The sequence below is a fragment of the Aristolochia californica genome, unplaced genomic scaffold (genome assembly GCF_029961685.1).
Source record: "Aristolochia californica isolate CCGP_79_NKW_82.1479 unplaced genomic scaffold, dmAriCali1.0.hap1 SCAF_16, whole genome shotgun sequence".
Classification (NCBI taxonomy): Eukaryota; Viridiplantae; Streptophyta; class Magnoliopsida; order Piperales; family Aristolochiaceae; genus Aristolochia; species Aristolochia californica.
Window position 1 is genome coordinate 12983371 of NW_027181837.1, and position 72089 is coordinate 13055459.

The window sequence follows — 72089 nt, forward strand, 5'->3', positions numbered from 1 at the left end:
AGATGCAAGAGCTAATTTGAGATCTAAAAAGGACTGGGTGGCCTGCTCATTCCAAATTAAGGAATTTTTCTTCAGGAGAATTTTCAATGGAGCTGAAATCGGACCATAGTTCCTGATCAATTTTCTGTAATAACCTGCCAAACCCAAAAACCCTCTCAAACCAGAGGCATTCAAAGGTTCCGGCCAATCGGCAATAGCCTGAATTTTCTCGGAATCCACTGTGACCTCATCATGTGAAATAATATGGCCAAGATAGGCCACATGTGATGTCGCAAATTGTTATGGTTCTGGGTTAAGTACTTATGCCTTCCGCTCCTAATAGACCGGTCTTTTGGGTAATATTGGCTAGGTGCTTAACATTTGGTATCAGAGCCGACCCTCGGTTGTGAGTTCGATTCATGGCAACGATGCAGAGGTTGGATTTAAATACTGGTAGTCCATAGGATAAAAACCTGGGTCGGGTCAGTGTCGTTGCGTTGCGCGCTAAGGCTGGATTAAAATATAGGTAGGCCGTAGGATAAAAACCCGAGTCGGGCCTATGTTGTTGCGTCACCATGGTTGTCGGCTCATGAAGGAGGGGGAGGGGTGATGTTATGAGACATCCTGGTTATGGGTCTGGGTTAAGTACCTATGTCTTCCGCTCCTAATAGGCCGGTCTTTTGGGTAGTATTGGCTAGGTGCTTAACATTTGGTATCAGAGCGGGCTACCACGTCGCGAGTTAGAGTCCCGGGGATAGCAAAGGCTGGATTAAAATTGTTGGTAGGTTGTGTCTAGGTATTATCATGGTTGGGCCAGTGTCGTTGCACCGCCATGGTCGTCGGCTCGCGAAGGTGGGGTGTGATGTTATGGTCTTGGGTTAAGTACCTATGCCTTCCGATTTTGGACATGGTGAGTCCCCAATTTCGGATTTCGATGTCGCGGGAGAGACAGAGGGCAGCCAATACTACCCAAAAGACCGGCCTGTTAGGAGCGGAAGGCATAGGTACTTAACCCAGGACCATAACATCACACCCCACCTTCGCGAGCCGACGACCACGGCGGTGCAACGACACTGGCCCAACCGCAAAATTTTAATCCAGCCTCTGTGACCTACCAGTAATTTTTAATCCAGCCTTTGCGATCCCCGGGACTCGAACTCGCAACGTGGTAGCCCGCTCTAATACCAAATGTTAAGCACCTAGCCAATACTACCCAAAAAACCGGCCTGTTTGGAGCAGAAGGCATAGGTACTTAACCAAGGACCATAACACAAATGAGTATTTCAATTTGTTAATATATAATTGATGGGCACGTAACAATTCAAATACCAATCGTAAATGCTCTAAATGTTGATGTCTAGACTGGTTGTGAATGAGTATGTAATCAAAGAAAACAAGTACAAATTTGATAAGATAGTTGCGGAATACCTCATTCATTAATGTCTGGAATGTGTTGGATTACCCAAATGGCATGACCACAAATTCAAAGTGGGTATGATGAGTGCAAAAAGTCATTTTCTTAATGTTGTCTGGACGCATGCGAACCTGATGATATCTGGAGCGCAGGTCCAATTTCGTGAATATATACGAACATTGTAATTCATCTAAAAGATCCTCCTCCACCGGAATAGGGAACTTATCTTTCATAGTTTGGGCATTCAATTCCCGATAATCGACACAAAAAATGCCATGTACCATCATGTTTTTTTACGAGGAGGACCGGTGATGAGAATGGTGAACGACTGTTGCGAATAAGGCCTTGTTGTAGCATTGCTTGGCACTAGCGCTCAATTTCATCTTTCTGGAGATTTGGGTACCGATAAGGTCGAATGACCACCACTTCTGATTCCTGTTTTAAACATATCCGATGGCCACAGTGCCTCAAGGGAGGCAGCCCAGAGGGATCTTGGAACAAGTCAAAGAATTCATCCAGGAGATGGTCTATATTGTTGTATGGATTGTCCTATGATTGAATCGTATGAATATGGTGTGGCTTGTCCACGTGACTACCTTGTAATAATACTATTGTCCGCCCATTTCAAAACTCATAGTCAAAGCAGTAAATAGGGTCGAGTGTTTGCAGCCATTTAATACCCAAAACCATATCGAACCCAGCTAGAGGTATGACAAAAAAATCTAAATGAAAGAAAGTAGTATCGATTGAGAACTTAACTTTTTTGTTGATATCATAGTTTGGAACTTTTTCTCCTTTGGCAACCGAAACAGTTGTTGTTGAGTGTGGAAGTATCTATAGTTGAAGGTGTTGAGCAGCGGTCTAACTACAAAAATTATGTGTGCTTCCCGAATCCACAAGGCTTACAAGGTCTTGGTTCATCACTTGAGTGCGGAATTGCATCATTTTGGCGGATTTCTATCCTATAATGGCATGCAAAGAGATTTCTGGGGGATCCTCCTCAATAGTATCATCAATCTGTAGTGGTTCTGTGATTTCATTGACCTCTAACTAGAACAACCTTTTACATTGATGGTCTGCCCTGTATGTTTCATCACAATTGTAACACTAGTTTTTGCCATGTGCTCAACCATCTCCCCACTAGTTATTTTCCGAATATATTGGGCGAGTGGGTTGCTGAGCCGTGTATTTGCTGCAGGAGTAATACTGGAATAATCTCCTGTTCTTTGATGGATAATTTTTTTTTGCATCTATGTAACCAAATCAAGGGGTCTTCTGACCCATTAAAAGTAGGAAAATCAAGTTTTGTATACCTTGTTACGGTGCCTCCTCCCTGGTTGAAATTTCTAGTCTGGCTAGGAAAACCAGTGCGCCCAGCAAACTGGTCTCCCCCTCTGTTATGCCAATTGTCCTGTCGTCTTTGTTCTGGAATTGAGTTCCTTCTAGCCATCATATTTCCCATTATCCCAGAAAGTCTCTCAATCTGAAAACTCATATTCGGAATTTGTACCAACTGCTTCATGATTAGAGCAATTTTTCTGTCACTCTCTGCCTGGTGCTCCTTTGAGATATCCTAATATCCATTCTAGTGCTTGCCAATGATTGAGTTGTGGATTGTGCATATATTGACTTACCACACTGACTGTATGTGAAATATATGGCCTCGTTACACAGAGGTAAATGAGTCTTCCCACCAATCTTTGAAATATTTGACATCTATCTCTTATCCGGTACTTGTACATAATTTTGTATTCGAGTCCACGGGAGTTTCTACTGGTCTGCATCCTAGCATTCTAGTCTCCTCCTGTAGGTCAAGGACATACTTCCTTTTTGTTACAATGTGGGACCCCCCATGGTGCACGAGTTGGTGGGACCCACCATGAGGACGTGGCACACCAAGAAGAGCCCTCACTCAAGCTAGCACGAGTTAAGAAGATAAGAAACACAAGCCAAAATGAGTTAGAAGACTTAAAGATCAAGTGGGACCCATAAAGATACCACGAGCAGGAAACCTTATCAACATGAGCTAGAAGATCATGAGGGACCGACAAGCTGGCCTTCTCCCTTATATTCACGTTATTGAAGAAGAGTTCTAGTTTAACTCATATTAGACATCTAGTAGATTGTGTTAATAGACTTATCTTAGAGAGTTAGAGTTGGAATGTAATTAGGAGATTGAAAGGCTAATTGTATAAGGACTCTATCTCTTCCTCTACTATAAATAGAGGTGTTGTAATTCGGAATTAATCAAGTTACACATCTCCTTCTTGAGTAAATCTCTCTCTCTTTGCTTGGAGCACATCTCTCTTTTCTTTTTTTCTTCTCTCTACTCGAGAGATCTTCTTCCCTTTTCTATTTTTCTTTCTCCTTTCTCTTGTTCAGAATATTGGAAAAGAGATCCTAAATTCAACATGGTATCAGAGCATTAAATTTAGGATGCCTCATCAAAAGGAATGCTCTAAAGAAGTGATGATCAACACCACTCAAAGAAGGCTCTTTTGTGAAGGAAGCTCACAAACTGTGAAATAAGTACTTAATTTTTTTCCTTCATGTTACTGGTTTCCAAATTTAGAAGATGATTTAAAGATGAGTACGTGAATGATTTTCATATTATTATATTGTGGATATGCATGCTTCTCCATCTAGAAGAAGCTATCAAAATAGTTTTGTCTGTTTGGAAATTCTGTTAACCGAGACTAGTCCATGATCAGATTGTTGGAATATTTTTTCCTGGCAACAAGAGGCCCCTGATATAGAAGATTGTTATTGATTCTATTAATAGTGGTATTAGAAAAAAAATCAGAATAATAATTTAGCATCAATGCTAAAGTTCCCCATACATCGAGTTTGAAGAATACTACTTGGTGTTATTGTTAGAATTTTTTTTTGAAGAAGGGCCTATCATGGCCGAAGAGATTATGAATATCAAAAGTGATATACTGAGAATTACCACTATACCCTTATGTGGGGTATCAAATTTTATGAGTTGGTCCACATCAGTTCAGAGGTTTCTTATAACAAAAGACCTACTTGGTCACCTCACCACCCGAGGACCACCTATTGATGAAGATGATATTTTTTATAACAATTGGTTGAAAAATGATACCTTGGTGATTAGTTGGCTAATCAATAGCATGAAAGAACATGCCTCCAACAATGTCATTCATCTTGACACTGCCAAACAAATTTGGGAGACATGTGCTAAACTATACTCTTGACCGGATAATCTAAATAGACCATATGATATTCTCCAAAGGATGTTGAATACTAAACAAGGAGAAAATATCCATGAGTACTTGGCCCGTTGTAGAGGTTTTCTTCAAGAGTGGAAATTAGATCAGCCTTCAAGCACAGATATTTCTATCAAAGACAAGCAGAAGGAAACCTTAATTACTACTATTTGCCTTGAAAATATTAGAACCCATCTTGAGATTGCCAAGAGTTAACTTCTAAGTGCTTCTGCTGTCGTTGATGATGTCTGTGCAACACTACTTCGTTTTCTAGATACTTCTTTTTCCACAACTCAAGTATCATCCACTATGTATTCCGATCATAAAGGACCATCATCTGACCGCGGCCGAGGATGAGGCAGAGGTTATAGAGGAGGTTAGAGGAAGAGGTGGAAGGACTGGTGCTGGCAGAGCAGATGGGAAAAAATGTACTCATTGTAAGAAAATTGTCCACACTATAGGAATGAGGTTACTGTGGACAATATGGTCATTATACAGAAATATGATATAATGCCAATGGATAGTTAGAATTGACAAAGGATAATCAAGCCTTAGTAAGTGATACAAAAGAAAAATGGCCCACAAAATCAGTAGCACAAATTTTTTTTATTGATGAAGAGTATGAGCTATTTTAGAAAATGAAGACAATGCTGAGTTCTTCTCCTAGTTCCTCTGCAACTACTGCTGCCACTACTACTTCAGGTATGCTATCTGCCTCATCTTCATCTTGGATAATTGACTCAGGAGCCTCCGAGCATCTTACAGGTAACAAAAATTTATTGCTATATCTTCGAGTCTTTCACACAAGTTTGTTACCATAACTGACGATTCTCAAACCAAAGTCCAATGGAAACGATCCACTTCTGTCACACCATCACTTCCGCTCAGTGATATTCTTTTCATTCCTACTTTCTCTTTGAATCTATTATCTATTAGTCAGCTGATAAAATATTTTAATTGCTCTGTTACCTTCTCACCCACTTCATGTGTATTTCAGGATCTTATAATGAAGTAGGTGATTGGTGGAGGCAGTGAACAAGGGGGGTTTTACTACCAGGACGTGCCAAAAAATGAATATGGTTTCCACTACTGAAAATGAGACAAGGTTATGGAACAATCGGTTGGGACATCCATCTGTACAGTCTCTTCATTATATGTTTCCTTTTCTTAAAGTAAGGTCAGAATTTCATTGTGAGGTTTGTCAATTGAGTAAACATCAAAGGAGTACATACTCTCCTCATCTAGAAGTCAAAAGTGTTACTCCATTTTCTTTAATTCATACTAGTGTTTGGGGGCCCTTGAGTATCTCCAACATTTCTCAAGCAAAATATTTTATTACATTTATTGATGATTTCACTCGCACAACTTGGTTGTTTATATTTATGGAGTATTCTGAGATACCATTTATTTTTAAGTCATTTCATGCTATGATACCCACACAGTTTGGTCAGAAAATAAAAATTCTCCAGTCTGATAATGCCAATAAATATGTTTCCAAAGACCTTGACTATTTTTGTCAAGAAAATGGCATTATCCATAAAACATCATGTTTCTACACTCCTCAACAAAATGGTGTAGCCGAACGGAAAAATCGTAATATTCATGAGGTAGCTCAAGGTTTATTATATCCCATGAAAGTTCCATACTTTTATTGGCCTCATGCAGTTCTTACTACTTCTTTCTTATAAATCGTCTACCATCTTCCATTCTTGGTAATAAATATCCTTACTCTAGATTATTACCAAATGATGATCCATTTTCACTACCTTTGAAAGTCTTCGGATGTCAATGATTTGTTCATAATTCATTTCCTAGACACAACAAACTTAATCTTAAATCTATCAAGTGTATCTTTTGGGGATACTCTCGCACACAAAAAGGTTATGTTTGTTATAGTCCCACTCTTCAACGTTTATTTGTGTCCAAGCATATAACATTTTTTGAAGACTCCTCATTTTATTTTGATAGTGCTCCTCCTGGCTTGTCCTCAGTACTAGGTTCCCCTCAACCAGTTTTGCCCTATGATACAATGATTATTCAGCCCCCCAGAGCAAGTGGCCGACACCATACCTTCCGGGTTAACAAATCCAACAGAGGTAAGCCTTTCATCCCCAGTTATTTTTGGCCCTCAATATGATACTCGTCCTATTGCTGTAAGGAAAGAACCTAGATCATGCACTAGACCTTCTACTTCTCTTCCCATTTCAAATTTTGTGTCTCATCATCGGCTCTCACCTTTATGTTGTCAGTTTCTTTCTTCTATTTCCTCCATATCTGTTCCACAGTAGTATCAAAAGAATCTACAACATCCAGGATGGAAGCAGCAATGGATGAAGAAATGAAGGCACTTAATGACAATCAGACATGGTCACTGGTTCCTTTTCCAACATATAAAAAACCCGTTGGTTGCAAGTGGGTTTATAGTGTCAAACATAATCCGGATGGGTCAATTGCACGACTGAAGGCTCAACTGGTTGCCAAAGGTTATACTCAGTGTTATGGAATTGATTATGAAGAAACATTCTCTCTCAGATGAGGTTCAAGGTCGAGTCTCCTTTGAAGGCTCATTCTACCCCAGCCATTGGGCGTTTGAAGCATTCCAAATCCCTCTCAACCTCAGTATTCAATCTGGAAGCCAGAGGAGATCGCCAAGAGACTCGATCCATGGCAAGGGAACCTAACATTGACGTATTAGACAAGACCACCATTGGCGATTCCTCTTCTCCTGCTAATTTGTGTAATCTGATGGAGGAAAATCGTATTGAGGCTCAAAATCGGGTTGACGCACTCCAAACTCACATTTTCACTTTGAAAGACACTCTTCAGCAACTAATGATTCAAATGGAGGAAGGGTCTACTCGGATTGCGCCTCCACCAGGAAGTTCCACAAGACCTTCCGACAACCCACCGCCCCATCCCCCTCCACCTCTAACACATTTGCGTCAACCACCTCCTCCAGCCATGGGAGTCCAAGGACCAGGCCACACAACGGTGCCCAGGTATACCAAATTAGACTTTCCCAAGTATGATGGGTCCTCAGACCCTCTGATTTGGTTACAATGGTGTGACCAAATCTTTTGGAATCAAAGAACCCAGCCCGAGGACAGGGTTCCCTTAGCTGCCTTCCACATGCTCGACGAAGCACAACTATGGTATCATCAATTTAATTTTGAGCATCATGTTTATGATTGGGAAATTTTTAAAGACTACTGCATGTTACGGTTTGGTCCACCAGCACTCAGCAACCCTCTAGGAGATTTGGTCAATCTCAAACAAACAGAGTCTATTGAGCATTACCAGAAATTATTTCAAGAACGGCTTGCCCAAGCTAGTTAATTCGTGCGTCCGAGCCAATATGTCCACTTGTTTACCGCCGGCCTGGTTGAGGTACTTCGTCTAGAGGTGGAATTACATGACTGCCCATCTTTAACACATGCTATGAACTTGGCATGTACACTGGACACAAAACAGCGAATATTGAAAGAATCATTGGGGCGTAGACCCCCTTGGCCCGGTCGAGTGACACCTGGTGCCCCACCAAACCACAACATACCATTACGCCGAGGAACACCTCCTTCCACTACATTAGAGACTACCACGTCCACACCCCCAGCACAATATATTAAACACCTTTCCAAATCAGAAATGGACCAGAGAAGGGGCTCAAGGGCTGTGATGAAAAATACCGGACGGGGCATGTTTGCAAAATTCTGTTCTGGTTAGAGGTGGAGGATCCAGAAGATAGTACCCCACCAGTGGATGAGGAAGACACCGAAGTGGAGGAACCAACAATTTCCATCCACGCCATGACTGGGTTGCACATCACCAATACAATGCAGGTTCACGCTGCCATCCAAAATCTCATGTTACTTGCACTGGTCGACTCGGGCTGCACCCATAATTTCCTTAGCCAACCAGCAGCACAACAGTTGGGCTTGCCACTTCAGCACAATTCTAGCATTTCAATCTCTGTGGCTAATGGGGACAAGGTTACCAGTGTGGGGTTATGTTCAGCTGTTACCTTTGTTATTGAAGGACACACCTTTGTGGCAGATTTCTTGGTCATTCCACTTGCTGGGTTTGATTTGATTTTGGGGATTAAATGGCTGCAACAGTTGGGTCCAATTTTATGGGATTTCCAGTCCCTTACTATGAGTTTTACGCAAGCTCACCACCAGCTCACTCTCCATTGCACCCACGCACAGTTACCGTGCTCTATCCAGAATATCAAAGTTATGGACTCAGATTGCTGTCAGTTAAACTCCCTCTTGACATAATTCGCTGTCTTATTTCAGGAGCCAGCTGCACTTCCGCCCATACGAGCTTGTGATCATCAAATTTGGTTAAAGTTTGGCGCCGAGCCAGTAGTAGTGCGTCCATACCGTTACCCGCATGTATAAAAAGATGAGATAGAACGACAATGTCAACAGATCTTAGCTCGTGGAATTATTCAGCCCAGCCACTCACCATTTTCTTCACCTGTGTTTTTGGTAAAAAAACATGACAACTCTTGGCGATTTTGTGTGGACTACAGAGAGCTCAATGCTTGTACAGTAAAGGATAAATTTCCAATCCCGGTGGTGGACGAACTATTGGATGAGTTACATGGGGCACAATTATTTACTAAGCTGGACTTGAAATCCGGCTACCATCAGATTCGGGTACACCCTGACGATGTGGAGAAAACTGCATTCCGGATGCATCATGGTCATTTTGAGTTCTTGGTTATGCCATTTGGGCTTTCCAATGCCCCTTCCACCTTTCATGCACTTTTGAACGAGGTATTTCGTCCATTCTTACGTAAATGTGTCGTGGTATTCTTTGATGATATATTGATTTATAACAAGAATTGGCAAGATCATCTACAACATTTGAGACAGGTATTCACACTCCTGTGTGCCCATCATCTCTTCCTCAACCAATCCAAATGCGCTATGGGTACTTCAGAGGTTGCTTATCTGGGTCATGTAATCTAAGCCTTCGGAGTTAAAGTGGACACTAGCAAAATACAGGCAGTTATTGACTGGCTTACACCACAGTCAGTCACGCCCTTGAGGGGATTTTTAGGCCTCGTGGGGTATTATAGGAAGTTCATTCTCGAGTATGGCCAGATTGCCGCTTTGCTTAACAACTTACTCAAGCATAATGCCTTTCATTGGTCCGAGATTGCTGCTTCATCTTTTCAGCAATTGAAACAAGCATTAGACTCTGCCCCAGTTCTCCAACTACCCAACTTTAAGGACCCATTTGTGATTGAATGTGATGCTTCCGGAGGAGGCATTGGCACGGTCTTACAGCAACAGGGCCTTATCTATGGGGTCGACCTTTTATGATACGGACAGACCACTGCAGTATATAATACTTGTTGGAGCAATGCCTCACTACTTCGCTACAGCAACATTGGCTGATCAAATTAATGGGGTTTGATTTTTAGGTGGAGTACAGACTAGGACATCTTAACCGAGGGGCTGATGCCTTGTGCCACAGGGACATAGTGGAATCATAGCTGCATGCCATTAGTCAACCCCGATCACTTTTGCTCGATTCCATCCATGATGACATTCAGCAACATCCTTAGCTTCTATAATTGCATGACAAAATCGAGCAACATACTATGGACAACAACTGGGAAATTCAGGAGAACCTCATATTGTATAAGCATCACATCTATCTCCATCACACTTCAGCACTCCTCAGCAGCATTATCTCTTCCTTTCACGACAACACTCCTGAAGGCCAGCAGAAGACATATTTCCATCTTAGTCATGACTTCTATTGGAGGGACATGAAAAGGATGATAGGTGAGTATGTAGCTGTGTGCCAGGTTTGCCAATGGAACAAATCAGAATCGTTAAACCTCGTTGGCCTACTGAAACCTCTTCAGCTACCTTCATAGGTATGGGCAGATATTTCCATGGACTTTATCAATAAATCTTCCGGCAAATCCATTATTCTGGTAGTGGTGGATAGGTTCTCTAAATATGGGCACTTCATGGCCCTGTCACATCTGTATATAGCGACCCATGTCGCTCAGATTTTCATGGACCAGATTGTACGCCTTCATGGCTTACCAGAGTCCATCACCAGTGACCGTGATGCAGTCTTCACCAGTAACTTCTGGACCGAACTATTCAAATTACATGGCACCAAGTTAGCCTTCTCCTTAGCCTACTACCCTTAGACCGATGGGCAAACAGAGGTGGTCAACTGCACTCTGGATATGTATTTACGGTGTTTCATTGGTGACTCTCCATGCAGTTGGGTCTGATGGTTGGCCTAGGCCGAGTATTGTTATAACACCTCTTACCACATAGCGTTGGCAACCACACCGTTCAAGGTGGTCTATGGACGAGACCCCCCCTCATCTCTTGCTGTGATAGACCAGGCTTTAGAGGAATGGGATACCATGCTCGCGGAGGTTAAAGCTCACTTACAACGCCCTCAGGACACTATGAAGCTGTTAGGTTCTTCCCTTGCCATGGATCGAGTCACCCTTCTTTCCTCTCTTCCCTCCATGGATGATCTTGACGTTGGAAGAGAAACCTTGTTTCTTGAACAAGTAATGGTGGAACTCAATTTAGAATGAAGGAGCTTTGGAGGAAGCTCAACCTTGGACCTCAAAGGGAGAATCCGACCTTGACCTCTAAGGGAGAATCAGACCTGTAAAATATAATTTTCTCAATACTTGCCTCTCTTTTCCTTCACGTCCCCCTAAATAGGGTTGAGGACGAAAATACAAAGATGACCCATTAGGTCAAGTGGTTCACGCCACATTACACTGAACCAACCCAAATTAAACCAAACCAAAATAAACCATACCAACTAAAGTAAACCAAACCGAATTGAAATTACATGAAAAGTAAATTGACATAATTTAATTCCTATGCCTATGGATAACTCGTGATGCTATGGAGTCCATAACATCATCCCCCCCTTGGAGAAAGAGCTTGTCCTCAAGCTCAAAGTATGGGTAGAGGGTGCGCAACGCCGCTAATGGCTCCCATGTCGTGTCACTGGGGTCAGCATCTGCCCATTGCACTAAGATTTCCCAATCACCCTGAATACGGCAAGTTTGTAATACCTTTGTTGGGGTAGAAAGTACACGTCCCTCATGGAGTGGTGGCAGCGGGGTGTGCAGCAAGGGCGAATCACCGTGGAAGGCCTTTAATTGTGAGACATGAAAGACGTTGTGAATTCTGGCTTCAGGCGGAAGCTGCAATCTGTAGGCCACTGTCCCAATGCGGTCCATCACCTGAAAGGGACCATAATATTTTGGAGAGAGCTTGTGACGTTTGGAGGCTGTCAACGACAGCTGCTGTAGTGTTGGAGTCGCAACCAAACATAATCTCCAGGAGAAAAGAAGACTTCCTGGTGCTTCTTGTCATAATATTGTTTCATAGAATGTTGTGCTTTCTGTAGATGAGTGCGCACCTCAGTGATGAATGAGTCTCTTTCAGCCAATGCTTGGTCCAAAGTTGCGACTTTAGAGGCCCCTGGTTCATAGGCTAAAAGACGGGGAGGTTCTCTAACATATACCACCTTGAATGGGGTTGTGCCGAGTGCGCTGTGGTAGGAGGTGTTGTAACAGAACTCAGCCCAAGTGAGCCACTTAACCCACCTCTTAGGTGAGTCCCCCACGAAACAGCGGAGATACATTTCAATGGTTCTATTGACGACCTCTGTCTGACCATCAGTCTGTGGGTGGTAGGCCGAAGAAAAGGCTAACGTTGTGCCTTGTAACTTGAAGAGTTCTTTCCAGAAGGAACTTGTAAAGATTGCATCCCTATCACTGGTAATTGAATTAGGCATCCCATGTAATCGTACAATGTTATCCATAAAAAGTTGAGCGACCTGCGGTGCAGTGTAAGGATGTGCTAGAGGAATGAAATGCCCATATTTAGAGAAATGATCCACCACTATAAGGATAATAGATTTACCCGACGAAGAGGGAAGTCCATCTATGAAGTCCATAGAAATATTAGACCAGATCTGTGACGGAAGCTGAAGTGGTTGGAGCAACCCCGCTGGACTTAATGTTTCAGCTTTATTCCGTTGACAAGTCTGACAAGCCGCCACATAATCAGCTATACTGCGCTTCATGCCCCTCCAATAAAATTCCCTACTAATTCAAAAATATGTTTTCTGTCGGCCTTCATGTGTACTGTCATGGAAGGAGGCCAAAATACTGTTAATCAGAGGGGATGTGTGGTGGAGAAAAATTCTGTTTTTGTAGAGGACGAGATTGTCCTGAACCGTCCAATGTGGTGCCGCTGTGCCCTGCTGGATATCGTGGCATAAGGAGATAATATCTGGGTGCTGTTGTGCCTCTTCCTGTATAGAATCCAACAAGAGAGCTCTGGGCTGACTGATGGCGTTTAACTGCGGCTCTGGAACATCCCGGCGAGATAAGGCATCAGCCCCTACATTCAAACTTCCCGGTTTATATTCGACAGAAAAGTCAAACCCCATAAGCTTACTTAACCAATGTTGTTGTGGTGAAGTAGTGAGACGCTGTTCAAGAAGATACTTGAGGCTGCAATGATCAGTGCGAATAAAAAAAGAACCTCCCCAAAGATAAGGGCGCCAATGTTGTATAGCTTTCACCAATCCAATCAATTCCCTCTCATAAGCTGCCAACTTGTGGTGGTGTTGGCCCATTTGACGGCTAAAATAAGCAATCGGGTGGCCCTGTTGGTGCAACACTGCGCCAATACCGCCCCCTGAAGCATCACATTCCACTACAAAGGACTCCGCAAAGTCGGGAAGCTGCAAAACTGGGGCTGATGATAAGGCGTCTTTCAATTGCTGAAAGGAATGAGCTGCTGTCTCTGACCAGGTAAAAGCATTTTTCTTGAGGAGATTATTGAGTGGAGCTGCAAGCTGGCCATAGCTACGAATAAATTTTCTATAATATCCAGCTAGGCCCAAAAATCCTCTTAAGGCTGTAATAGATGTAGGAATTGGCCAATCTGTGACCGCTTGTATCTTACTCTGGTCTACCTTCACCCCTGATGCTGAAATAACGTGGCCCAAATATGCCACTTCTGACGTGCCCATAGAACATTTTGACCGATTTAAAACCAAATGATGGGAGCGTATAAGAGAAAATACCTGGTGAAGGTGCTGAAAAGTGATGTCCAGCAATGGCGAACCGGACAGACTTGCTGACCCCATAGCTCGGTACCTTGTCCCAATTGGCAATGGACACTGAAGCGGTTGGCTGGGATTGCACTGGAAGTTGTAAATACTTAGTGGTGGTAAGACTGATGAAATTGTGGGTGCTGCCGGAGTCCACTAGAGCCACCAGTGGCTGGGTGTCAACCAACACACAGAGCTGCATTGTGGTGGTGGTCTGAAGGCAGGTAATGGAATGGATGGAGACCTCTGGTTCGTCAGTAGCAACCTCTTCCACCGGCGGTGCGTCTTCTTATTATTCTTCTTCTTCCAGTTCCACCCAAAAATGTTTCTAGCAGCGGTGGCCACGGGTATAGTGTTCATCACAATTGAAGCATAAACCTTGTTCTTGTTCTTTTTGGGCTTCAATTTCTGGTCCGGTGAGTTTTTTGATTGCTGGTTGCTGGGCTTGAGGGGGTTTAGGGTGGGAGTGAGGAATGCTGCACCAATGAGAGGGGTTGGATGACCCTCCCGAGGTGGTTTTCCCCTCTGGCCAAATGGGCTTCCTATTTTGAAATTTGTTTTTGGCCTCCAAAGTGCGAGCGAAATTAATAGCTCGGGCCAAATCCGGGGGGGGGGGGGGGGGGGGGGGGGGTCTACTTCCAACCGCAAGGCTTCATTTAATCCCGCTGTGAAGAAGCTAACTTGCTGATTTACTTGGACCACATGGTTAGCTCGGGATAACTTCTCCTGAAAAAATTTCTATTACTCAGCAACATTGCCGGTCTATTTTAAGAGGATGAGATCACTCAATGGGTTGGCGTGGGTGGAACGCCCAAACCGGATAGTGCATTTTTCTGTAAATTCTTGCCAACCGATGCCCGGGTGATCTCTTTCCAGTTGGTGGCCCCAAAGCTGCTCTTCGTCGAGCATATGGAAGGCGGCCAACCCCACATTGTGCACTGCAGCAATACGTTGATGGAGAAAAAATTTCTCGCATCGGTAGATCCAAATTAAAGGGTCCTCTGACCCGCTAGAGACTTGAAATTCCATTTTGGTGTACCTTGGAATGGTGGTAGGCTTTGGACGTCCTCCATTGGGGCTGAAAATTTATGTGCATCCCCCATTTGGGGTGGGTGTCCTTCGAATCAGTGTTGAGAGTTCTTCAACCTGCTGAGACAGTTGCTGATTCACCTGAGCCACTGAACGAGATACTATGCTATCCAGTATGCTTGCCAGTCGACCCTCTGTCTCATGTAGTTCTTCTCTGACTTCTTCTCTGAACCTTTCGAACCTCTCTTCCTGGCTTGATGTCTCTCCCATCGTTCCCCGCTCTGATACCAACGTATTATGGTCTCGGACCATGGACCTTGTAATCCGACGGGAAGGAGACTCTGCGTCCAGCACAGGTTCAGCACCAGTGTGCTGTACTCGTCCAGGTCTGCCTATGATGGCGAATTCTGGGTGAAATGTGTGACGGAAAGGAGAAGAGGGAGATCTTCTAAGTGAGGGAAGGAAGGAAGGGTAACCCGGCTTTGAGGGAGACCGTAACCTACTGCTTGTGAAGGGAGACAGCAACCTGGTTCATCAAGAGGGGAACCTCCCTGTTCGTGTTCTGTTTCTGGGTTCAAATGTTTGATAGGTTTCATTTCCACTTGCCCCTTCTTAAGCTGTTCGAAGAGGATCCAAAATAATTACGTACATTGCCATTATATGGCTTACATGTCTAAAGCTGAAACATATAAATTGAGCTAAGTTGCTGCATCAATCAGAATTACAAAAGTAGCCACCTTGGCTTACACGCTCAGCATGCTGAATCTGCTGAGCTGCTGAAATAGTTGCTGAGAATGCTGAATTAATTCCAATACAAAACACTTCCATAAACATTTCAAGTGCGATGCCTTTGGATGACTTGTTCGGCTATCGAGTCTATAACAGACTTTCCTTTTCTTAATCTTCTTGGTTAAGAGAAGACTTCTCTTGCTGTTCTCGGACAGGAAGGGTTAAACCCTTTTTTGCTACTCATGTCAAAGAGGGTAGGAACCCTCAAGGAATGTTACTGTTGTTCACATAGAAGGGCTAGGCCTTCCTAACTCTGCCTTGTTCAGTTATAGGCTAAAGCAACCTTCTTTAGATGTGCTGCTCGGTCAAGAATCTACCTTTCTTGCTTGGAAGGGAAGAGATCAAACCCCTCTTGCTGCTGTGAACGTGGAAGAGGCTAAAGCCCCTTCTTGAACTCGGAAAAGAGTACTCAAGAGATTCATCACCAGCTATTTGCCATTTTTGAGTTGGTTGTGCAATGACAGATTGTAAAGTTGCTTTATCATGCCATCTTCTCTAACCTGTATGCATCAAGGTATGCATGGGATAATAGCTCACTGGTCAGGAAATTCCAAAGAGAATATGGGTCAAAGAAGCCACCAGGTTATATGATAGGAATCCTGAAAATTGAGATGGGCGATAGAGCTTTAATTTGGAGAGTTACTAGTACCATTAATTCTGCTCATGGGTATGACAAATTGGTAGAGAGGATTGCACAAATTTCTTCTCGTGCTGCTGTCATAGAGAGAGTGGTTGGGTTGAGTGCTAGAATTACTTCTGTTTTTCATAGTGATGCAATTTCTGGATTTGAAAAATAGTTGCAAATTTTGGTGTTGTGTGATATTGTCCTATTGACTGTTGTCTACAAACCAGTGCTGAAAATTGAGAGGGTTAGTACTGCTGAGTCTTCCAGTCATCACTGTCACACATGAAATCTTGGTGAAGCTAGGGAGAACGACAACATGTGCAATTTTCAGGGAGAACTTGATTATAGATGACAAGATGCATATGTGTTTGGGTCCTGGGTTAAGTACCTATGCCTTCCGCTCCTAACAAGCCGGTCTTTTGGGTAGTATTGGCTAGGTGCTTAATATTTGGTATCAGAGCTAGCACTGCGTCCCGACTTCGAATCCCGGCGCCCCCAAGGCGGATGCGGGTGGTCATGCACCTGGACTGACCCGGGTTCGACCCGGCTCTGGTTGCTCTATTGTGGTAGCCTCCGTGGTAATCGGCTCGGGGAAGGGCGGGGTACTATTAGGGTCCTGGGTTAAGTACCTATGCCTTCTGCTCCTAACAGACCGGTCTTTTGGGTAGTAATGGCTAGGTGTTTAACATTATGGGGATCCTAAATTGGTAGCTCTGATACCATGTTGAATTTAGGACCCCATGAATAATACCTCGAGCAAGGGGAGAGAGAAATAAAACAAGAAAAACAAGAAATACTCTCGGGTTGAGAGAGAAGAAGAAAAATAAAAGAGGTTTGGAGAGAGAGAGCTTCAAACGAGAGAAGAGAAACTAAAAGGCTTACTTGATTAAATTTTGAGTTAAAATCACCTCTATTTATAGTTGAGGAGGTGATAGAGTCCATATACAAGTAATCTTAGGACTCCTAATTACATTCCAACTAGAACTCTCTCAAATAAGCCTATCATGATAAGATTACATTCTATTTTAGAGATAGATTTAACTCAACTTGTAACTCTTTTTTAAGCACGTGAACCAAGATAGAAAGTCAGCTCATGGTCTTATGTTTGTGGGTCCCACTTGATCTTCAAATCTTCTATTTTATTTCAACTCATGTTTCTTATCTCCTAGCTCGAGCCAACTTGTATGAGGGCCCTTGTTGACTTCTCTCAACCTCATGGTGGGTCCCACCAGCTTGTGTAGCCATGGTGGGTCTCACATTGTAACAAAACTCTTTGCTGCTTCAAACCTCTACTAGTATTTTGCAATCCAATGGTGTTGAAGGACCTCTGTTGATCAAATAGGAAAAGATGCTAATACCCTCAGACCAAAATATCTTTGGCAATCCTGCATGTAATCTCATGCTCCTAGCACGCTCATTCAAAGTCTTGTTCTTCTTCTCAGCTACACCATTCTTTTGATGTTTTCTAGGAATGGTCTTCTTCATCTTGATTCCATTTTCAGCACAGTACCGCTTGAAATCATCATCTATGTACTCTTCCAGCTCATATTGATAAGATTACCAGCTCGTGGTATCTTTGTGGGTCCCACTTGATCTTCAAGTCTTCTAACTCATTCTAAATGCTAGCTTGGGTGAGGACTCTTCTTGGTATCCCATGTCCTCATGGCGAGTCCCACCAACTAGTGCACCATGGTGGGTCCCACATTGTAACATTTTTGGGTGGTGGAGTTAGGTTCTTCCCGAGCCATGGATCGAGTCACCCTTCTTTCCTCTCTTCCCTCCATATTGAATCTTGATGCTGGAAGAGGATTCTTGTTTCTTGAACGTGGAATGATGGAAATCGGAATGGAATGATTGAGCTTTGAAGGAAGCTCGACTTGGACCTCAAAGGGAGAATTCGACCTAGACCTCTGAGGGAGAATCTGACCTGTTTAATTCTAATTTTCTCAATACTTACTTTCCTTCACCTTGACATCCCCATAAATAGGGTTGAGGACGGAAATAAAAATTAGACCCATGGGTCAATTGGTTCATGCCATATTATATCTAAACCAAACCAAACCAAATGGAATTACATTAAAAGTAAATTGACATAATTTCCTATGCCTGTGGATAACTCGTGATGCTATGGAGTCCATAACATCACCCCCCTTCTAGAGAAAGAGCTTGTCCTCAAGCTCGAAGTAGGGGTAGAGGGTTTAGAATGCGGCTAATGGCTCCCATGTTGTGTCACTGGGATCAGCACCAGCCCATTGCACAAAGATCTCCCAATCACCCTGAATGCGGCGAGCCTGTAACACCTATGTTGGAGTAGAAAGGACATGTCCTTCATGTTGTGGGGGCAGAGGTGTGTGCAGTAAGGGAGAGTCACCTTGGAAGGCCTTTAGTTGGGAGACGTGAAACACATTGTGAATCCTTGCTGCCTGTAGTGTTGGAGACACAGCCATAAATAATCTCCTGGAGAAAAGAAGACTTCCCGGTGCTTCTTGTCATAATAAAACTTCATAGTATTCTGGGCCTCCTGGAGATGAGTGCGCACCTCAGTGAGGAAAGTGTCTCTTTCTGCTAACGCTTGGTCCAAAGTGGCGACCTTGGAGGCACCTTGTTCATATGATAAAAGGCTGGGCGGGTCTCTACCATATACTACCTTGAATGAGGTAGTTCCGAGTGCGCTGTGGTAGGAGGTGTTCTAATAGAATTCAGCCCAGGCGAGCCACTTAACCCACCATTTAGGTGAGTCCCCCACAAAACAATGAAGATACATCTCAATTGTCCGGTTGACAACCTCTGTTTGACCATCAGTCTGCGGATGGTAGGCGGACGAGAATGCTAACGTTGTGCCCTAAAAATTGAATAGTTCTTTCCAGAATGTACTGGTAAAGATGGCATCTCTGTCATTGGTAATGGAAGTAGGCATCCCATGTAATCGGACAATATTATCCATAAAGAGCTGAGCTACGTGAGCTGCAATGTAAGGATGCGCTACAGGTATGAAATGGCCATACTTGGAGAAATGATCTGTTATGGACTCCATAGCATCAAGAGTGGCTACCCGGAGAAGAGAAGAGATGGAGTAAACTTGTATTTCAGTACCTTAGGGGTTTAATTATAATTTGAAGTTCCATAAGGGTCTAATTGTAATTATAGAACCTTTGATGTTTTCCTTGACCTATTTAGGGCGTCAAGTGATTGAATGGAAGCAAGCATTGATCATTAGTCTAAATGAGATCAGGTTCTCTCTCTAAAGAGGCCTAAGGTTGGAGCTCCTTCAAAGGCTCACGTCCCTTCATCATTGGGCGTTCCAAGAACCCCAAATCCTTCCCTTGTTCGTCATTCAATCTGGAAGCTAGAGGAGATCGCCGGGTGACTCGATCCATGGCTAGAGAGCCTAACATCATGGTATCAGACAGGACTACCCTTGGTGATTCCTCTTCCTCTGCAGAAATTTGAAATTTTGTGGAAGAGAACCATGCTGATCTACAATCTCAAATCAATGGCCTGGAGGGCAAATTCCAAATGTTGCTGTCACGCATGGAGGAGGGCTTTACCCAGCTTTCAGTCCAGATGGCATCCTCCTCACGCCCAGCAGATCATCTCAACCCTCATCCAACGCCTCCACCTCCTCTGCGCCAAACACCTCCACCTCGTCGGGGCCTCAATCCAGCACCCCCTACCCTGCCAAGGTACACAAAGCTTGATTTTCCAACGTATGATGGGTCCTCCGACCCTTTAATGTGGTTGCACAGGTGTGATCATTTCTTTTCCAATCAAGGAACTCTGCCCGAAGGCAAGGTTCAATTAGCTGCCTTCCACATGCTCGATGAAGCACTTATGGGGTTTCATCAATTCAAAAACGAGTTTGTGGTATATGATTGGGAATTTTTCAAAGAAAATTGTATGCTATGGTTTGGTCCTCCGCTTCGCAGCAACCCAGTTGGGGATTTGGTCAATCTAAAACAACTTGGAACTATAGAACAATATCAGAAATTGTTCCAAGAAAAACTTGCTCGTGCAAGTCATTTGGTCCGGCATGAACTTTATGTCAATTTTTTCACGGCTGGCCTGGTAGAACCCCTTCGCCTAGAAGTGGAATTGGAAGCCCCCATCTCCCTAGCCCACACCATGAATTTGGCAAGAGCATTGGACACCAAACAGTGCCTCTTCCGAGAGTCATTAACCAAACGTCCCCCTTGGCCACCTCGCCCACAGCCCCATGGTCCTTATTCCACTAACCCAAGGCCTCAACCCAACAACCCATGTCCACCACCACCACCAGCCTTTACACCCCCACCGGGATTTATCAAACGTCTAACAAAAGCAGAAATTGATCAGAGAAGGGCTCAGGGCCTATGTTTCAATTGTGATGAAAAATTCGTCAAGGGCCATCAATGCAAAAGACTCTTTTGGGTAGAAATAGAAGACCCTCAGAGGATGACTTTCAGAAGGATATGGACCAAACCGAGGAGGAAACACCAGAAATCTCTCTCCATGCCATGACAGGCCTGCATAGCACAAATACCATGCAGGTCCATGCCACCATGAACCATCATATTCTGCTAGCACTCGTGGACTCAGGCAGCACACATAATTTTATTAGCAGCCAGGCAGCACAACAGTTGGGGTTATCACTACAGCAGAAATCAGGAATATCAGTCTCAGTGGCTAACGGTGACAAGGTCACCACTGTGGGTTTCGGTTCAGCAGTGCCCTTTACTATTGAAGGTCACTCCTTTGTAGCAGATTTTTTGGTCATACCACTGGCTGGGTTTGACCTCGTATTGGGCATTAAATGACTACAGCGATTGGGTCCGATCTTATGGGATTTCCAAACCCTTACCATCGAATGCGATGCATCCGGGGGAGGGATAGGTGCTGTCTTACAGCAACAGGGTCAACCCATTGCCTATTTCAGCCGCCATCTCGCTCCTCACCATCACAAGTTAGCCACTTATGAAAGGGAACTCATCGGTTTGGCCAAAGCCGTGCAGCATTGGAGGCCGTATCTGTGGGGCAGACCTTTTGTGATCTGGACAGACCACTGTAGCCTCAAATACTTATTGGAGCAGCGCCTTACTACATCCCCACAACAACATTGGCTCAGCAAATTAATGGGATTCGATTTTCAGGTGGAATACAAACCGGGTTATCTCAACCGGGCAGCAAACGCTTTGTCCCGCAGAGATCTAGGAGATTCACACTTGCACGCACTAAGCCACCCCAAGTCCCCTTTGTTGGACACAATCCATCAGGGATTCTAGCCATCATCCAGATCTCCTTGCATTACAAGCTCAAATCGAAAACCATTCCAAGGACAAGAACTGGACACTACAGGACAGTCTCATTCTGTATAAAGGATGCATATATCTTCATCCTTCGTCGGTACTCCTTCCTGCCATTATTGCCTCCTTTCATGATAGTACACATGAGGGCCAGCAGAAGACATACTTCTGCCTCAGTCGGGAGTTTTATTGGAGAGGTATGAATTGGGTCATTGCTGAGTATGTTGCAGCGTGCCAGGTCTGTCAGAGGAATAAGTCTGAATCCTTACAACCCACCGGCTTGCTCCAGCCACTTCAACTTCCTTCACAGGTATGGGCAGATCTCTCAATGGATTTTATCGATGGTCTTCCTCCTTCTGCAGGGAAATCTGTTATTCTTGTTGTGGTAGACCGGTTCTCAAAATTTGCCCACTTTATGGCCCTCAGCCATCCGTATACAGCAACACAAGTCGCTCAGCTCTTCATGGATAATATTGTTTGTCTCCATTGCCTTCCGGAGACCATCACCAACGACCGTGATGCTATCTTCACCAGTAAATTCTGGGGGGAACTATTTAAGCTCCATGGCTCTAAGTTAGCTTTTTCTTCAGCATACCACCCTCAAACAGACGGCCAGACAGAGGTGGTTAACCGCACATTGGCGATGTATTTGTGGTGCTTTGTGGGGGACACGCCCCGACAGTGGGTTCGTTGGTTAGCATGGGCGGAATATTGTTATAATACCTCATACCACACCGCACTGGGTACTACCCCTTTTAGAGTTGTTTATGGACGCAAACCTCCATGCCTACTTTCTTATGAACCGGGGTCTTCTAGGGTAGCGGCAGTGGACCAAGCATTAGCCGATAGAGATGCAATGCTTGCTCAAGTCCGCTTTCAGTTACAACGTTCACAAGCCACTATGAAGCATACTTATGACAAAGGACATCATCCCCTTTCCTTTGCACCTGGAGAATTTGTTTGGCTCAAACTTCAGCCATACCGCCAACTATCTCTTGCAGCCATCAAACGCCATAAGCTCTCTCCAAAATTTTATGGGCCATTCAAGGTCATGCACTGTATTGGCACTGTGGTGTATCGTTTGAAACTACCACCAGACGCCAAGCTTCATGACGTCTTCCACGTCTCCCTTCTCAAGCCGTTCAAGGGAGACTCCCCACTGCTGCATACCCCTCTGCCTCCTCTCAAAGATGGCAGGTCCATGCCCACACCCGCTCAGATCCTTCAAGCAAGGCGAGATAACAACGCTTGGGAAGTGCTTGTTCGGTGGACTGACAAGGAATTGATAGAAGCTTCTTGGGAGACACTCGAGTCCTTCCAGACTCTATTCCCCTCTTTTGAGCTTGAGGACAAGCTCTTTCTTTAGGAGGGGGGTGATGTTATGGACTCCATAGCATCAAGAGTGGCTAACCGAAGAAGAGAAGAGATGGAGTAAACTTGTATTTCAGTACCTTAGGGGTTTAATTATAATTTGAAGTTCCATAAGGGCCTAATTGTAATTATAGAACCTTTGATGTTTTCCTTGACCTATTTAGGGCGTCAAGTGATTGATTGGAAGCAAGCATTGATCATTAGTCTAAATGAGATCAGGTTCTCTCTCTAAAGAGGCCTAAGGTTGGAGCTCCTTCAAAGGCTCACGTCCCTTCATCATTGGGCGTTCCAAGAACCCCAAATCCTTCCCTTCTTCGTCATTCAATCTGGAAGCTAGAGGAGATCGCCGGGTGACTCGATCCATGGCTAGAGAGCCTAACATGATCAACCACTACAAAGATAACGGATTTTTCTGACGATAAGGGAAGGCCATCTATGAAGTCCATGGAAATATCTAACCACGACTGCTGAAGTGGTTGGAGCAACCTTGCTGAACTTAATGATTCAGCTTTATTCCGTTGACAAATCTGACAAGCCGCCACATAATCGTCTATACTGCGCTTCATACCCCTCCAATAAAATTTCCAACTTATCCGGAATTATGTTTTTTGTCGGCCCTCATGTGTACTGTCATGGAAGGAGGCTAAAATGTTGTGAATAAGTGGGGTCGTGTGGTGTAGAAAGATCCAGTTTTTGAAGAGGACCAGACTAACCTGAATTGTCCAATGTTTTTCCGATCTCCCCTGCTGGATCTCATGATATAAAGCTATAATTTGCGGGTACTGTTGTGTCTCCTCCCAAATAGAATCCAACAAGAGAGCTCTGGGATGACTGATGGCATGTAATTGCGGCTCTAGAATGTCTTGGCGAGATAAAGCATCAGCCCCCACATTCAAACTCCTAGGTTTATACTCCACGGTAAAGTAAAACCCCATACGTTTACTTAACGAGTGTTGCTGCTGTGAGGTAGTGAGGCGCTGGTCAAGCAGATACTTGAGGCTGCAATGATCGGTGCGAATCAGAAATGGGCACCCCCAGAGATAAGGCCGCCAATGTTGTATTTCTTTAGCTAAACCGACCAGTTCCCTCTCATAAGATGATAACTTGTGGTGGTTTTGGCCAAGTTGGCGGCTAAAATAAGTGATCGGGTGTCCTTGTTGGTGTAACACTGCACCAATACCACCCCTCGAAGCATCACATTCCACCACAAATGACTCATCAAAGTCCAGTAGCTGCAAAATCGGTGTGGATGATAAGGCCTCTTTCAATTGCTGAAAGGAATTAGCCACTGTCTCGGACTAGGTAAAAGGCATTTTTATTGAGTAGGTTGTTGAGCTGTGCTGTAATTTGGCCATAGCTGCGAATAAATTTCCTGTAATTCCCAACTCAGCCCAAAAATCCCCTTAAGGCTATAATGGAGGTGGGAGGAGGCCAATCTGTGATGACCTGAATCTTACTCTGGTCTACCTTCACCCCAACTGTTGAAATAACGTGGCCCAAGTATGCTACTTCTGAGGTACCCATAGAACATTTGGACTGATTTAAAACCAAATGATGTGAGCAGAGAAGAGTAAATACGTGGTGAAGGTGCTGAAGATGTTCTTCCCAACTGTTGCTATATACAAAAATATCATAAAAAAATACCAACACATATTTCCTCAAGATAGAGGAAAATACCTCATTCATGAGGGCCTGGAATGTGGAAGGCGCATTTGAGAGACCAAATGGCATCACGAGGAAATCAAAATGCCCGTGGTGCGTGCAGAATGCAGTTTTCTCCACATCTGATGGATGAACGCTGATTTGATGATAGCCAAACTTCAAATCTAGCTTGGTAAATATAGTAGCACCATGTAACTCATCTAGCAACTCGTCCACCACTGGTATGGGAAATTTGTCTTTAATGGTGTGCCCATTGAGTTGCCTGTAATCCACACAAAACCTCCATGACTTATCATGCTTATGGACCAGTAATACCGGGGAGGAAAAAGGAGACCTGCTTGGCTGAATAATACCCTGGGCGAGCATAGTTTGGCACTGCCTTTCAATCTCATCCTTCTGTAAGTGGGGGTAACGATAAGGACGCACCACTACAGGTTCAGTGCCCGTTTTCAAATGGATGCGATGATCACAGTGCCTAATAGGCGGTAGAGCAGTAGGTTCCTGAAAGATATCCTCAAAGTCTATAAGTAATTGAGATAACTTACAGTTGTCAGTGCTATGGACATGGACAACCTGAAGGGCGCAGGGCACTGGTGCTTGGGTGCCATGCAATGTAGTCTGACGGTGGTCCTATGTGAAGGTCATGGTCAGAGCCTTAAAATCCCATAAAATAGGCCCCAACAGTTTTAGCCATTTAATTCCCAGTACCAAATCAAATCCGGACAGTGGAATCACTAGGTAATCTGCAATAAATGTGTGTCCCTCAATATCAAAGTGTGTGGCTGGAGAGATGCCCACACTGGTAATTTTAGCCCCATTGGCTACTGAGACAGAAAGGCCTGTCTGTTGCTGGACGACTAACCCAAGTTGTTCGGCCGCTAGCTGACTGATGAAATTATGTGTGCTACCAGAGTCAACTATAGCAAGTAATTGTAGATGATGTAACTGGGCTTTAACTTGCATGGTATTAGAACTGTATAGACCATTCATGGCATGAAGTGAAATCTCTGGACCCTCTTGGTCTATCTCCACAATCTCCTCCTCTAGTAGTATGTCCTCACAATCCTCCCAAGAACATATATTGAATAATCTTTTGCATAGGTGACCCTGGGCATACTGTTCATCCCAGTAAAACAAAGGCCTTTGGCCATTCTCTGATCCATTTCTTGTCTGTTCAGTTTTTTGAAGTAAGGAGCTGGTGGAATAGAGTTAGAACTATCTGGGCGTGGTGCTGCACAGGCTCCAAAACGTGGAGGACCAGAATATGGTGCTGTCACAGTGTTGTGCCTTCCTGGCCATGCTGGTTTTCTGACCAGTGAATCCTTCAAAACTCGTTGCTTATGATCAATTGACCTGGCTAAATTCATAGCGTGGTCCAAATCTTTAGGACCATGTAATTCAACTTCCAACCGCAGAGCTTCTGTCAAACCAGCAGTAAAGATTTGAACATACTGGGTGTGATTGACAAACTCAGTAGCGCGGGCCAAACGTTCCTGGAAGGTCTTTTGATACACCTCTAGTGATCTATTCTACTTATAATTGATTAATTCGCTCAATGGATTGCTACTAGCTGGAGGACCAAACCTCATCGTGCATGATTGTCTAAAGGTTGCCCAATCCTGAACCAATTGGTCATTTCTGAATTGGTGGTACCATAGGAGCGCTTCATCGAGCATGTGGTATGCGGCCAAATAATCCTTTTCATCCGCAAATTTTTTTTTATGATAAAAGAATTGATCACACTTGGTTAACAAAATCAAGGGGTCCTTAGACCCATCATATGTAGGAAAATCGAGTTTGAAATACCTGGGAACCGTATTTGGTCCCTATGCGGCAGTCCCCAGATGGGGATTGTTATGGCGCATTGGTGGTGGTGGAGGAGGTGGTGGGTGGAAGTGATGGTGGTCGGCCGGTGGAGAGTAGGCTGTCGACGGCGGTGCTCGTAGACGACTGTCATCTTGACGCCGGAGGAGGGCTTGGATGGTGGCGTCCATGGATTTGATGGCCTCCGTAGGTCAGATGTGGTTTGACGCACTTCTTCCGGGGATTGAGCTTGAACGTCTGTCCTCTGGCGATTATCTTCAACTAATTGCCTCAAATCCTTAGGGGAAGAGGAATCCCCAAGGGTGGACCTGTCTGATACCAAGATGTTAGGTTCTTCCCGAGCCATGGATCGAGTCACCCTTCTTTCCTCTCTTCCCTCCATATTGAATCTTGATGCTGGAAGAGGATTCTTATTTCTTGAACGTGGAATGATTGAGCTTTGAAGGAAGCTCGACTTGGACTTCAAAGGGAGAATCCGACCTAGACCTCTGAGGGAGAATCTCACCTATTTAATTCTAATTTCTCAATACTTACTTTCCTTCACCTTGACATCCCCATAAATAGGGTTGAGGACGGAAATACAAATTTGACCCATGGGTCAATTGGTTCATGCCATATTACATCTAAACCAAACCAAACCAAACTAAACCAAATGTAATTATATTAAAAGTAAATTGACATAATTTAATTCATATGCCCGTGGATAACTCGTGATGCTATGGAGTCCATAATAGGTAGCCGTGTTGGTCCTGTCATCGGAGGTGAATAGTGCCTCCCCCTGCCATCCAGGCGAACTGGTTCTCCCTCATACCAACCACTCCTCCTATTTGGAATGTGCTGTCTTGCTTCCATTACCCAAGCCAAATTCATAGTTCGGCCCAAATTAGTAGGCGCGTGGAGCTCCACCTCCAACTTCAACGAGTCATTAAGCCCTGCTTTAGGCAGATTTAAATACTAGCCTCTTCGAACTAGATGGCTTGCTCGAGCTAGTTTTTCCTGAAATTGAGTTTGATAAGCTTCCACTGAACCGGTTTGTCTTACAAGACCAAGTCTCCCAATGGGTTGCTGTAAGCTGGTGGTCCAAACCGTATAGTGTACAACTCTTTAAATTCTTCCCAATCTACGACCAGGTGGTCCAATTCCACTTGATGAAACCAGAGTTGTGTGTCATCCAACAAGTGGAAAGAAGCTAAGCTCACTTTATCTATTTCGGATGTGCGTTGGTGGGCAAATTTTCTTTCACATATGTGTAGCCAGATTCAGGGGTCGACTGACCCGGTGAAAGTGGGAAATTAAAGTTTGGTGTTCCTGGGTATTGACTCTCCACCTTGTGCCGGTAGACCATTGGGCTCAGAATGCTGTTTTCCTCCTCTACTGTAAGTGTTATGGACCTAGCCAAAACTACCCAAAAGACCGGCCGGTTAGGAGCGGAAGACATAGGTACATAACCCAGGACCATAACATCACACCCACACTTGCGAGAGTCGACGTCCATGGCAGCCTACTTGTGATGGCCTACTCTAGCGACGGCCCATGGTGTGGGAACACACTCAGGTCACCCCTACGGCATATAGCGGTGGCCCATTGGTGCGGGAAGCACACTCTGGTCACCCCTTCAGCTACGTCGCCCCCTCCGCAGTCACCCCCTCTGGGATTCGAACTCGCGATGTAGCGTTAGCTCTGATACCAAATGTTATGCACCTAGCCAATACTACCCAAAAGACCGGCTTGTTAGGAGCGAAAGACATAGGTACATAACCCAGGACCATAACAGTAAGAGTGCTCTTCCATCCTTCGTGTGATTTCTGGGGGTCGGTTTAATCTAGCCACAATCTCAAAGACTCTGCTTGTGATTTGTTCCATCATCTCTACCATTCGTGCTGCATTGTCTGCCTTCAATTCTCTGGTAAGGTTTTCCAGCTCTTCACTGTTGGATGGGTCCCCCACGTTACCCTGCTATGATACCAAGATGTTAGGCTCCCTTGTCATAGATTGTGTAACATGGCGTGGGATGGGTAAATCCAAAGCTGAGAGGGTGAGTTCTTACACTGCTGTGCTTGGCTAAAATTGAACAACAACACCTACAACCAGTGTACGAGTTCAAGACTACTGTTCTTGGCTTGAACTCAGTAAAATGGAGAAGAAGAGGGAATAAGATGGGACAAATAGGGATAACCAGAGCTCAATGAGGGGAACTCCAACCCTAGAGCTCATCAATGGGAAACTCCAAACTCTGAGCTCGTCAAGGAGAACTCGGGATCCTGTTTTGGGCTAAAATGATACTTGTCTCTTCATTTTCCACTTTCCCTCCTACTTAAGCTTGACGCCAACAACAATTTAAGCTAAAAATTACAATGATGCCCCTATGACATATTTACTCTTAAACTAATATAAAATGTAGTAATAAAAAACTAAAGAACTAAATACTCACTGGCTCAGCCATAGTGCCTCTGAGTGACTCGGCCCGCTATCGAGTTCATAATAGCGGGGAGCCCAAACCATATAGTACATAGCTCCTTAAATTCTTCCCAATCTAATACCAGTCTCTCCAATTCAACTTGATGAAACCATAGCTATGCTTCATCGAGCATGTGGAAGGCAGCCAAACCCACTTTATCAAAGTTTGCTATTCCTTGATTGTAAATTTTTATTTTCACATTTGTGTAACCAAATTAAGGGGTGGTCAGCCCTGGTGAAGGTGGGAAAATCTAATTTTTTGTACTTGGGCACGGAACCTCCACCTTCGCAGGGAAATTTGTGCGCTCTCCCCGTTTGCTCTACAAGTTGTCTTCCACCCTTCTATCAGGGGGCCGATTTATTCCAGCCACTATCTCTAAAATCCTGCTCGTGATTTGTTCCATCTGCTATCAGAGTCTGGTCTCCCATGCTACCATTCACACATCATTCTATGCGTTCATCTCTTTGATTCACACCTCATTTTATGCCTGCATCTCTCTGACAATGGTTCTCAGCTCGTCACTGCTGGATGAATCCTCCATGTTACCCTGCTCTGATACCAAGTTGTTATGGTCCCTGGTCATAGATTTTGTAACACAACACTTTGGGAAATGATCCAATGTTGAGTCCTACGAATTAGAACAAAATGAGAAGGAGATAGAGTAGAATGGTTGAAAGGAACATGGACATTTGGGTTCATTGAGGAGAACTCCAATCCTAGCGTTCGTTGAGGAGAACTGCAATCCCTGGTTTAGGTAAATCAAGACTTGACCTTTCCCATTCCTTATACCACAATATAGGGTTCACGCTAACAAGGTTCAATAGCACAAAAATCATAGATATTCCTGTCCATGACACTTAACTTAAAAAGTAAATTAATTTAATGACTAAGTAACTTAATGACTAAGTAATTGACTCAGCCACGATACCTCTGAATGACTCGGCCAACTATTGACTCTACAACAAAAATCTCATTCTTGATAGCATAAAATACCTCAGAAGTTGAAGCTTTTTGCTACTACTCGAACCTTTTTTTCGCAATCTGACCTTCATTGTTTTAAATATCGATTTCTCTTTGTAAATAACTCTGATTGGAAAAAAAATATTTTTTTTAGAAAGTAGACTCGAATATCTTTCCGTCAATATATAATTTTCAATATGAAAAGCTCATTGTTACAATGTGGGACCCAACATGGTGCTTGAGCTAGTGGGACCCACCATGAGGACATGGGACACCAAGAAGAGTCCTCACCCAAGCTAGCACGAGTTAAAGAGTTAAGAAGCACAAGCTAAAATGAGTTAGAAGACTTGAAGATCAAGTGGGATCCACAAATATCCCAAAGCTGGTAAACTTATCAAGATAAGTTGGAAGATCATGAGGGACCCAGAAGGATAAGGCCACGAGCTGGCCTCCTCCCTTATATTCATGTGATTGAAGAAAGAGTTTTAGTTCAACTCATATTAGTCTTCTAGTAGATTGTTTTGAATAGACTTATCTTAGAGGGTTAGAGTTGGAATGTAATTAGGAGATTGAAAGGGTAATTGTATAAAGACTCTCTCTTCCTCTACTATAAATAGAGGTGTTGTAATTCGGAATTAATCAAGTTACACATCTCCTTCTTGAGTTAATCTCTCCCTTTCTCTTTGCTTGGTGCATACCTCTTTTTCTCTTTTCTCTTTTCTTCTCTCTACCCGAGAGCTCTTCTTCCCTTTTCTTCTTTTTATTTCTTCTTTCTCTTGCTCGGAATATTGGAAAAGGGATCCTAAATTCAACTTGGTATCAGAGCATTAAATTTAGGATCCCTCATCAAAGGAACGCTCTAAAGAAGTGATGATCAACACCACTCAAAGAAGGCTCTTTTGTGAAGGAAGATCACAAGCCGTGAGATAAATGCTTAATTTTTTTTTCTTCATGTTAATAGTTTCAAAATTTTGAAGATGATTTAAAGATGAGTATGTGAATGCTTTCATCTTATTATATTATTGATATGCATGGCTCTCTATCTAGAAGAAGCTATCAAAACAGTTTTGTTGGTTTGGAAATTCTTTTGACCGAGACCAGTCCATGATCAAATTGTTGGAAATTTTTTTTTTTGTTTGTGGAAACAAGATTCCCCTAATATAGAAGATCGTCATTGAGTCTCTTATGAGAGGTATTAGAGAAAAAAAGTCAGAATAATAATTTAGCATCAATGTTAAAATTCCCCATACATCGATTTGTTTGAAGAGTACTACTTGGTGTTATTATTAGAATTATTTGAAGAAGGGCCTATCATGGCTGATGAGAATATGAATATAAAAAGTGATATACTGAGAATTACCACCATACCCTTACGTGGGGTATCAAATTTTATGAGTTGGTCCACATTGGTACAGAGGTTCCTTATAACAAAAGACCTACTTGGTCACCTCACCACCCGAGGACCTCCTATTGATGAAGATGATATTTTTTATAACAAATGGTTGAAAAATGATAGTTAGGTGATTAGTTGGCTAATCAATAGCATGGAAGAACATGTCTCCAACAATGTCATTCATCTTGACATTGTTAAAAAAAATTGGGAGACAGGTGCTAAACTGTACTCTTGCCCGAATACTCTACATAGACCATATGACTTTCTCCAAAGAATGTTGAATACTAAACAAGGAGAAAATATCCATGAGTACTTGACCCGATTTAGAGGCTTTCTTCAAGAGTGGAAGTTAGCTTAGCCTTCAACCACAAATATTTCTATCCAAGACAAGTAGAAGGAAGCCTTAATTACTACTATTTGCCTTGTAAATGTTAAACCCCATCTTGAGATTGCCAAGAGTTAACTTCTGAATGCTTCTGTTGTCCCCAAGTTTGATGATGTATGTGCTACACTACTTCGTATTCCAGACACTACTTCCTTCACTACTGAAGTACTATCTGCTATGTATTCCGATCATAGAGGATCATCATTTGACCGCGGCCGAGGCAGAGGCAGAGGTTATAGAGGAGTCAGAGGAAGAGGTGGAAGGATTGGTGTGTTAAACCCCGATCGATCAACCTGACACTCCTCTATCACGTTGTTAAACCCCGATTGATCCACCCGATGCTCCTCTCTCATTTCCCGATTGAAATACATTAGATGAGATGGGAAGAAGTTCTTCCGCTTGTAGGTAGGATACCAGTTGTACCCGTAGGGAGACATGGCGAAGAGGGTGGAGAAGGTGAAGATAACTGAGCTTGTGAAGGGAAGCTCACCCTGGACCTCATAAGGGAGAATCCGACCTTGGACCTCATAGAGGGAGAATTTGACCTTGCCTATTTTTAATTGATCAAAGTTTTTCTTTTCCCATTACATTCCAATGACGTCCCTTAAATAGGGCAAATGACCACAAAGTTTAGAGAATTAAAATTGTGCCCCTTCTATGGCATTTAACATGAAAATAAACTAAATGACTAATTAACTAACTCAATCAAGGTAATTGACTCAGCCACGGTGTTCTAGCCTGACTCGGCTCACTATTTGGTCCATAACATCTTCACCCCTCCTGGAGAACGAGCTCGTCCGCGAGCTCTAAGTAGAAGAGGACCCGGTTGTCGGAACACAACAGCCAACAACAAGTTGGTGGCAATGGTTCACAGCAAGGCGTATGCTTTGCCTGTCACATCCACCGTAGCAGGATGAACAATAGGTGTGCCAATTGAAGTAGTTGGAGGACCACGTGACCATTGTTTAGGGAGTTGTGAATCCAGCACTGGTACTGAGTTGCTGGATTCGGTAAGGACGGTTAAAGGTCCCTTTTTTGGGTACTCTTCCACCAGTGATCAGTCTCCCTTTTTATGATCTCATTTTAGTGCTAAAGTTATAGCTAGAATGGAAGTAATTCAGGTGGAGAAAGAATGGAGAAATACCTGTTTTGGTCACGTTAATTAGGGTTTCAACCCTGATTTGATGCAGCTCGTTCTAGGACTTGAAGACCTAGCTTGATGGGGCAGCCATGGCTCACGTTGATGGTTGTCCTTGCTCTATTTTCGTGATGAATTCCCAGCAAGAAGAGTGGCTCTAATCCCTCATGTGAAAGAACCAGAATTACTCCTCCTTTGCTGCTCGTCAAGAGGGGACTGAACCCAACTTCTTGTTGACGCTGGTGATGAGAGAAGATCCTCTCTTTGGGCTCGGAAAAGGGGTAGGAAGCTCCTTTTCTTAGTATGGATGATGAGGGATGAATTTGGGTGAAGATGGATGGTAATGGAGGGTAAAGGATAGGTTGGATTTTTGGAGTAAACCCTAAACTCAAGATCAAGAGGTGATCTCAACCTATTTAGACTAGGTTATTCTAAAATCTCAAAGCTTTCTTGGGATATAGAATAACCCATTGTGTTCCCGCTCTGATACCAGTTGTTTCAGTCCCGGATCTGACACAAGGATTCTTTGGGAAGATCTGGGGTCTGCCACGGGTTACGGGTCTTCCAGGCATTACCGTAGGGGTAGTAGGAAGACATGGGGAAGATGAAAACGAAAGATCAAGCCTAAGGGAAGCTTGAAAACCCTAGAGCTCGTTGAGGAGAACTCTAAGCCTCTCTATGCTAGATTTAACCTAATTCTTAATACTTCAATGCTTCCTTTTCTCATTACTCTTACCCCTTAAATAGGGTTCACCCTGTTAGGGTTTAATAAAATATTACAGAAATATCCCTATGAATAAAATATTCCAAAAATATCCCTATTAATAAATAATTCCAAAAATACCCCTATGGCCTAAAACTGAAATAAAATAAAGTAAATTAAATAAAAAAACTAAAATAATAATGTTATTGCGTGCATAACATTAGTTGTTTCGGTCCTGAATCTGACACAAGGATTCTTTGGGAGGATCTGGGGTCTGCCATGGGTTACGGGTCTTCCAGGCATTACCGTAGGGGTAGTAGGAAGACATGGGGAAGATGAAAACGAAAGATCAAGCCTAAGGGAAGTTTGAAAACCCTAGAGCTCGTTGAGGAGAACTCTAAGCCTCTCTACGCTAGATTTAACCTAATTCTTAATACTTCAATGCTTCATTTTCTCATTACTCTTACCCCTTAAATAGGGTTCACCCTGTTAGGGTTTAATAAAATATTATAGAAATATCCCTATAAAAAAAATATTCCAAAAATATCCCTATTAATAAATAATTCTAAAAATACCCCTATGGCCTAAAACTGAAATAAAATAAAGTAAATTAAATAAAATAACTAAAATAATAATATTATTGCGTGCATAACACATTGCTTGACAGTCAACATAGCCGTCAGTGGAGCTGCACCACAACGCCACCCGTGTACTGGATGCGGCCGATTGGGGACAATAGCAATATATCTAGACAACCCAGCAGCGAAAAGGTGATAATAAATGTGCCCAAGAACACAAGAAAAGGCACAAGTAAATGTTGAGGGCAAGGAACCACGAGCCGGATAGCCAAAGAAGCGACATATGGCCTTGAAAATTTGTCCCGTATCTAAAGGTGGAGAATACTTAGGCAGGTGAACCGTTGAACGACCAAAGGGGCTGAGAAGTCTCTTCCAGGGAGAGGAAGCGGCACTGGGCGAAGAAAACAAACAGCCACTTTGAACTCTATTTGGAAGACGAACGACCAAGACGACTCTGTGCGGAATACGAATAGCCACGGCGAGCTCCGCTCGGAAGATGAATGACCAAGGCGACTCTGCTCGGAAGACGAACAGCCCAGGCTAGCTCTACTCAAAAAACAAATGACAATCTACTGGAACCAGTGGAACGAGGAGTATTATGGCTGGACGATCGAGATTTTGTGAGATATACTCCACCTCTCTCTCTACGACATCCAAATCGATCGACAAACCATGAGAAATGCCATTGCATGTGTAGTCACCCTTAGGCGGATCCACAAGTTTTCTGGAATCAGCGCTTTTCGCGGCATTTATTGTCGGTTTGGAGGGCGCCATGCCATCGGAATGCGGAAGGTCGGGAAGTTTTTTCGAAATAGAGAGGTCTCAGATTTCCGGTGTCTTCCTATCGGGAGGTCGTACGGTGGCCAGTGAGGAATGGGTGGATGGCAAATTCCTTGCCGGTTGTGCCGACGAGGGTTTTGGGGGGTATCCTTCTGATTTCGTACCTTTTGAGTCCCCAATTTCGGATTTTGCCGTCGCGGCACTACACAGGCGAGCAGCACTCGAGCAATCGAGGCTCTAGACCATTGACGGATTTGAGGATTGGGCTGCCGAGGAATATCGTGGGGCCCTTGAAGTTGGAGAAGCTGGAGAATGTTCTCCTTAAAATCCTGGATCGCCGTCCCAATCTCTGTTCGAAACTCTATTCAAAGCTCTATCCGAAGGTCTTCAATGATTGTACGCCCTTCAACTGGAGAAGAAGAGTCGTCCAAGGGTCATGCGACGTATGCCTTCACCAGAGTTCGACCATCATTTAGAGAAGATGAATTGTTGCCGGTGGTCAGCTCTAATAGCACATTGTTATGCCCCGATCGATCCACCCGACGCTCCTCTCTCGGTTCCCGATTGAAATACGTTGGATGAGATGGGAAATTCTTCCGATCATAGGCAGGATACCAGTTGTACCCGTAGGGAGACATGGTGAAGAGGGTGAAGAAGGTGAAGATAATTGAGCTTGTGAACGGAAGCTCACCCTTGACTTCGTAAGGGAGAATCCGACCTTGGACCTCATAGAGGGAGAATCCGACCTTGCCTATTTTTAATTGATCAAAACTTTTCCCTTCCCATTACATTCCAATGATGTTCCTTAAATAGGGCAAATGACCACAAAGTTTAGAGAATTAAAATTGTGCCCCTTCTATGGCATTTAACATGAAAATAAACTAAATGACTACTTCACTGACTCAGTCAAGGTAATTGACTCAGCCATGGTGTCCTAGCTTGACTATGCTCACTATTTGCAAATGTTAAACCCCATCTTGAGATTGCCAAGAGTTAACTTTTGAGTGCTTCTGCTGTCCCCAAGTTTGATGATGTATGTGCAACACTACTTCGTATTCCAGACACTACTTCCTCCATTATTGAAGTATCATCCACTATGTATTCCGATCATAGAGGACCATCATTTGACTGCGGTTGAGGCCGAGGCAGGGGTTATAGAGGAGGCAGAGGAAGAGGTGGAAGGATTGGTGTTGGTAGATCAGAGGGGAAATAATGTACTCATTATAAGAAATTTGGCCACACCATAGATCAATGCTATTACAAGGATTCCAAGGCATGCAATTACTATAGACAATATGGCCATTATAAAAAATATGTTATAAAGCCAATGGACAATTAGAATTGACAAAGGCTAATCAAGCCTTTGTAAGTGATACAAAAGAAGAACAACCCACAAAATTAGCAGCACAAATTTTTTTTACTAATGAAGAGTATAAGCTATTCCAGAAAATGAAGACAATGTTGGGTTCTTCTCCTAGTACCTCCGCAACTACTGCTGCCACTACCACTTCAGGTATGCTATCTAACTCATCTTCATCCTGGATAATTGACTCAGGAGCCTCCGAACACCTTACAGGTAAATTTTTTTATTACATTCTCTATCTCCGAGACTTTCACACAAGTTTGTTACCATAGCTAACGGTTCTCAAACCAAAGTCCATGGGAAAGGTTCCACTTCTGTCACACCATCACTTTTGCTCACTGATATTCTTTTCGTTCCTACTTTCCCTTTGAGTCTATTATCTGTTAGTCAGCTGACAAAATATTTTAATCGCTCTATTACCTTCTCACCCACTTCATGTGTCTTTCATGATCTTTTAACGAAGCAAGTGATTGGTGGAGGCCATGAACAAGGGCGGCCTTACTACTTGGACGTGCCAAAAATGAATATGGTTTCCACTACTGAAAATGAGACACAGTTATGGCACAATCGGTTGAGACATCCATCTGCACATTCTCTTCATTATATGTTTCCTTCTCTTAAAGTAAGGTCAGAATTTCATTGTGAGGTTTGTCAATTGAGTAAACATCAAAGGAGTACATACTCTCCTTGTCTAGAAGTCAAAAGTGTTACTCCATTTTCATTAATTCATACTAATGTTTGGGGGCCCTTGAATGTCTCCAACATTTCTCAAGAAAAATATTTTATTACATTTATTGATGATTTCACTCGCACAACTTGGTTGTTTATATTTAAGGATCATTCTGAGATACAATTTATTTTTAAATCATTTCATGCTATGGTACTCACACAATTTGGTCAGAAAATAAAAATTCTCCGATTTGATAATGCCAAAGAATATGTTTCCAAAGACCTTGATTCTTTTTGTCAAGAAAATGGCATTATCCATCAAACATCATGCGTCTACACTCCTCAAAAAAATGGTGTAGCCGAATGGAAAAATTGTCACATTCTTGAGGTAGCTTGAGGATTCTTATATGCCATGAAAGTTCCATAATTTTATTGGCCTCATGCAGTTCTTATGGCTTTCTTTCTTATATATCGTCTACCATCTTTTGTTCTTGGTAATAAATCTCCTTACCCTAGATTATTACCAAATGATGGTCCATTTTCACTACCCTTGAAAGTCTTCGGATGTCAATGTTTTATTCATAATTCATTTCCTAGACACAACAAACTTGATCCTAAATCTATCAAGTGTATCTTCTTGGGATACTCTCGGACACAAAAGGGTTATGTTTGTGATAGTCCCACACTTCAATGTTTATTTGTGTCTAGGGATGTAACATTTTTTGAAGACTCCACATTTTATTCTGCTAGTGCTCCTCCTGGTCTGTCCTCAGTACCAGGTACCCCTCGACCAGTTGTGCCTCGTGATACCGAGATTATTCAACCCTAGAGCAAGTGGCCGACACCACACCTACCAAGTTAACAGATCCAACAGAGGTAAGTCCTTCATCACCAGTTATTTTTGGCCCTCAATATGATACTCGTCCTATTGCAATAAGGAAAGTACCTGGATAATGCACTAGACCTTCTACTTCTCATCCCATTTCATATCTTGTGTCTCATCATCGCCTCTCACCTTTACGTTGTTAGTTTATTTCATCTATTTCCTCCCTATATGTCCCACTATCCTATCAAGAGGCTCTACAACATTTAGGGTGGAAGGCAGCAATGGATGAAGGCACTTAATGACAATCATACATGGTCACTGGTTCCGCTTCCAACAGATAAAAAAACCGTTGGTTGCAAGTGGGTTTATACTATCAAACATAATCCAGATGGGTCAATTAAATGACTGAAGGATCGACTGGTTGCCAAAGGTTATACTCAGTGTTATTGAATTGATTATGAAGAAACCTTCTCTCTAGTGGCAAAAATGAACTCGGTACGTATATTATTATCTCTGGAGGCCAATGCATCATGGCCGATATATCAACTTGATGTGAAAATGCATTTCTTAATGGTGATATTAAAGAAGAAATTTATAAGCAACAACCACCTGAGTATGTGGTTGAGGGGGAGTCAGTATGCCGCCTAAAAAAATCTTTATATGGTATAAAGCAGTCCCCTCGGGCATGGTTTGAGAAATTTAGTCAAGCCCTCATACGGGCTGACTTTTACAGATGCTCTGGAGATCACTCAGTATTTATTGAAAATACACCGAGAGGTAAGGTGATTATGGCTGTATATGTTGATGATATCATTTTAACTGGTAGTGATTCTGAAGGCATCTAGAAAACAAAGGAAAAAATATGTGTTGTATTCAAGACGAAGGATCTTGGACTACTCAAATTTTTTTTGGGCATTGAAGTATTACAATCTAGACATAGGATTGTGCTATCCCAAAGGAAGTATGACCTTGATCTACTAGAGGAGACAGGAATGATGGGATACAAACCAGCAGACACTCCTATGGACTCAAATACAAAATTATGTGGAGGCTTTGGAGAAGATGTAGATATTGGGAAATATCAAAGACTAGTGGGAAGACTTATTTACCTGTGTGTAAGAAGGCCGGATATTTCATATGTAGTAAGTGTGGTAAGTCAATACATGCACATATCACAACTTAGTAATTGGCAAGCACTTGAAAGAATACTATGATATCTGAAAGGAGCTCCAGGAAGAGGGCTTCTCTATAAAAACCATCGTTACTTCAACATCGAAGGATTCTCAGATGCAGACTAGGCTGGATCCCCGGATGACAGAAAATCTACTTCGGGATTTTGTACAATGGTTGGAGGGAATTTGGTTACATGGAAAAGCAAGAAGAAAAATGTAGTAGCACGCTCTAGTGCAAAACCAGAATACAAAGCCATGGCACACACTGTCACTGAATTGGGATTCTATAAAGAAGTTGTGATAGATCTATATTGTGATAATCAAGCAGCAATACACCTTACAACGAATCCAGTCTTCCATGAAAGCACAAAGCATATTGAAGTGGACTACCATTTTATATGAGAAAAGTTCCAAGCAGGTTTCTTATCTTTCAAAAATATATCATCACAAAGTCAAGTTGCATATATTCTCACCAAGCCGGTCACTCACAAGATTATGTCTACCATATGCAGCAAGCTGGGCACTTATGATGTCTTCTCACCCCAAACTTGAGGGGGAGTGTTACAATGTGGGACCCACCATGGTGTTCGAGCTGGTGGGAGCCACCAAGAGGACGTGGGACACCAAGAAGAGTCCTCACCCAAGCTAGCACGAGTTAAGGAGTTAAAAATCACAAGCTGAAATGAGTTAGAAGACTTGAACATCAAATGGGACCCACAAATATCCCACGAGCTGGCAACCTTATCAAGATGAGCTAGAAGATCATGAGCGAACTACAAGTCCTCCCTTATATTCATGTGATTGAAGAAAGAGTTCTAGTTCAACTCATATTAGTCTTCTAGTAGATTGTTTTGAATAGATTTATCTTAGAGAGTAAGAGTTGGAATGTAATTAGGAGATTGAAAGGCTCATTGTATAAGGACTCTATCTGTTCCTCTACTATAAATAGAGGTGTTGTAATCTGTAATTAATCAAGTTACTCATCTCCTTCTTGAGTTAATCTCTCCCTCTCTCTTTGCTTGGAGCATACCTCTTTTTTTTTTTTCTTTTTTCTTCTCTCTACCTGAGAGCTCTTCTTCCCTTTTCTTCTTTTTCTTTCTTCTTTATCTTGGTCGGAATATTGGAAAAGGGATCCTAAATTCAACACTCAATATAAAGGTGAAAAATATAAAACAACTAATAGGTGTAGGGACTAAAACAAAAGATAAATACAAAACTTAAACTGCTTGAAATAATATATCAAAAAAGATCACATTTGTTACACTGTGGGACCCACCATGGCTACACAAGCTTGTGGGATCCACCATGAGCTTGAAAGGTGTCATAAAGTGTCCTCATAGAAAGTGGCTCGAGCTAAGAGATAAGGAATATTTGATGGAATTAAATAGAAGATTTGAAGATCAAGTGGGACCCACAAAGATACCATGAGCTGGTATCTCTATCAACATGAGCTGGAGACTCACAAGGATAAGATATCAAGCTGGCTTTCTATCTTGGTTCATGTGATTAAAGAAGAGTTAGAAGTTGAGTTAAAGTAGTCTCTTAAATGGATAATATAATCTTATCATGATAGGCTTAGGTATTCCGCCGAGATGACACGGAGGAAGGGGGTTACGGTGCCGGTGTCATCGGGGATGACGACTGCGATGGAAATAGATGTGATGGAAGCGACGGTGACAGAAGTGGTGGTGACAGAAGCGGCGTCGACTGAAATAGAGACGAAGGCGAGGGGAGGAAGAAATTGAATGGCTGGTGACAGAGGCGGCCGACGAGCTGCTCTCGACGACGACAGAGGTGGCCCCAACAGCGGATGGGAGGGGCTCGACAGTGATGAGGAGAGGAAGAATCCCCCCCCCTCTCACTCTAGCTCTCGCTCCCACTCCCGTGTTGGGATCTTCCCTGGCCATGGATCTCGTCACCCTTCTTCCTTCTCTTCCCTCCAGATTTGCCCTTGACGTGGGAAGGATATTTCGGTGTTTGGAATGAGGAAAGGTGAAAACGAATTGAGCCTTGAAGGAGGCTCGACCTGGACCTCTAGAGGGAGAATCCGACCTCTAACTTTCTACTTGATTCAATGCTTAATCTCTCATAAAGCCCTTCTCCCCTATAAATAGGATTTGGGACGTGAATGACAAACCTGACCCATGGGTCACTAAGTTCATGAAAATTACAATCAAACCAACCCGAACCAAAACCAACATAAATAAAAAGGAACATTCCATAATTTAATTTCTACGCTTGTTTATTACCCGGGATGCTATGGAGTCCATAACATCACCCCCCTCCTGGAGAAAGAGCTTGTCCTGGGGCCGTGTTGCATCCAACCATGAATGCAAGCAGCCTGGTTTTATTCAAGATACAGACAGGAGTACACGAGACAAAGGCAACAAAAAAAAATAAAAAAAAAATCTGAAGAATAGTTGTTGGTCGGGATGGAGCTGCAGCTCTTCTTCTTATCTATGACAGATCAGATGCAATCTGTTTATATGCAAGTTCACTTTTTGCCTCATTAGGTTTTTCTTCCAGAAATCTTGGACCTATTGCAATGGATGCCATTTAGATCCCAATGACTACTCTAGAAGTGCTCTTGACGGACAAGTCTGGAAGAAGGCCATCGTTATTGGTATCTGCAGCAGGAACATGTTTGGGTTGCTTCCTCACTGCAATATCATTTGTAATTCAGGGCCATGAAAAGTCGAAAGATCTGGCTCTTATACTGGCACTAGTAGGCATACTGGTGTTCACAGGGTCCTTCTCCTAGGGCATGGGAGGAATACCATGGGTGGTAATGTCTGAGATATTCCCTATCAACTTGAAGGGCACAACGGCCAGCCTTGTGACTCTAATCAATTGGTTTGGTTCCTGGGCTATTTCATATACTTTCAACTTTCTCATGGTTTGGAGCTCGGCAAGAACCTTTTTCCTATCTGCTAGTAATTGGGACATAACTGTGCTGTTTGTGGCAAAGCTCATCCCATACTATGGTTGACGCTTGTCCATGGATCCAGCCGTCGGCACGGGCCAGCAGACCAACCTTCAAGCTTGAGGGCAAGCTCATTCTCCAAGAGGGGTGTGATGTTATGGACCCCATAGCAGGGTTTCATTAATGCATTTTCCAGTTTATGTATTAGAAGGGTTTATTTGTAATTTGTTTGAACTTGTAGGCCCTTGTTTTGGTCATGTGTGTGTTTTCCCTAATTCCCTATATAAGGACGTAAGATGAATGAGAAGGAACATTAATCCAATTAGTTGTTAACGTAGCAAGGTAGGATTCTCCCTTCTAGCTGAGATCCAGGGTGAGCTTCCCTTCACAAGATCACTCCATTTTCATCGTCTCCACTGCCCCTCGCCATGTACCCTTACAGGTACAACTGGTCCCCCGTGATCTACGATCTTCCATCTTCTTCCTTCCCGTATCCCTTCCAACCAACGCTGGAGAAATCGCATGGTGGCAGATCCGAAATTGGGCATAACAAAGTGCTCCTCTCCCCTGACCATGGGGGTCGTCTATGATGAACCTTCTATCGAATTTCTAAAGCAAGGGCTATATTCATAGCTCTGGATAAGTCAATAGGTGCATAGAGCTCCACGTCCAGCTATAACGACTCAGTAAGGCTGGCTGTAAATAGCGCTACTTGCTGGTCCCCACATACCATACTGTGTGCTCTGGCTAATTTTTCCTGGAACTGTTGTTGATAGTACTCCACTGAACCAGTTTGGCGTAACAAAACCAAATCCCCCAAAGGATTGCTATAAGCTGGAGGACCAAAACGGAGAGAGCATAAATTCTTAAACACATCCCAATCGATCACCTCTCTATCAATCTCAACTTGCTGAAACCAGAGTTGTGCTTCCCCCTGTAAGTGGAAGACAGCCAACTGGACTTCATCATAAGCTGCAATTCTTTGATGGGTAAATTTTTTTTTGCACCAATACAGCCAGATCAAAGGATCTTCTGACCCATTATAAGTAGGGAATTCAAGTTTAGTATACCTGGGAACAATGCCTCCCCCCTGGTTGAAGTGTCCTTGCTGGCCAGAGAAACTGGTGCGTCCGGTAAACTCATCTCCCCCACTGTTATGTGAATGTTCTCCTCTTCTTTGCTCTAGAATCGTGTTCCTTCCAATTTTTAGGCCACTCCCCATGCTATCCATCCTTCCATTCAATGTCTCCATATCGAGATCAATTTTAGAAAATCTCTCCATGAATTCATCAAGTTTTCTTCCAATCTCTGCCTGTCCTCTAAGCATAATCTCTATTAATTCATTCATGTTGTTCTCTACCGTGTTACCCTGCTCTGATACCAATTTGTTACGGTCCCTAGACATGGATCTAGTAACTTGGCGTGGTAGTGAGGAATCCAGCACGTTAAGAGGGTTTTAACCCTTGTAATGAGCCAAGAACAATCTTCTCTTTTTCTGTACTCGTTCTCCCTTGAAAAGGAGTTTCCTTTTCTTTATTTTAGATGTACCCAAAGTGTCAAGGTACTGTTTAAGACCCCATGTAGGAAACCCTAATCTGAGTTTCTCGTTTAAAGGCTAGGGTTTCTCTATCATGCAACTACTGTTCACATCGATAAAGAAACCAGAATTCTAACCTTTATGTACTCAGAAAAGAGAGTAAGCTTACCTCTTGCAGCCACGCTGAACCAGTAACCTCTTTCACTTTCTAAGTCTCCCATAGATGAATCAAAGACCTTTCCCCAGCTTGGAATAGGGTAAGGTTTAACCTCCTCTTGAAGGACCTTCAACCAGCAGTCCTTTTGCCTTCTCCTTGGCTGCGAAAGGGTTTCACGTAACCCTTCTTCTTCCTGAATTCTGTGAAAGAACCAGGGCTCTCCTTCACCTCGTAAAGTAGGGTTTAACTCTCCTTTTCTCCTCCTTTCATAACCACTCAAGACACCCATGAAAGCACCAAGATAGCAGAGAAGGTTCACGTCAAGAACCCTAGAATAGGGAGCTCGAGCGAGAACCTAATTACCCTAATTTACTCTAAACCGAACTTACTTTATTTCTGCTTCCTTACCCCTTAAATAGGGTAATTCACGTCAAGATAGGGTAGGGTTATAAAACCCAACTATACCCCTACTTCCAAGTCTTATTACATAATCAATAAAATTGAAACTAAGGCAACATAAATAATGAAATTAAAAGTAGAAGACTCGGTGAGTCATTGTCTCCTCCTCTGAGTGACTCGGTGTGCTATTGAGTCCATAACAGAATTTCATCCCGAATCGAATCTAGTAGCAAGAACCGAGGTTGATTGATGGCATTGAGTTGTCGCGCTGGCACATCTCCGAGAGACAATACATCTGCGCCTTTGTTGAGTTGGCCCGGTTTGAACTCCACCTAAAAATCGAACCCCATTAATTTACTGAGCCAGTGCTGCTGTGGTGAAGTGGTAAGGTGTTGCTCCAACAAGTACTTCAGGCTGCAGTGGTCGGTTTGGATAAGGAAATGGTGACCCCACAGATATGGCCTCCAATGTTGAATGGCTTTGGCTAAGCCAATAAGTTCTCACTCATAGGCAGCTAATTTGTGATGATGTGTGGCTAGTTGTCTTCTAAAATAGGCAATGGGATGGCCCTGCTGCTGTAATACCGCGCCGATGCCGCCCTCGGATGCATCACATTCAATAATAAATAGATCCTCAAAATTACGAAGATGGAGCACTGGGGCGGACGCTAAGGCTTGTTTGAGTTGTGCAAACGAGGAAGACGCTGCCTCAGACCAAATGAAAGAATTCCTTTTCAGAAAACTCATCAGTGGAGCTACTATTTGACCATAATCTTGTATAAATTTATGGTAGTAGCCGGATAAGCCCAAGAAGCCCTTTAACGCAGTTGTTGATTGTGAAGGGGGCCAGTCAATAATGGCCTGAATTTTAGTACTGTCAACCTGGACGCCAGAGTCTGAAATAACATGGCCCAAATAAGCGACCTCCGGGATGTCGAAAGAGCATTTCTAGAGCTTGAGAAATAAGTGATGAGCACGCAATATGTGGAACATGGAACGCAAGTGCTGCAGGTGGCCTTCCTAGGTGGGAATGTAGATCAAAATATCATTAAAGAAAACAAGTACAAATTTACGTAAAATGGGCCAAAATAGCTCGTTCATGAGCACCTGAAAAGTGGAGGGGGCGTTGGAAAGCCCAAATGGCATGACCAGAAACTTGAAATGGCCATGATGGGTACAGAAGGTGGTCTTCTCCACGTCTGCAGGATGTACACGGATCTAATGGTACCCGGAGCACAAATCCAGCTTGGTAAAGAATTTGGAGCCATGTAGTTCATCCAAGAGCTCATCCACTACTGGAATGGGGAATTTATCCTTGACGGTGTGTGCAATTCTCTGTAATCAACACAAAAATGCCAAGTATGGTCATTTTTCTTCACTAAGAACACTGGAGATGCAAAGGGAGACCTGCTAGATTGGATGAGGCCTTGCTCGAGCATTTGTTGGCATTGTCGTTCTATTTCATCTTTTTGTAAATATGGGTAACGGTATGGCCTCACCACTACCGGCTCCGTTCCCGTTTTCAGACGAATCTAATGGTCACAGTTGCGGATAGGAGGGAGTGATTGAGGCTCCATAAATAAATCCCCAAATTCTGCAATGAGAGAGTGTAAGTTACTGCGGTCGGAGTCAGCCACTAGAAGTTGCTGGAGTGTGCACAGTGAGGGTGCATGAATCCCATGAAGGGTGATGTGGTGCTGGCCAGAAGTGAAACTCATAGTTAATGAGGTGAAATCCCACAATATCGGACCCAACTACTAGAGCCACTTAATACCCAATACTAAATCAAACCCAGCCAATGGAATAACCAAGAAATCCGCTGGAAAGTGGTGGTCCTCAATAACAAACTGCAATGTTGAACATAGGCCAACGCTGGTGAGCTTTTCCCCGTTAGCTACTGAGACCTAGAGTCCATAATTTTTCTGAATGGGCAATCCCAATTTGTTTGTTGCGGTTTGGCTTAGAAAATTGTGGGTGCTGCCCGAGTCAACCAAGGCAAGTAACATGAAATGTTGAATGCTCGTGTGGACTTGCATAGTGTTGTTGTTGCGTAAGCCAGTCATTGCATGGATGGAAATGGCCAGTACTTCCACCTCAGGGTCATCCTCATCCTCTAGTTGGGGGGTCTCATCTGGATCTTCCACTTCTAACCAAAAGAGCCTCTTGCATAAGTGTCCAGGCAAATATTTTTCATAACAGTTAAAACAAAGCCCTTGTGCCTTGCGCTGGTCCATTTCTGATTTTGAAAGGCACTTAATGTATTGTGGTGGTGGAGTGGGCCGGGGGGATCTACGGTCTGAGTAGGATTTGGCCCTTGGCACATAGGGGAGTTGTGGCCATAGGAGGTTCCAGTAGCTACTCGGCCTGGCTAGGGTGGGCGATGCCCCATAGAGTCTTTCAGAATTTGTTGTTTGGCGTCCAACGTGTGTGCCAAATTCATAGCATGGGCCAGAGAGGGGGGGGGGGGGGGGGGGGGGGGGTGGGGGGTGTGTATGTAATTCCACCTCGAGGCGAAGTGCTTCCATTAGGCCAGCGGTAAACAGATTGACATATTGATTGGGACGCACATATGGACTGGCTCGGGAAAGGTGTTCTTGAAATGGTTTCTGGTAGGTCTCTATGGAACCCGTCTGTTTCAGATTGACTAAATCGCCTAGAGGATTGCTGCGGGCTGGGGGGCCAAATCTCAACATACAAAAATCTCAAAAAAGGTCTCAATCATTCACCAGATGCTCATAATTAAATTGATGATACCACAGGTTTGCTTCATTCAGCAGGTGTAATGCAACTAACGGAACCCGATCCTCTGGCTGGGTTTGTTGGTTCGAAAAAAATTAGTCACACCGGTGCACCCAAATCAAAGGGTCAGTGGACCCATCATAAGTTGGAAAGTCCAGTTTAGAATACCTGGGCACTGTTGAATGGCCGTTGGCGTAAGCCCCCCCTGGAACAGGGTGGGCTGGGCACAAAGGAGCCGTTGGGGGTGGAGGGGGAGGAGGCTGCTGATGTTGGTGGTGTAGGTGAGCAAGAGGGGCAGTGTCCCTTGTCATAAACTCTTCCATCCTGTTGGAAGATAAGATCAAGCCCAGACGACCAAGGAAGGCCCATATATGTAAGATTATTATAAGATGGGCCACATGACCAAGGAAGGCCCATAAGATGGGCCCAAACCCATAAGAAGTAGGACCCATAATGATTACCAAGAGTTGGCATCCTTATCACATCAGTTGGAAGATCAAGAAGGACTCACAAAAGTATAGGGTCACGACCAAGAAGAGTTTTAGTTTAAGTTATATTTGTCTTTTATCAAGATTGAGTTACCTAATTATGTTAGGACTTACCTTAAGTGTTAGATTTTGGGTGTAATTGGGAAAAAGGTAGTTTTATTGTAATTGGACTCTACTACCTTTCTCTATTATAAATAGAGGTTCATGTACTCTGATTACAACCAGTTATTGATGTCAATGAAGCATTTAAATTTTCCATAAATTCAATATGGTATCAGACCAGGTTCTGTGAGTTGACTTGGTCATCTCACGGAGGTAATGGGATCCTTTTCTCAAAACCCTAAACCCTAGGTCTAGGTTCGTAGTTTTTTTTTTTTCAGTCCCTACACCCGTAGATTTCGTTGAGATTTTCACATCTATACGTAGTTTTTCATATAGAAAATTATATATTGACAGAAATATATTTGAGTCTACATTATAAAGAAGAACTATTTGTTCGAATCGGAGTTATCTACTGAGAGATATCGATATTTGAAGGAGCAATGGTCAGATTGCAAAAAGGTTCGAGCAGCAGCAGAAATCTTCAGATTCCGAGGTATTGTTTGCTATCAAGAACTAAACTTTATATGGAGAAATATATATCAAACGAAATATATATAAGTCTATTCTTTTACCTATTCAAAAAATTTTTTATCTGAGTTATTTATGAAGAGAAATCAAGATTTGAAGTAGCAAAGGTCAGATTGAAAAAGAGGTTCGAGCGGCAACAAAAAGCCTCAACATTCGAGGTATTTTAAGCTATCAAGAAAGAAACTTTATATGGATAATTATATATCAAGAGAAAGGTATGTAAGTATATTTTCTTAAATATTCAACCAATTAGATATTTTATAAGGAGCTATTGATCTTGGAAGAGTCAATGGTCATTCTGGAAAAATAGGAGAAACAATACTTAGTTTGGCCAGATGACAGAGACCGAAACCTATCACATTATTTATCTTCTTATAATTATATTTTATGATGAGAAATTACACTTGGATGAAATTTATTCAAGTCTAGTTTCATACGAAGAAAATTTCATGTCAATCTGATCTGTATTTAAATATATATTCGCATTATAAAAATCAAAGGTCATGCTGGTATTCTGTTGTATTGAAAAATCCGAATTTATGCACAGTATTTTTAGTCACTTTTTGAGTTGATATATCAGGAAAATATCTCACTTCTCCCTGGTTTGAGGGCTTATTTATACATCTCTGTTATTTTGGATTATTGCTACATCTATGATATTTGGTTCAAGCTGGGATCACTGCCATTACCTCCCAGCTTGAGGGGGAGAAGTAGGAGAAGTACAAGAAAGAGATATTTTATTCCTTATGTTGTGGATAAGTTTATGTGACCAAAATATTCAAAAAAGGTGGAGCACAAAAGACGAACCTTGTGCATCAATGAATAAAATTTAATATCGGATTTTATTATGGGTTCTTTTACAAAGTTTATTATTTAGTTCATGTTATATGTGTTGGAAGATGGTCGTGTTATATTCAGTTGAAGCTATTATGTCTCTTTTTGAGACATTATTATTGAAGAAGAGGTGGCCTCATGTTGTCTTTTATTTTAACCCGTAAAAAAGATCAAAATTGTTTGTGTTTGGGAGTCCACGATGGAGGAACTTCATCCACGTAAAAAAGATGAAAATTATTTGTGGTTGGAAGTTCATGACGGAGGAACTTCATCGCCGTAAAAAAGATGAAAATTATTTGTGGTTGGGAGTCCACGGCGGAGGAACTTCATCCCCGTAAAAAAGATGAAAATTATTTGTGGTTGGGAGTCCACGACGGAGGAACTTCATCCACGTCAAAAAGATGAAAATTATTTGTGGTTGGAAGTCCATGACGGAGGAACTTATGATTACATCTATGTAATTGGGACAATGGTAGTTTTATTGTAATTGGACTCTACTACCTCCTCTATTATAAATAAAGGTTCATGTACTCTGATTACAACAAGTTATTAATGTCAATAAAGTATTTCACTTTTCCATAAATTCAACACATCCGAAGAGTAAATAGCTGAAAGGAGTCCCGTAGCTCTATTAGTTATGTGCGGACAGTGGCGACAGAGTGTTGTGTCTCCATTTTAAGTTCGTCCATCTGATTTCTACATCCGCATGGGAAGAGGAATCACCGATGGTGGTCTTGTCTGATACCACAATGTTAGGTTCCCTCGCCATAGATCGAGTCACCTGATGATCACTCATACCTTTCAGGTTTACGTGCGACGTTGGAGAGGACCTGGAGTTCCTTGAACGACCAATAGCTGGAATAACCGAGCTTACGAAGGGATCTCAACCCTGGACCTCATTAGGGAAAGGGAGAATCCGACCTTACTAACAACTAATTTGATTAATGCTTGCCTACATTCTGACTGCTGTCCTCCTTATAACAAGAAGGGGGAATGACGTTTACAGTTCCTTGCCATGACATTTACACTTCCAAGCCAGGAAGAGGTTGTTATGGACTCCATAGCATCACGAGTTATCAACAGCCATAGGAATTAAATTATGTCAATTTCCTGTTAATGTAATTCCATTTGGTTTGCTTTGGTTTAGATGTAATATGGCATGAACCAATTGACCCATGGGTCTAATTTGTAATTCCATCCTCAACCCTATTTATGGGGACGTCAAGGTGAAGGAAAGTAAGCATTGAGAAAATTAGAATTAAATAGGTCAGATTCTCCCTTAGAGGTCCAGGTTGGATTCTCCCTCTGAGGTCCAGGTTGAGCTTCCTTTAAAGCTCAATCATTCCGTTCCGAATTCCACCATTCCACATTCCAGAAACAAGAATCCTCTTCCAGCGTCAAGATTCAATATGGAGGGAAGAGAGGAGAGAAGGGTGACTCGATCCATGGCTCGGGAAGAACCTAACATCTTGGTATCAGACAGGTCCACCATTGGGGATTCCTCTTCCCCTGACGATTTGCGGCAATTAGTTGAGGACAATCGTCAGTGGACAGACATTCAGGCTCAATCCCTCGAAGAAGTGCATTAGACCACATCTGACCTACGTGTGGCCATCAAATCCATGTACGCAGCAATCCAAGCCCTCCTCCGGCAACAAGAAGACAGTGGACTTCATGTGCCGCCGCCAGCAGCCTACTCTCCACCGGCCGACCACCAACACTACCAGCCACCACCACCTCCTCCACCACCAATGGGCCATAACAATCCCCATATGGGGCCTGCAGCATAGGGACCAAATACGGTTCCCAGGTATTTCAAACTCGATTTTCCTACATATGATGGGTCTAAGGACCCCTTGATTTGGCTAAACAAGTGTGATCAATTCTTTTATCATAAAAAAACACCGGCGGATGAGAAGGTTTATTTGGCCGCATACCACATGCTTGATGAAGTTCTCCTATGGTACCACCAATTCCGAAATGACCAATTGGTTCAGGATTGGGCAACCTTTAGACAATCAAGCATGATGAGGTTTGGTCGTCCAGCTAGTAGCAATCCATTGGAAGAATTAATTAATTATAAATAGAATGGACCACTAGAGGTGTACCAAAAGACCTTCCAGGAATGTTTGACCTGCGCTAATGAGTTTGTTAGTCACTCCCAGCATGTTCACATCTTTACTGCTGGTTTGATAGAAGCTCTGCGGCTGGAAGTTGAATTACATGGTCCTATAGATTTGGACCATGCAATGAATTTAACCAGGTCAATTGTGCATAAGCTGTGATTTCTGAAAGATTCACTGGTTAGAAAACTAGCTTGGCCAGGAAGGCACAATGCCACTACGCCAACACCATATTCTGGGCCTCCACGTTCTGGAGCCAGTGCAGCACCACGACTAGAAAGTTCTAACTCTATGCCACCAGCTCCTTACTTCAAAAAACTGAATAGACAGGAGATGGAACAGAGAAAGGCCAAGGGCCTTTGTTTTAACTGTGATGACCAGTATGTCCAGGGTCACATATGCAAAAGATTATTCAGTATATGTCTGTGGGAGGATTGTGAGGACATACTACAAGAGGAAGAGATTGTGGAGACAGACCAAGAGGGTCTAGAGATTTCACTTCATGCCATGACTGGCCTACGCAGTTCTAACACCATGCAAGTTAAAGCCCAGTTACATCATCTACATTACTTGCTTTAGTTGACTCTGGCAGCACGCATAATTTCATCAGTCAGCCAGCGGCAGAACAACTTGGGTTAGTCATCCAACAACAGACAAGCCTTTTTGTCTCAGTAGCCAATGAGGCTAAAATTACCAGTGTGGGCATCTCTCCAGCCACCCACTTTGATATTGAGGGACACTCCTTTATTGCAGATTTCTTGGTGATCCCACTGTCAGGATTTGATTTGGTACTTGGAATTAAATAGCTCCAACTGTTGGGGCCTATTTTAAGGGATTTTCAGGATCTGACCATGACCTTCATAGAGGACCACCGCCAGATCACATTGCATGGCACCCAGACACCAGTGCCCTGTGCACTACAGACTGTCCAGGTCCATAGCACTGACAACTATAAGTTATCTCAATTACTTACAGACTTTGAGGATATATTTCATGAACCTACAGCTCTTCCGTATATTTGGCACTGTGATCACCGCATCCGTTTGAAAATGGGCACTGAACCTGTCGTGGTGCGGCCTTATCATTACCCTCATTTACAGAAGGATGAGGTTGAATGGCAATGCCAAAATATGCTCACCCAGGGAATTATTCAGCCAAGCAGGTCTCCTTTCTCCTCCCCGGTATTACTGGTCCGCAAGCATGACAAGTCATGGAGGTTTTGTGTGGATTACAGGCAACTCAATGCTCACACCATTAAAGACAAATTTCCCATACCAGTGGTGGACGAGTTGCTAGATGTGTTACACAGTGCTACTATATTTACCAAGCTAGATTTGAAGTCTAGCTATCATCAAATCCGCGTTCATCCATCAGATGTGGAGAAAACTGCGTTTTGCACACACCACGGTCATTTTGAGTTCCTCGTGATGCCATTTGGTCTTTCAAATGCGTCTTCCACATTCCAGGCCCTCATGAATGAGGTAATTTCCTCTCTCTTGTAGAAATATGTGTTGGTATTTTTTTATGATATTTTGGTGTATAGCAACAATTGGGAAGAACATCTTCAGCACCTTCACCAGGTATTTACTCTTGTCCGCTCACATCATTTGGTTTTAAATCAGTCCAAATGTTCTATGGGTACCTCAGAAGTGGCATACTTGGGCCACGTTATTTTAGTAGTAGGAGTGAAGGTTGACCAGAGTAAGATTCAGGCCATTTCAGATTGGCCTCCTCCCACCTCCATTACAGCATTAAGGGGATTTTTCGGCCTCGCTAGGTATTACAGGAAATTTATCCACAGCTATGGCCAGATTGCAGCACCGCTCATCAACCTACTCAAGAAAAATGTCTTTACCTGGTCTGAGACAGCGGCTCATTCCTTTCAGCAGTTGAAAGAGGCATTATAATCCGCACCGGTTTTGCAGCTACCGGACTTTGATGAGTCCTTTGTGGTGGAAAGTGATGCTTCGGGGGGCGGTATTGGTGCAGTGTTACACCAACAAGGACACCCGATCACTTATTTTAGCCACCAGCTTGGCCAACACCACCACAATTTAGCAGCTTATGAGAGGGAACTGACCAGTTTATCAAAAGCAATACAACATTGGCGGCCTTATCTCTGGGGGTGCCCATTTCTGATTTGCACTGATCATTGCAGCCTCAAGTATCTTCTTGAGCAGTGCCTCACTACCTCACCTCAGTAGCACTGGTTAAGTAAACTTATGGGGTTTGACTTTACCGTGGAGTATAAACCTGGGAGTTTGAATGTGGGGGCTGATGCTTTATCTCACCGGGATATTCCAGAGCCGCAATTACATGCCATCAGTCAGCCCAGAGCTCTCTTGTTAGATTCTATTCGGGAGGAAACACAACAGTATCCGAAAATTATTGCCTTATATCATGAGATTCAGCAGGGGAGAGCGGAGAAACATTTGATGGTTCAGGATAGTCTTGTCCACTTCAAAAACCGGATTTTTCTACACCACACCACTTATTCACAACATTCTAGCCTCGTTCCATGACAGTACACACGAGGGCCGACAAAAAACATATTTCTGGATCAGTCGGGATTTTTATTGGAGGAGTATGAAGCACAGTATAGCCGATTATGTGGCGGCTTGTCAGATTTGTCAACGCAATAAAGCGGAATCATTAAGTTTAGTAGGTTTGCTCCAACCACTCCAGCAGTCGTCACAAGTTTGGTCAGATATTTCCATGGACATCATAGATGGCCTTCCCTTGTTGTCCGATAAATCCGTTATATTTGTCGTGGTTGATCATTCTCAAAGTATGGCCATTTCTTCCCTCTGGTGCATCCGTACAATACAGCTCACATAGCTCAGCTCTTTATGGATAATATTGTCCGGTTACATGGAATGCCTACCTCCATTACCAGTGACAGAGATGCCATCTTTACCAGTACATTCTGGAAAGAACTATTCCAGCTGCAAGGCACAACGTTATCATTCTCTTCTGCCTACCATCCGCAGACTGATGGTGAGACCAAGGTCATCAATCGGACAATTGAGATGTATCTTCATTGTTTCGTGGGGGACTCACCTAAATGGTGAGTTAAATGGCTTGCCTGGGCTGAATTCTTTTACAACACCTCCTACCACAGCACACTCAGAACTACCCCATTCAAGGTATTATATGGCAGAGACCCGCCTTGAATTTTATCATATGAACCAAGTGAATCCAAGGTAGCCACTTTGGACCAAGCATTAGCAGAAAGAGACACCATGCTCATTGAGGTGCACACTCATCTCCAGGAGGCCCAGAATACTATGAAATTTTATTATGACAAGAAGCACCGAGCAGTCTTCTTTTCTCCAGGAGATTATGTATGGCTGCGTCTCCAACATTACAGGCAGCAGTCACTGACAACCTCCAAATTCCACAAGCTCTCTCCGAAGTATTATGGTCCCTTTCACGTGATGGACCGCATTGGCACAGTTGCCTACAACTTACAGCTTCTGCCAGAGGCAAGGATTCACAATGTGTTTCACGTCTCCCAACTGAAGACCTTCCAGGGAGACTCTCCCTTGCTGCACACCCCTCTGCCCCCACTACATGAGGGACGTGTCCTTTCTAATCCAACACATGTGTTACAGGCTCGTCGCATTCAGGGTGATTGGGAGATACTAGTGCAATGGGCTGATGCTGACCCTAGTGACACTACATGGGAGCCCTTAGCAGCTTTAAGAGCCCTCTACCCCTATTTCGAGCTTGAGGACAAGCTCTTTCTCCAGGAGGGGATGATGTTATGGACTCCATAGCATCACGAGTTATCAACAGCCATAGGAATTAAATTATGTCAATTTCCTTTCAATGTAATTCCATTTGGTTTGGTTTGGTTTAGATATAATATGGTATGAACCAATTGACCCATGGCTCTAATTTTTAATTCCGTCATCAACCCTATTTATGGCGATGTCAAAGTGAAGGAAAGTAAGTATTGAGAAAATTAGAATTAAACAGGTCAGATTCTCCCTCAGAGGTCTAGATCGGATTCTCCCTCTGAGGTCCAGGTCGAGCTTCCTTCAAAGCTCAATCATTCCATTCTGAATTCCACCATTCCACTTTCCAAAAACAAGAATCATCTTCTAGCGTCAAGATTCAATATGGAGGGAAGAGAGGAAAGAAGGGTGACTCGATCCATGGCTCTAGAAGAACCTAACAGAGGCCCATAACTTAACTCCAATTTTTTATTACATTAGACACAGCCCTTAACTTAACTTGAAAGTGGCACCACTTTACTCCTACGTCTAGCAATGGCTCTAGATGCTATGGAGTCCATAACTCCTACGCAGGTTGGAAATTTCAATCAAGGTGGAGGCACCGTACCCAGTTATACAAAATTGAATTTTCCTACTTTTACTGGGTCAGACGGCTTCTTGATTTGGTTGTATAGATGCAAAAAAAAAAAAAAATCTCAATCGGTTTTACTTTTCAATTCACGACTCAAACTCTTCCCGGGTAAGTTAAAATCAAGATGGATAGGTCCTTATACAATTGACAAAGTTTCCTCTTTTGGAGCAATAGACTTGAAGGACAAGGTAGGGAATATATTTAGAGTTAATGTTCAGAGATTGAAGCACTACTATGGAGAACAAGTGGAGAGGAACTATGCATTTATTCCTCTTGGAGATCCTAATTGATGAAGATTGAAAAGTCTGGCCGTAGACTTTAAAACAAACGCTTATGGGAGGCAACCCATAGAACTTTCTTTTATTCTTTTCTTTTTTATTATCTTTATCAATTTTGTTTTTTTGGATTTTGATGCAGGTCTATTTAAATGAATAAAGAGCTAAAAATTATACACTACGGCTGATTCACCATGAAACCAGGGAAGTTCCTTTCATTTCTTCAATCATTTTCACTTTTTCATTACAATGAGGACATTGTTTAGTTTAAGTTAGGGGGTGTAAACTCCTATAATCATTTGGTTTTCTTATTTGTTATTTATTTTATTTTACTTGTGATTTTATAGGTTTTGAGTGTTTGATTCTCTTACCAAGTATATATTTGAGTATGATTGAATTCTCTATGACTCTAAAATTTGTGATTGAAGTACTCAAGTGCAAATTGATATATGCTTGCATCGATGATCAGTTGTGAAATTCCGATGGTGGATGTTTACTTAGACCAAGGTTTGTTCTTTTGATTGATTTCTATTCTTTTAATTTGAATTGTTTCTAAGTTGTTTTTCTTAAAAGTGTTTACATTTTACTCAAACCCCCCCATCCTTGTTCACAGAGCATAAAAGTAGACTAATCACTCTTCATGGGATCTATCCTTACTCGCACTACTACATATATTTTTAGGAGTATAGGTTTTATTTTTAGGAGTACAAATTTTGGCCTCGTTGTCGGGGAGTGATTCTAGTTGATTTTTCCAAATTTGTTTTCCATGTTTTATAAGAGTTCCCTTGATTGTTTATGACTGTAAATCAATCTTCTAATCAAGGTGATTTGCAGTACGATCCAAAAAATAAAGAAAACTTTGTGTAGGTTAGGGAGAGAAGCTCAGAAGAATTCTGAAGAGAATGATCAAGGTCTTGATTCCCCATTTGATAGCGAACCCGATTTAGAGGAGGAGGAAGTCATGGATGGAAATCAAACTTTGAAAGAGCTTGCAGCCCCTGATTTGTATCAACAATCCTTACGAATTATGTTCCCCACTTTGGATGCTATAACTACATTTGAATTAAGATCTGGACTAACACATCTCTTGCCCACTTTTCATGGTCTTGCAGGTGGAAGATCCTCACAAGAATCTAAAGGAGTTTCATGTGGTATGCACGAGTAAGAAACCCACGGGGGTGACTAAAGAGAAAAATTAAATTTAGCCTTTCTATTTTCTTTGAAGGATTCGGCTAATAATTGGCTCTATTATTGTTTGAAGATGGGCTCAAGCATACAAGCTCAAGACAAGAAGCCCACACGTCAAAGGAGTGACATATATGTAAAATATGGTATTTTCCATAAAGATGGCATAGAGGTGTAAATATGTGTTCCTTTTATGTCTTTTGTTTTATCAAGTTGTAGCCCTAAGGGCAATGTAAAACTATAAATAAAGGCATTGGCTAAGAGGTAGAGCATTGAAGCCCTCTCCTCTCCTTCCACAAATTCGTCTGGTCCTCCTCCTTATTTGAGACAATTCTTCCCTTAATCCAAACTCTCTCCTTCTACATTCTTCTTCTTCTTCTCTCCTTTCTCTTTTTCTTTGTTGAATTTATGGAAAATAAAAATACTTCATTGACATCATAAAACTTATTATAATCAGAGTACATGAACCTCTATTTATAATAGAGGAAGGTAGTAGAGTCCAATTACAGTAAAACTACCTTTGTCCCAATTACACCCTAACTCTAACACTTAAAGATAAGTCCTAGTATAATTAAATAACTCTATATTGATAAAAGACAAACATAACTCAAACTAGAACTCTTCTAGGATGTGACCATAAGATAAAGATGCCTTTGTGAGTCCTTCTTGATCTTCCAACTTATGTGATAAGGATGCCAACTCGTGGTAATCATGGTGGGTCCTACTTCTTATGGGCTTGGGCCCATCTTGTAGCCCTTCTTTGGTCTTGTGGCCCATCTTATAATACTCTTAGATATGTGGGCCTTCCTTGGTCGTGTGGGCTTCGGGCCCTATCTTTCAACATTTTTCTTCTTCCTCGTTGATCTAAAGTTCTTCTCATGGGATCCTAAATTCTACAATTATCTACACTCTGGGGGTGTTACCACATGGGATGAGATGAAGAGATTGTTTTTGGAGAAATATTTCCAAGCTTCAAGAGCGGCCAACATTCGAAAAGAAATTTGTGGTGTAAGGCAGCATAATGGAGAGTCCCTACACAAATACTAGGAACGTTTCAAGAAATTATGTGCAAGTTGCCCCCATCATCAGATTAGAGAGCTGCTTCTTATCCAGTATTTCTATGAGGGGCCTTCTACCCACTGATAGGAGCATGATTGATGCTACAAGTGAAGGAGATAGGAGCATGATTGATGCTACAAGTGAAGGAGCTTTGGTGGATAAAACTCCTGAGGTCGCGAGAAACTTGATTGAAAATATGGCAGCTAATTCTCAACAATTTGGCACAAGGCTTGGCCTTCTTCCATCTAGGAATATTAATGAGGTACATATTTCCTCCCTTGAACAACAAATTGCAAGGCTAAATTCTCTTGTTCGTCAAATGGAAATAGGTAATATGCAAACAAGGAAGGCTTGTGGGATTTGTTCAGTAGTAGGGCATCCAACCAATATGTGCACAACTCTTCAAGAGGAGCCCACTGAGCAAGTGAATGCGGCAGGTGGTTTTCCCGGACAACCAGAAAGGAAGTAGGATCCCTATTCAAACACGTATAACTTGGGATGGAGGGATCATCCCAACCTGAGCTATGGTAATCCACAAGTTAATCAGCCCATGACTCAAAATCACCCAAGTTACCAACATTATAAGCAGCCATATCTCCCTAGACACCAAACTTCCAATTCCGGTATGTCTTTAGAAGATATTGTTAAGTCTCTTGCCACTAATACTTTGCAATTTAAACAGGAGACGAAACATTTTCAAAAAGAGGCAAGGGCTAGTATTCAAAGTTTGGACAATCAGATGGGCCATATGGCAACCGCAATTAGTCGGCTAGAGGCACAAAGTTCGGGGATATTACCCTCTCAAACAATAGTAAATCCAATAGAAAATGCAAGTGCAATCTTTTTGAGAAGTGGTAAAGAGGTTGAGATTCCAGTAAAGGCAGCGAGTGCACCGTCGGAGCAAGACAAAGAGAAAAACGTCGTTACAAAGAGGAACATTCCAAATGATGATGATGTACCTAAGCATAAGTTTCCACCTCTTTCTAATTATAAACAAGTTCCTCCTTTTCCTTAGGTTTCGGCAGATTCTAGAAAAGGTGAGCAAAATAAAGATTTATATGAGACTTTTCGTAGATTTGAGGTAAATATTCTACTTTTGGATGCTATTAAACAAGTGCCACATTATACCAAATTCCTGAAAGAATTGTGCACAATTAGAAGGAAAAAAAACTTAAAGGATGTGAGAAGGTGAGAGTAGGGAAGAATGTTTCTGCAATCATTCAAAAAAAGCTCCCTCGTAATGCAAAGATCCAGGTATGTTTTCTATCCCTTGTACGTTAGGTACCACCATATTTGAGAAAGCCATGATAGATTTAGGACATTTGATTAATGTCATGCCATATTCTATATACGCTTCATTGAAACTTGGACCTTTGAATAAAACTGGTGTTGTGATTCAATTGGCTGATAGATCTAATGCCTATCCTGAGGGCGTAGTTGAGGATGTTCTTGTGCAAGTTAATGATTTGATTTTCCCTACTGATTTCTATGTGCTTGATATGGAAAATGGTGACCAAAATGCTCCTATTTTGTTAGGAAAACCATTCTTAAAGGCATCCAAGACCAAGATAGATGTTTATAATGGCACACTTTCCATGGAATTTGATGGAGAAATTGTTATGCTTAACATTTATGATGCCTTGAAATATCCTGGTGATGATAATCTTGTTTATTCTAGTGATGTGATTGATACTTTCGCACAAGAAATTTTTGAACTTGATAGAAAAGATGAAATGGAAGCTGCCATTAATAAGCAACTTAAGAAAGAGAATGAGGAGTTAGTCTTAATTTCTGATTTACAGGAAATTGTTGCAACGTTGAATGATATTCCACAGTTACAGTAGTCAAGTAATGTTCTTTATATTGTGTTACCAGTTTCTTATGAGAGGCCTTTAACCTCTGTTTTGCAGGCTCCCACACCAGATTTGAAGCGTCACCATAGTCACCTCAAGTACGTGTTCCTTGGAGATGGAAGAACATTAACAGTGATCATCTTCAGTAAACTTAATGCACTGCAAGAAGAAAAGCATGTGCAGGATGAACTTCATTTGCAAGAAATGTTCCCTGATGAGCAATTGCTCGCCTCAAGTTTGACATTACCTTGGTATGCGAATTTTTTAAATTATTTGGTTACTTACCTCCTGGTTTGTCTAGGGCTCAAAGAGTGATGCCAAATACTATATTTGGGATGACCCATAATTATGGAAGCATTGAGTCGAGCCAATGACAATAAACTAAAGCGCTTCTAGGGAGGCAACCTAAGGGGAGTTCTTTCCTTTTTCTTTTTATTTTCCCATTTATATTTTTGTTATTTGTGCCTTCTCTTTACATTTCACCTTACATTGGGGACAATTTAAGTTCTAAGTGTGGGGGAGGAGATTTAGGTTGTATTTCAATTCTATTTTTTTTAAATCCAAAAAATAATTCTTTGTTTTTTAGATTTTTAAAGATTTTTGGTTGTGTGAGCAAGATTAAATTAGGCTCTTGAAAGATTCATAACATGATTGAATAAGTAATCTTCCAACTGAGAATTAATTAGTCTAGTTATTTTCTTTGAGGATGGTAGTGACTAAATTTGGTAGACAAAAGTCGGTGAGATTTTGAGCCTTTAGACTGACACATCCATATCAGTCTCACTATTTTCTTTCATGAGAGATATTCTTCCATGGATTTGTTTCTCTAGAACGTGCCTTGGTTCTCTTTGAGGTCACATTGACACATGCATGCATGATCATGATTAAGGCCCTCTTTGTTATTAGCTACATAAGCCAAATAGCCTACCTTGTAATTAATTTATTTGTTCGTTTTATTGAACCCCTTTCAGATTTAGTGTTTTTTTTTGTGAACCATCGTTACAAGCTTTAAACCTAAAAAAAAAAACCTTTAACGAAGCCGTAGAGCTAGTGGAGCATTGTTCATCATTATGGTTCGTATAGGCATGCAATAAATAAGTGTGGGGGTGTCCGGATTTGTAGTATGGCTATGACTGGTGAAATGGCACATGTTTTCATCCTCAATTCATGAGTTCCATTGTTGATTAAAAAAAACAAGAGAAGAGAAAAAGAAAAGAAGATAGGAAGTGATGGAGGGAATGACTTTTAAAGTTACAAACTGTTCGTGTTCATAATTCCTCAAATTCCAAGAAATGGGTCTATTTATATGAGATAGATACAAATTGAAGAAGTTGTTGAGTGGAGTGATTGGTTTTACATGTCTTATATATTCGAGCTTGACTTAATTCATTTTTTCTCTACTAGTTTTGATGGCTTTTGAACTACATTCCCAAATATTCCCACCTTGATCCTAAACCCTGTTAGAACCCTTAAAAATTCCATAAGATTTGTGTTATGCATGTGATCTGAGTGGTGGAGAATGAGATGGTAAGCAAGCCTATGGTAGATCATTTTCATTGGAATGAATTTGAGAGAAACACATACCCTTCAAACACATGAGAGTCGAGTGTTAATTTATGTGAGGGTCTACTTATTTAGTATACTCCATCTTTGAATGAAAATGCTTACTAAGTAATTGTAAGTTGTTTAAGAATGTTTGTTCATGATATTTTATGAGTTTTGAAGAGCTTGGTTGTTCTTTGTTGATGGTGCTACAACCTTGGTGTTTTTGGGAAAGTGAATTTGAATTTTGCCCGAGGACGAGCAAAAGCTAAGTGTGGGGGAATTTGATGAGAATGCAAAATGTCATATTTTTATCCCTTAATACTTAAGCTTTTATAATTATTTTGGGCCTAAATATACTCATTATTCTTATATTTTGATTTAGGATGCAAATGGAGGCGTAAAGTGCAAAACGAAGTTAATTGGGCAATTCTGGATAATTTTGACATTGCAACGTAATCTGTGCATAACTCTCTCATCCGTGTTCTGATGGAGATGATTCAAGATACTATGTAATGCCAAGAAAATATTATACAACATTTTTTTTTAGAATTTTGTGAGATACTAGGTGAATCTAGGTTGAAACCAGGCTTGAAGTTGTGGCTCGTCCACTATGACCCGGACCGGATGCACGAAAAGAAAAACCCTAAACCATGAGAAAGAAGGGGAATAAAAAGGAGGCACAAGGAGAGTTCGGGAGGATGCCCCCTCTTGGTCTCTTTTCCAGCTTTTCATCCTCTTTTCTCTAGTTTTTCCCTCAGTTTTCTTCATGGCCCTGTGTGGCTACACTTTCTGTTATGGGCCACAGTTACCCCCTGGTCCTGGGTTATGTACCTATATCTTTCACTCCTGACAGGCCAGTCTTTTGGGTAGTATTGGCTAGTTGCATAAAAATTGGTATCAGAGCTTTGGCTAGGTCGCGAGTTCGATTCCCCACGGATGCGGGAATTCACACCTTCCAGGTGCAAAGGCACGGCACAAAGGCTGGATTTAAATACTGGTAGGTCTGGGGGAAACACCAGGTAACGAACCACAGTAGGGCTAGTGTGGTTGTGTTACTCTCCCGGGTCATGGATCGAGTAACACGGCATGGAACTTGAGACTCCGGCACTTAGAATTAAAGCTCACTTCACGTCAGAGGTCTGTACATGAGTCTTTCTCTTGACCAGTGCTCGGCCAGGAGGAAAGTTCCTCTTTTGATGATCCAAACGAGTTGCTGTGAAAGGTAGGAAACCCCACAGCATTGCTGGTCTTGCTAGAGTAAGCTGCTCTCTTTTCTTGATCACGGCAAAGAGGGTTTGGCCCTCTTTGTTGCTGCTCGAGCTAAGATTGCAACCTTCTTTTTGAATTAACTTGAAACACAAGTTTGGAATAGATTATTACCTCTTCTTTCTGATATTATCAGCTCCCACATTGCACCAGGACTGCTCGGGGTCTGAGGATGAAGATCCTCACTTTTTTGCTCGATAAGGGAGGACTTGAGGCCTCTCTTGCTGCTGCTGCCAAGAAGGAGGAAAACCTTCTCTTTGGGCTCGGAAGAGGGGCAGGCAGCTCCTCTTCTTACTTGGGATGCTGGTGATGGAAGATGGATGAAGATGGATGGCAATGGAGGCTGAAGGATATGTTGGATTTTTGGAGTAAACCCTAAACTCGAGATCAAGAAGTGATCTCAGCCTGTTTACACTAGGTTATTCTAAAATCTCAAAGCTTTCCTCATTCATTCATTCTTTCCCTTTAAATAGATCACGTCATGGAGTTTTAGAGTTAGGGTTACGATAATTCCCATAATGCCCCTACATATAAAAGTAATTAGAAATAATTCCTACTTAAAACAATATAAGAAATAAATCCTACTCAACGTAATATAAGAAATAAATCTTATTGAGTGAGTTGTTGTTGCCTCCTTCGTTGTGTGACTCGATGTGCTATTGAGTCCACAACACGCTGCGTCCCATCACATCATGAGTAAGTAGCCGCCGGGGTCGTCGTCTCGCGAAAGGGGGGATGTGGTGTTATGGGCCACAGTGACCCCCTGGTCCTGGGTTATGTACCTATGTCTTCCACTCCTGACAGGCCGGTCTTTTGGGTAGTATTGGCTAGGTGCATAACACTTTCAAACTTGGTCAAAAGGAAATAGCACACCGAGTCACACAACGAAGGAGGCAATAACTCACTGAGTCCATTAGTTATATTTATTTATATTGCTTTATGCAGGATTTATTTCTAATTTTGTAATAAGTATGGTCGTAGGGGCAATATTGTGATTCTTGTAGCCATAAAACACTTAGGACGTCAACTATTTAAATGGGAATGTAATAGAGAAAAGGCAAGCATTGAATTTAGGTAATGTTCGGGTAAACAAGCTAGGGATCTCCTTCATGATCTCGAGTTTAGGCTTTTCCTCAAAACCCACATATTCCCTCATCCTCCATTGATCATTACTATTCTCCATCCTCCATCAAACCATACTGAGAGAGAGAGAGAGAGAGAGAGAGAGAGAGAGCTTCCTACTCCTTTTTCCGAGTTCACGGAGAGGCTTCAGCCTTCTCCATCTACACAATGAAGAGAGGGTTTCATACCTCTCTTAATGAGCCAGAATTGGAGGATTGCCTACCCTACAGCCAAGCAGCATCAAGCAGGACTCTTTCTAGCTTGGCGTCCAACAAGAAACTGGAAAGGAGCCTCCTCAATGCCAAGGGCTATCCCAAGCTAGGACCACCATTCAAGCACGAGCAGCAGCAAGAAGAGGGTTGAAACCCTAATTTCCATGACCAAGAAAAGGTAACCCTTTCCCTCTATCATTCACGTTAATAGTAATTGGATTCTTAAGCTATACCTAGCACTATATTGCATTCATAAAGATAGCTTGATCACGTGAGAAAGATCAATCAAAGAAGGGGGTTTTATACCACCATATCGAGTCCAGCAACACACCATCAGTGCTGGAGTCTCAACTCCCACGCCGTGTTACTCGATTCATGACCCGGGACCATAACAACGTGGTATCAGAGCAGGGTAACATGGGGGATACATTCAGCAATGAAGAACTGCATACTAGGATGCAAAAGCTAGAGGATAGCATGGAGACAGCACAACCAGTGCTGGGAAAAGTCTTTGGGTTGGAAATAGAGATGCAACAAGTCCGAGAAGAGTTAAATGGCCAGCATGCTAACCGAGAGGAAGGCAGAAAGGCAGCAAAGCTCAGATACGAGGGAGGTGACTCAACCGTATCTCAGGAAGGGGGAGCAGTGGCTTGGGCGCACTGCTATCCAAGGACCACAGCATGGAGGCACAATACCAAGGTACACAAAGTTAGACTTTCCTACTTATAAGGGTTTAATAGATCTCTTAATTTGGTTGCATAGATGTGAGCAATGTTTTTTAAGTCAAGGGACTGCTGAATGGGATAAGGTGCAACTAACCTCTTTCCATATGTTAGATGAAGCCGACTTATGGGTTCACCAAGTGGAAAGAGAGAGACCAAGGCTGGATTGGGGTGAATTTAAAAATTTATGCACAATCAGATTTGGACCTCCCGCCCACAGCAACCCCTTGGGTGAATTGGTCCTATTACGACAGACCGGTTCGGTTGAACAGTGTCACAGTTCCAAGAAAAGTTGTCTCGTGCTGGGGGATCGGTAAGGGTCGACCAGCAGGTCTCATTATTCACAGCGGGTCTCACTAAATCTCTGAGGTTAGAGGTTGAACTCCTTTTCCCTCAGGATCTGGCTCGGGCAATGCATATGGCCCGGACAATGGAACAACACCAACTATTGCAGCAACGCAAGCCGGGTTGGCTAGGTGAACGGACCACTTCCTCCACTTGGCAAGGGCACCTCCGTAATTCATCTACAGTGATAAACCCTACATTATCTTCCTCCAGACACAAAGAGAATATGACTCCGATAGCCGATACACGCCCTAGTAATACCCACCACAATTTATAAAAAAATTAACAAGTGTGGAAATGGCAGAACGGAGGTCCAAGAATCTATGCTACAACTATGATGAACAGTATGGGTGGGGCACCAATGTAAGAGGTTATTTTGGCTCGAGGTGGAGGAATCATATGATACAGAGGGACGGAGGATTTTATTGAGGAGGAACCTATTATGGACTCCATAGCATCTAGAGTGGCTAGTCGAGAAAGAGGATAAATTGTGTAATTTTGCACTTTTAATTCATTAGCAGGTTTTCTTGTAATTTGGTTGAACTTTATGGCCCTTGCTTAGGCCCTTGTGCATCTTTCCCTAATTCCCTATATAGGGACGTCAGATTAATGAGAAGAGTAAGCATTACTCCAATTTAGTCTAAATGAGATCAGGTACTCTCTCTCACAAGGCCTAAGGGTGGAGCTCCTTCAAAAGTTCATGTTCTTCAAGCATAGGTCATTCCAAGCATTTGAAATCCATATCTCCCCCATCATCCAATCTGGAAGCCAGAGGAGATCGTCAGGTGACACGATCCATGGCTAGAGAACCTAACATCGTGGTATCAGATAGGACCACCATAGGTGATTCCTCTTCCCTTGCTGATATTCGGAATTATGTGGAAGAAAATCGTGCTGAAATGCAATCTCACGTTCACGCTATGAACGGGGAGATTTTCGGTCTCAAGGAAAATTTCCAACACATGATGGCTCGTATGGAGGATGGGTTTGCCAGGATAACAGCGCAGCTGGGTTCTTCTTCCCGGCTGGCCTAGGGCCCAGCACATCCGACGGTACCCAGGTACACTAAGCTCAACTTTCCCACTTATGATGGGTCTTCAGACCCTTTGATTTGGTTACACAGGTGTGACCATTTCTTTTCCAGCCAAAGAACCCAGCCCGAGGATAGGGTTCAATTAGCTGCCTTCCACATGCTCGATGAAGTGCTTCTGTGGTACCATCAGTGTAAAAATGAGAACCATGTGTATGATTGGGAATTTTTAGAAGATTCTTACATGCTACGGTTTGGTTCTCCAGCACGCAGAAACCCCTAGGCGATCTGGTCAATCTCAAACAAATTGAGACTATCGGACAGTACCAAAAATCGTTCCAGGAAAAGCTTGCCCGTGCTAGTCATTTGGTGCACCCAGATCAGTATGTCCACTTGTTTACTGCTGGAATCGTTGAGCCACTCCGCCTCGAGGTGGAATTGAAGGATCCCCCCTCTTTAGCCCATGCCATGAACTTGGCACTCACACTGGATACCAAGCGGCGTATCTTCAAAGACTCACTGGGTAGGAGGCCCCCATGGCCAAGCCGAACACCCACTGGTGTTCCATCTCAATTCTCAACTCCCCAATGCCCCCCCCCCCCCCCCCCCCCCCCCCCTTACTAAACCCGAAATGGACCAAAGACGAGATCAAGGGCTGTGTTTCAATTGTAGAAATATACGAATGGCCATCTGTGCAAAAGACTCTTTTGGTTAGAAGTGGATGATCCTGAAGAGGGTGTCTTACCGGAGGAGGAGGACGAACCGGAAGTGGAGGAACCAGCCATTTCCCTCCACATTGCATAGCACAAACACCATGCAGGTCCATGCCACCATCAAGTATCTCATGTTACTATCACTGGTTGACTCGGGCAACACCCATAATTTCCTCAGCCAACCAATAGCCCGGCAGTTGGGCTTACCACTTCAGCAAAATTCGGGCATTTCAGTCTTTGTGGCTAACGGGGACAAGGTTACCAGTGTGGGGTTCTGTTAAGCAGTCCCATTTTTTATTGAGGGGCACACCTTTGTAGTGGATTTCTTGGTCATACCACTTGCTGGCTTCGATCTAGTCTTAGGAATTAAATGGCTGCAGGGGTTGGGTCCGATTTTATGGGATTTCCAGTACCTTACCATGAGTTTCACAAAGGCCAGTCAACCACTCACACTCCATGGCACCCACGCTCAGCTACCATGCACTCTCCAGACTCTCTCCGCTGGCGAGTCATATCGAGATCACTTGACCTCACTATTGGCTGAATTTGCAGACTTATTTCAGGACCCGGCTGCTCTTCCACCCATATGTGCTTGTGATCATCGTATTCGGTTGAAGATGGGCACCGAGCCAGTAGTCTTGCGCCCCTACCATTATCCACATGTGAATAAAGATGAGATAGAATGGCGATGTCAACAGATGTTAGCTCTTGGTATTATTCAACCCAGCCATTCACCCTTTTCTTCCCCGATTTTGTTCGTGAAAAAACATGACCATTCTTGGCGCTTTTGTGTGGATTACCGCGAGATCAACGCTCAAACAGTCAAGGATAAATTCCCTATTCCAATGGTGGACGAATTATTGGATGAGTAACATGGGGCACAACTATTTACCAAGCTCAACCTGAAATCCGGGTATCATCAGATTTGGGTCCATTTTGATGACGTGGAGAAAACAGTCTTCCGCACACATCACGGTCACTTCGAGTTCTTGGTGATGCCATTTGGGCTTTCCAACCCCCCTTCAACATTTCAAGCACTCATGAATGAGGTATTTAGCCACTTCTTACGTAAATTTGTACTCTTCTTTGATGATATCTTGGTTTATAGCAAAACTTGGGAAGACCACCTGTAGAAATTGAGACATGTATTCACACTCCTCCGTACCCACCACCAATTTCGCAACCGGTCCAAATGTGACCTAGGTACTTCAAAAGTTGCTTATTTGGGGCATGTTATCTCTGCCTCTGGTGTCAAGCCCGACTTCAGCAAGATACATGCAGTTATTGATTGGCCCGCTCCGCAATCAGTTACGGCCTTAAAGGGATTTTTATGCCTTGCGGGCTATTACAGGAAATTTATATGCGAGTATGGTCAGATTGCAGCTCCGCTGAACAACTTACTCAAGCATAATGCCTTCGAGTGGTCTACTCTTGCCGAGTCCTCCTTCCAGTAGTTGAAATAGGCCTTAGCTTCAGCCCCAATTCTACAACTACCCAACTTTGCTGAGGCTTTTGTTATTGAATACGATGCTTGAGGGGGAGGCATTGGTGTCGTCTTACAGCAACAGGGACACCCCATCGCTTATTTCAGCCTCCATCTTGCTCCACACCACCACAAGTTAGCCACATATGAACGGGAAGTCATCGGCCTAGCCAAAGCTATTCAGCATTGGCGGTCTTATCTATGGGGTAGGTCATTTGTGATCCGGACAGACCACTACAGTATGAAATACTTATTGGAACAATGACTCACTATGTCACAGCAGCAATATTGGTTAAGCAAGTTAATGGGGTTTGATTTTCAAGTGGAGTACAAACCCGACCATCTCAATAGGGGGGCAGATGCATTATCCCGCAAGGAAGTGGGGGACTCCCACCTTCATGCAATTTTCCAACCACGGTCCCTTTTGCTCGACTCCATCCACCAGGATATTCAGCACTACCCAGAGCTGCTTGAGTTGTATCATAAAATCGACCACCATTCCATGGACAGCTATTGGGCAATTCAGGACCGCCTCATCCTCCGCATCTATCTTCATCCGACCTCTACACTCATTCCCAGCATTATTTCATCAATTCACGATAGTACACATGAGGGCCAGCAGAAAATGTACTTTCATCTTAGTCATGATTTTCATTGGAGGGGAATGAAACGGATGATAGCTGAGTATGTCGCCGCCTGCCAGGTCTGTCAATGGAACAAAGCAGAATAATTATAGCCCACCGGTTTGCTCTAACCACTTCAGCTTCCCTCATAAGTATGGGCTGATATCTCCATGGATTTTATCGATGGGCTTCCCCCTTCTTCGGGCAAATCCATTATTCTTGTAGTGGTGGATCGGTTCTCAAAATATGTGCACTTTATGGCTCTTGTCCATTGTTATGGACTCCATAGCATCACGAGTTATCCATAGGCATAGGAATTAAATTATGTCAATTTACTTTTAATGTAATTTCATTTGGTTTTGTTTGGTTTACTTTGTTTGGTTAGGTTTAGATGTAATGTGGCATGAACCACTTGACCTATGGGTTACTTTTGTAATTCCATCCTCGACCCTATTTAGGGGGACGTCAAGGGAAGGAGAAATCAAGTATTGAGAAAATTTGAGTAAACAGGTCAGATTCTCCCTCAGAGGTCTAGGTCGGATTCTCCCACTGAGGTCCAGGTCGAGCTTCCTTCAAAGCTCCATCATTCTATTCGATTTCCATCATTCCAAGTTCCAGAAACAAGAATCCTCTTCCAGCGTCAAGAACAAATATGGAGGGAAGAGAGGAAAGAAGGGTGACTCGATCCACGACTCGAGAAGAACCTAACATCTTGGTAGCAGACAGGTCCACTCTTGGGAATTTCGCTTCCCCTGAGGATTTGAGGCAATTAGTTGAAGAAAATCGGCAAAGGACAGACCTTCAGGCTCAATCCTTGGAAGAAGTGTGTCAGACAACCTCTGACCTGCGTGAGGCCATAAAATCCATGGATGCTGACATCCAAGCTCTCCTCCGGCGACAAGATTGCAATGGTACAATAGCACAACCATCGGCTGACCACCATCAATTCCACCCACCACCTCCCCCACAACCACCAATGCGTCATCACAATCCCCATTTTGGGCCTGCCACTCAAGGACCAAATACGGTTCCCAGGTATTTAAAACTTGACTTTCCTACGTATGATGGGTCTAAGGACCCCTTGATTTGGTTAGCCAAGTGTGATAAGTTCTTTTATCATCAAAAAACACCTGCGGATGACAAAGTTTATTTGGCCGCCTACCACATGCTCGATGAAGCGGTTCTATGGTACCACCAATTCTAAAATGACCAATTGGTTCAGGATTGGGCAACCTTTAGGCAGTCTTGCATGATGAAATTTGGTCCTCCAGCTAGTAGCAATCCATTGGGCGAATTAATCAATTACAAGCAAACTGGATCACTAGAGGTGTACCAAAAGACCTTCCAGGAAAGGTTAGCCTGAGCAATTACTGTGAGTTTGATAGAAGCTTTGAGACTGGAAGTTGAATTACATGGTCCTACAGATTTGGACCACGCTATGAATTTAGCCAGGTCAATTGAGCACAAGCAGCGTGTTCTAAAGGAGTTACATGTAAGAAAACCAGCTTGGCCAGGAAGGCCGAATGCCACTACGCCAACCCCTTATTATGGACCTCCACATTCTGGAGCCAATGCAGCCCCACGCTCAGATAGCTCTAACTCGGATCCACCTGCTCCTTACGTCAAAAAAATGAATAGACAGGAAATGGATCTGAGAAAGGCCAAGGGCCTTTGTTTTAACTGTGATGAACAATATGTATATGGTAACCATTGCAAAAAATTATTCAATATATATCTGTGGGAGGAAGGTGACGACATACTACCTGAGGAGGAGATTGTGGAGACAGACCAAGAGGGCCCAGAGATTTCCCTTCATGCCATGACTGGTCTACGCAGTTCTAGTACCATGCAAGTTAAAGCCCATTTACATCATCTAAAATTATTGGCTTTAGTTGAATCGGGTAGTACACATAATTTCATCAGTCAGCCGGCAGCAGAGCAACTTGGGTTAGTAGTCCAGCAACAGATTGGCCTTTCTGTATCAGTAGCCAATGGGGCCAAAATTACTAGTGTGGGCATATCTCTAGCCACACACTTTGATATTGAGGGACACGCATTTATTGCATATTTCTTGGTGATTCCACTTTAAGGATTCGATTTGGTACTGGGAATTCAATGGCTACATTTGTTGGGGCCAATACTAAGGGATTTTCAAGCTCTGACCATGTCCTTTATAGAAGACCACCGTCAGATTATATTGCATGGCACCCAAGCACTAGTGCCCTGCGCACTACAGGTTGTTCAGGTCCAGACCACGGCCAACTGTAAGTTATCTCAATTACTTATAGACTTTGAGGAAATCATTCAGGACCCTACTACTTTACCACAAATTAGGCACTGTGATCACCGTATCCGTTTGAAAATGGGCACTGAGCCTGTAGTAGTGCGTCCTTATCATTACCCCCACTTACAGAAGGATGAGATTGAAAGGCAGTGCCAGAAGATGCTAGCCCAAGGTATTATTCAGCCCAGTAGGTCTCCTTTTTCCTCACCGGTATTACTGGTCTGCAAGCATGATAAGTCATGGAGGTTTTGTGTGGATTACATGCAACTCAATGCGCATACTATTAAAGATAAATTTCCCATCCCAGTGGTGGACAAGTTGCTAGATGAGCTACATGGAGCTACTATTTTTATAAAACTCGATTTGAAATTTGGCTATCATCAAATCCAAGTTCACCCATCAGATGTGGAGAAAACAGCGTTCTGCAAGCATCACGGCCATTTTGAGTTCCTCGTAATGCCATTTGGTCTCTCAAATGCGCCTTCCACCTTCCAGGCCCTCATGAATGAGGTATTTTCATCTCTCTTGAGGAAATACATTTTGGTATTTTTCGACGATATTTTGGTCTATAACAACAATTGGGAAGAGCATCTTCAGCACCTTCACCAGGTATTTTCTCTTATCTGCTCACATCATTTGGTTTTAAATCAGTCCAAATGTTCTATGGGAACTTCAGAAGTGGCCTACTTGGGCCATGTTATTTCAGCAGTTGGGGTGAAAGTAGACCAGAGTAAGATACAGGCCGTCACAAATTGGCCTCCTCCCACATCCATTACAGCCTTAAGGGGATTTTTGGGCCTAGCTGGCTATTACAGAAAATTTATTCGCAGCTATGGCCAGATTGCACTCCGCTCAACAACCTACTAAAGAAAAATGCCTTTACCTGGTCAGAGACAGCGGCTCATTCCTTTCAGCAGTTGAAAGAGGCTTTATCATCCGCCCCTGTTTTGCAGTTACCCGACTTTGATGAGTCATTTGTTGTGGAATGTGATGCTTCGGGGGGGTGGTATTGGTGTAGTGTTACACCAACAGGGACACCCGATTGCTTATTTTAGCCGCCAACTTGGCCAACACCACCACAAGTTAGCAGCTTATGAGAGGGAATTGATCGGATTAGTTAAAGCTATATAGCATTGGCGGCCTTACCTCTGGGGACGCCCATTTCTAATTCGCACTGATCATTACAGCCTCAAGTATTTGCTTGAGCAGTGCCTCACTACCTCACCGCACCAGCATTGCTTAAGTAAACTTGTGGGGTTTGACTTTACTGTAGAGTATAAACTTGGGAGTTTGAATGTAGGGGCTGATGCTTTATCTCGCAGGGAGATTCCAGAGCCGCAATTACATGCCATAAGTCAGCCCAGAGCTCTCTTGTAGGATTCTATACGGGAAGAGGCACAACAGTAC